A 72,089-nucleotide genomic window follows, 5' to 3' on the forward strand; every position below is an offset into this window, starting at 1 on the left:
TTCATCAAAAAGCATTTGAACTCTTCAGAGTGGTTTTTAAATGCCTGTCATTCATTTATATTTGTTTGGTTTTGTCACTGTACAAAATAACGGTTTTCATTACAACCTTTTGTGCACTAAGGACTGAAGACAGGGTCTCCTGAATACCAGACAAGCTCTCTGCCACTAACCAGCCACAGCCCTTCTTCGTACTTTGTTCGGAGACAGAGTCAGGCTAAGTTGCGCTGGCTTCCCCTAAATTTTCTCTGTAGCCAAGGTAGTCCTTGAAGCTGTAATCCTTATTGTACCAAGTAGTTGGGCTTAAGGTTTCAGCTACCGGACCCGGTATTTTTGATGTATATGTAATTTGTACTTGGCTCACTTTTCCCCCTTACTGCTGTTCATCTTCCTCCCCAGAAACAGCCCACCTTTTACTTTGATGCAATTTATTAATTATTTTTTAATGTTTCCCACCAATGAGAAAAAAAAATGTAGCATTTAGCTTTTAGAGTCTTGCTTATTTCTTTTAGCATGCTGTTCTCCAGTTCTATCCATTTCCCTATAAATGACATAACTTCATTCTTCATTATAGTTGAATAAAACTCCATGCTTTGTGTGTGTGTGTGTGTCAATTTTCTTTTCATCTGTTGATAGTGTCCTTTGTTTTTATCTTAAGTTTCTAGCAGTGTTCAGGTTCTGGTTCCAGTAAAATTGCTCTTGTGGCCATACAGGAGTCCTTGAATCCCAGCCTCATCCTCTCATATGACTCTAATAAGGCCTCGCCTAGGATTGTCATGAAGATTGAGTGAGTTAAATCAGTGCTCCTAGCTCATAGCAAACATGTAATAAGGGTTAGCTGATGATGTTGCCAGAGAGGAAGAAAGCCAGAGTAAAATCTAAAATCAAAACAAATGTGATCAGTTGGCCTCCCTGGGAAGCACATTCTGAGATGGAGTGTAGTAGAATGCAGGAGGGTTGTGAAGGAATCATATGGTCAACACCAGTGGGAGGAAGGGAGTCAAAAAGAAGTGTGTCTGTGTTGTAGCTCAGTGACCACCAACCTCCAGAACTGCCTGGAGCTCAAATGCACCGTCCAGAACACCCCATCTGGGTGTAGAATCTAGGTCCTTAATAATTCACGTGGGCCAGGGAAAGCTGGTCATGGGAGGGACTTGCCTCAGATAAAGCAACTCTCGGTGATCCAAGGAGCTTTTCAAAGGACTACTAACAGTTCCAGGAGCCAGAACATGACCCTCATTCAAGGCAAGCTGAGTAGCACACACAGTGTCCTCCAGACAACATCTACCATGGCAATAAATACATAAATAAATAGTCAAAAAGTGAAGCAAAGCAAAACCTTCCTGTGACCCTCTGGGAAGAAACAGGGAAGTCTGCAGACATCGACCAAATCTAGTCATTTATCCATTCATCACTTTTTAATGCCTGCCATATGTCAAGCCCTGAGGTGTGGAGCTTATGAAGCAGGTCCCGAGTCTCTAGCAATCACAATAATAATGTTTTCTCTTTACTGTTTCTAAGGGATGAAAATAAAGATAGGAAAACAGAGAAGAGATATCACATCACTTGAAGCCAGGATATATTCTCAGGTGATCTGTCACTTGTCAACCCAGTAGGAAAAGGTGTTAATTTGAATGAAGAAAGGGGCAAAGCATTTTCTTCCCATAGCAATACATCAAGCTGTTCTCCTGGTGACCTAGCTGGGTTGGCAAACTGTGTACACTGCACAAAATTGAATTCCCAGGTTTGGGGAAGCCTAGGCAGGCTCATGGTACATGAGGATTTATTGCTTTACTCACTTAAAATGCCTCCCACTAAATTTGTTGTGCCCTTCTCCCCCTGCCTGTGGCCCCAAGTTAAGCACAGCCAGGGCAGAGCAGAGGTTAACAACACAGCAAATAAAACAAAAGCAGCCCCAAGAAGACAGGCCCCTGCTTCGTGGCAGCAACAGAGCCGAGTTCTTCCCACCCTTCAAATGCTCAGCTGTGACCCTCTCTCCCTATTAGTACCTTCAGACCTTAGTACCCGCCCCGCACTGTAAGTCTGTTCCGTCTGCTCCATCTTGTCACATAATGTGTTGTCCCACAGCCCCTCAAGCACTGTTCTTTAGCTTAATGCCCACTTTGCCATTGAATTCGTCATTATATGCTGATGAGGTTCAGGACATAATAATCCATAATCACTGTGAAGGCCTAGACTGTGTCTCCTTGACATGTGCCTCTTTAACATAGGATTACTTTGAACTGGTTATTTTTAAAGGAGAAGCAGGCACAGGAAAATCTGTGAAAACAGGAAGGGGGGCTAGCCTTCTGTAATGACTGGGAAATGATGGCATTTAAGCCTGAAGTATAAGACAACCCTGTGGCCTGTCATGGTATTTCACTTTTTGAGACTTCCCTGAACAGTGGTACATGTTGATGCATAGCTCAACTTTCCCTAGCTTCAGTGACCTATGGCCAACCACAGTACAAAAACTGTTCCACAGAAAATTCCAGAAATAATTCCTAAGTTTTCAATTATTCACTGCTCAGAGAAGTGTGAGGAAATCTCCCTCCTTCTTCATCCCAGGCTGTACATGAATCATATCTTCATCCGGTGTATCCCCACTTTACATGATACCCACTTGTGTGTGACTTCACCAGAACTCTCTTCCTAGTCAGCCCCAGATAAAGAGGGTCACAACGAACAAAGGCAGGGATCCATCCAACTCAAGCTCAGTTCATCACTGAGCTTATTGTGGGTTACTTACAGGAGCATGGGTGAATAATGACTGGCAGGATCAAGACAAGCCATGGACAGCCACACCACCCAAGAGTGCGGCAATTGTAAGCCACTTATACATCCCTGAGCAGGGGGCGGGGCCTTATGAGCCTCGCTCCCTCCTTAGCACTCCTTCCTCCTGCTGTGAGAGAATGTTAATGGGCTCACTCTTGGGAGGACCAAGTGGGGTGACCACAGATAGCTGTCATGTCAGCTTTCGGATGACTGTGATAGTACCACGGTGCTTATGTAGAAGGAACCCTTCTTTTACTTAATCTGGAAGATGCCCCCAAAGTGTTTCTTATCGACAAAAAATGTACAAGTTCTCAACAGAACTAGGCATGGCAGCTTGTGCTTGTAATTTCTGCACTTGGGAGGTGGGAGCTGGTGGATAGACCTAAGTTCAAGACCAATCTGAGCTACATAGTGAATTCCAGGCCAGCATGGGTTATAGGAGACCCACATAGACAGACAGATTCTCAGGCCAGTAAGATGGCTCACTGGAGAAAGGCACTTGCCACCAAGTCTGACCTGAATTCAATCCCCAAGACCCACACAGTGGAAGAAAAGAACCAACTCCCACAAGTTGTCTTCTAACCTCCACATATACACCATGGCATGCACACACATGTGCACACACACCCACACACATACACACAAATAAATGTATTAATTTCTCTTTAATTCTTAACTAAATAAATAAAAATCATATCCTGATGTTAAGACCTATGATAAGAACAAAATTGTTTTGAAAATGAGAAGAGAAAATTAAAAGTCTGTGCTAGTTTTGCTGTTGTAGCTTGGTCTCCAAAGTTACAGCATAGTGAGCGCTTACTTGATGTGAAAAAGACACTGAATTTGTGCGTTGAAGATATAAGTAGAAAACCTATGCTAACTAATGTAACATATTGCGTCCAAAATCACTGACACCATGTGAAGACTTCAGCAAGTCCTCTGTAACAAGTAACACCAATGACTGGTCAACTTTTTTATATTTTATTAATAGTGTTTTATTTATTATTTGTTGTTGTTGCTAAGTCCTTGTGATATGCCTGCTCTGAGTTAAACTTTATCAAAGTATATTTGTGTGTGAAACATAATATTTGTGGTGGTTTGAATTAAAATGGCCCCCATAGGCTCATATATCTGAATACTTAGTTACCATGTAGTGGAACTATTTGAAAGAATTATAAGGATTAGGAGGTATGGCCTTGTTGGAGTAGGTGTGGCCTTGTTGGAGTAGGTGTGGTCTTGTTGCAAGAGTATGTCACTAGGAGTGGGCTTTGAGGTTTCAAAAGCCCATGTTTCAGGATGTAGCTCTCAGCTACTTCTCCCACACCACGTCCTGCTGAGTACCACCATGCTCCCTGCCATGATGATAATGGGGTAAACTTCTGAAACTGTAAGCAAGCCCCCAATTAAATGTTTCTCTTATAAGAGTTGCCTTGGTCATGGTGTCTCTTCACAGCAATAGAACAGTGACTAAGATAATATCGTATATAGGGTTTATATTTTCAAGTATCTACTTGTATTCTAGCAACATATCCCCTGAGATTAAAAGGGAAACTACTGAATCACCCATGTATAGAGAAGATATGCATGTCACAAGATTTCTCTTGTTCCCTTGTTGATTTTTTTGTTACAGCAAATCCCAGCTAAGGACCAGAGAGGGGAAAGACAATACTATCTTTCCTTCTTGTGGAGTCAGTGACATCCCTTGCAGTTAATATTTTGCATATTACCTATTCTGTTTCACAACTGGCCAAGAAGCAGGCATCAAAGAAACAATCACCCCATTCCAGAGATGAAGACTTCAAGATGCAGAAAGGTGAGTAAGCCTACTCTGTCACAAACAAAGTCAGGTCCTCTGAACCACACAGGAGACTAAATCATGCATCACTGTCTCTCAGTCACAAGAAGCCGACATTGGCAGCAGACCTGACATTTGGTGGAATAATCTGTTGAAGTCACTGAGTTGGGGGCAATTACTGGAGAACAGAGTGAAGATGCTAGGCCTCCTTAATGAGGCTCACATCCATATTTCTATGCAAGTGCATTATCCAGTTTCAGCATACCTACGAAGTAAAAGGTGTCTTTTTCCCTCTTGGTATGCCCATCGCATTAAAGAAAAGAATTAAAATTTTAGAATTAAAAAAATAATTTGTTTTTTAGCCTTACTGTCCCAAGTGAATTTGAGAAATTATGGCATTCCAAACCTTGTCAGTTAACATTCCCATTTTAAGTTTTTCCTAGGCAGTCTTTTAAGAACAAATGCTTAGCAAGTTTTCATTACTCACCTATTTGCCTTGGCATTTCCCGAGCACCCACAGAGACCCATGCACTGTGCTAAATGCTGAGGACAGTACTAAGGTGATGGAGCAGGTTCGCTCGCACCCTTGGGGAGTCAGAGAGTCTGGCAGGGCACTGGTCATTAAACAGAAGCATACACTTCGGGATTTACAATCATTGCTCTTTGTGACTCTGCCGGTGGGAGGTTAAAACAGTACATCCTTTTGGAGGCGAGTTACAGTAGCTATCAAAATTGTAAATGCATGTAACATCAGATCCAAGAGACATAAAAGTTAAAATAAAAGTCAAAGTAAACTAAAGATACTAAAACAAGGGCACAAAGTTTTAAATGTTAGAGATATGAAAATAGTCATGGCAACACTGTTACAAATATAAAAATGGCTGAGGAGGAGAAGAGGGAGAAGGAGGAGGGAGGGAAGGAGGGAGAGAGGAAGAATGGAGAGAGGGAAGGAGGGGAAAGTGGCAGGGGGCGAAGAAAGAACTAGAAAAGGGCATGGAGGTAATTGATCAAAACACGTCAAGGGGAAGGAAAGAGAGAGGGAGGAAGGGAAGGAAGAAAGAAAGGAAATTTCTTCAGGGGTGCAGCCCTGAGAGACCATTCAACTGCAGCAGATGGTCGTACACCTGTGCACACACTGGCAACACTACGTGAACTGGTTTTCTTAAAGAGCACACAGGGCTGGAGAGATGACGCAATGGTTCAGAGCACTCACTGGTGTTGTAAAGGACCCGAGTTTAGTTCCCAGCACCCAGAGCAGGCAGCTCAAAACTGCTTGTCACTCAAGTTCCAGGGAATCTGGTGCCCTCCTCTGGCCTCCATGGTCACCTGTATACCTGTGCACATACAGGCAGGCATGCACATACCTATAAATAAAAAAATAATAAAAACAAATCTTTAAAAAGAGAAAGGGCACATGAAGTTTGGAGGGGAAAGTGGTAGGGGCACAAAGGAGGAACTAGAAAGAAGAGGATGGGGGTAAATTTGAACAAAGCATATTATATGTATGTATGAAATTCTCAAAAAAGTTAAAGAAGATAGCCGGGCGTTGGTGGCGCACGCCTTTAATCCCAGCACTCGGGAGGCAGAGCCAGGCGGATCTCTGTGAGTTCGAGGCCAGCCTGGGCTACCAAGTGAGCTCCAGGAAAGGCGCAAAGCTACACAGAGAAACCCTGTCTCAGAAAAAAAAAAGTTAAAGAAGACAAATGGGCACATTTTTAAATGTTGAAGATTTGGGTATTAAGCCATTCATGAATTGACACTACCTAAGGGATGCCAGGACAAACTTCTGTAAGGCAAAGAAATAATGGATGAAAGTGAAAAGTACCTGGCTAGACATCAGTTAATGGTTAGTAACTGCTGGTTGAGCTTCAGTTTGGGGATTACTTTACTTCCATGAGAACCCTAAGTTTTGAAATTCTCCCTGCCTAATGGCCTCCGTGTGTATTTTTAATCATGAGAAAGAAAAGGAAAAGGGAATTTTTTAAGTGTCCATCCAGAGAAGTATGGGTATAAAAATTATGACATAACCAGTTATAATGTCTCATATCTATAATCCCAACACTCAGGAAACTGAAGCAGGAGGATGGCCATGAATTTCTACATAGTGAAACTCTATCTAAAGATGAAAAATGGGATTAGAGTGATAGAGCAGCTGTTAAAAGCACTTATTGCTCTTGCAGAAAACCTGGGTTTAGTTCCCAACATCCACATGGCAGCTCATAACTACCCATAAATCCACTGTTGTGGGATTCAATACCCTCTCCTTGCCCCTCAGGCATTGCACACATATGGTGCACATACATACATGCAGGCAAAATACTCATACAGATAAAATACAAAAATATGGTGTGGTGGTGGCACATGCCCTTAATCCCAGCACTCAGGAGGCAAAAACAGCTGGATTTCTGTGTTTGAGGCTAGCCTGATCTACAGAGCTAGTTGCAGAATAGGCTCCTAAGCTTCACAGAGAAACTGTCTCCAAAAAAACAAAAACAAAAAACTTTTTAAAACAATAAATAAATAAAATTCATGGTGCTATATAATTCTATATAGTCAATTTATATGTCCTATCATAATAAAACATGCCAAGCAGTGGTCCAGAGGGTTCCTGGACTGGTCTACTCTAGTGACCAGCTTAGCAAATAACCTAGCTGTCATCATAGAGCCTTTGTTCAGTGACTGATAGAGGCAGATATAGAAATCCACGACCAGGCACCAGGCTGAGCTCTGGGAATCCAATTGATGAGAGAGAGGAGAGATACTGCAGGCGAGGGACGTTGAGATCATGATGGGAGAACGTGCAGAGATGACCGGCCACACTAGTGGAAGCCCATGAACTGTGGACTGGTGGCTATGGAGCCCCCATGGGACTGGACTAGGCCCTCTGGATATGGAAGACAGTTGTTTGGCTAGAACTGTTTGGGGGTCACCCAGGCAGGGGGATCAGGATCTGTCCCTGGTGCATGGGCAGGCTTCTGGAATCCGGTGCCTGTGGTGTGACACCTTGCACAGCCTTGGTGCAATGGGAAGGGGCTTGGACCTGCTTAGGCTCAGTGAGCTGGGCTCTGCTGACTCCACATGGGAGACCTCGATTTGGGGGATGTGGGGATGCGGGGTGGCTTGGGAAAGAGGGCTGGGGGTGGGAGGAGGGGGGATCTGTGGATAGTATGTAGAGTGAGTAGAAATTTTCTTAATAAAGAAAAATGAAAGGAAAAAATGCTAAGAAGAAACAAGTGAAGTAGGAAACTGTGCCTATTATGGGGAAACACAGATATACCTATATATGCACATAAATGTATCTCTATTTAAAGGCAAATGGGGAAAAAAATCAAGAGAGAAACAGATCAAACTCTTGCCAGTGAGTAAGTATCTCTGAGAAAGTAAATGGAAGTATTTGTAACTAATAAATTTCTGAACTATTTACAATTAACATTACTTTGTGTCACTTTGAAAGGACAGTTTAACAAATTAAGAATGTTAAAGGTTATGACAGAGAAAGACCAGAGAGTTATTTCTGAGCACTAAGAAGGAATTAGATGCCCTTCGTTTCTTGTCCCTTAACCTGTTTTTCTTGCAATCTCCACCCACGTCACAGCAAGACTTGAAGCATCTTGCAACATATAATCCCATCTAGTGGCAAGAAGTGGTCACTGAAGACATCCAACCATTAGGAAAACACACTTTCCTGAAGAGGAAGGTGAATGTAATGCATCTTGCAGCTAAGACTGTAAAACACCATAGCTAATGACAAATGGGGGTTCTTGGGACCCCCAAATCCTCAGAAGGATGCTGAGGATGAATGAGACAACTGACTACAGAGGTTATAGTTCCAAGTTTACATTCCCAGTTGTGCAACAACACTGTTTCTTTATTCTTTATAACCTCACTAGACTTCCGTTTTGAGCTCTGACTCTATCAAGATGACATAAACTTATTTTCAATATAGACCCACCCGCTGAACCTATGCACCATCCCTAAACACACGTATATATGGAACACCAGGATTATGTTTAAGCTCATCGAAGGAGGGTCTCTGAGAATGGATGTGCTGAGAGAGACAATTTAGGTCTATTTAAGATGTCCCGATGTCCACCGACCCAGCCACAAAACCTTCCACCTATAGTCTGTCCTGCCTACAGAGTGTTCTGGGACCAGAGCCTAGCAGAATCATAATTGACAAGACCAGAAAGGCTTCATCCAGCAACTGATGGGAGCAGATGCAGGGTCCCATAGCCAAGCATTAGGCAAAGCTCAGGAGTCCTGTGGAGGAAGGGGAGGAAGGATCAGAGGAACCAGGGGTCAGGAACAGAGGACCAGGTCTGGACCACAGAATCATCTGGCCAGAACTCATGGGAGCTCACATACATAGATCAGGGAGCCTGGGGGGGGGGTCTGACCTAGATTCTCTGCATATATGGTATTCCTAGTAGTGGAGGTGCAGGCTATCTCTGACTCCTTTGCCTACTTGTGGGACCCTTTTCCTCCTACTGGGTTGCCTTGTCCAGTCTTGATGTGATGGTATGTGCCTGGTCTTATTGTGGCTGTGTACGTTTGCTGTCTGTGAAAGGCCTGCCTTTTCTAAGGGGAGGCGGAGGCAGGGTGGATCTAGGGGAAGGAGAGGTGGGAGAGAGAAACTGCGGTTGGGATGTAATATATGAGGAAGTAATAATAATAATAATAATAATAATAATAATAATAATAATAATAAAAAAGATGCCCTGATGCCTTGGCAAAGGAAAATGATCCAGACACTTGTCAATAACGGTAAGCCAGGCTTCATTCAGGAGAACTGCTGCAAAAGGGAAGGAAGAGATACAGCTTCAGACCGAGGCAAACAAGGATTACTGGGGATTTATAGCCGTGTAGCAGGGTGAGGGTCAGTAAATGAAAAAAAAAATCACTTAAAGGAAATGGCAAGGCTATGAGGATATTTGCTGAACTAAATTAACAGGAACTTTCCCACAACTGGCTGAAGAGGACAAGGACTAAGCTCTAGGCCAGCGCCACAAAGATCTAGAGGAATCTGACGGCACTTGGCTCAAGTGTCTGTCAGCCCTCGCAACTGACTTCTTTTGAGCCCAGCACACCTCTGAATGAGGAAGGCCCTGTGTTAGCTAGATAGGATGTCATCTCTAGAAGGGTTGATTAGCAGGTCCCAAAAAGCAGCTCATGAAAAAGAATAGGGTTTTGGGGGTGGCTCAGTTGGTAGAGTGCTTGCCTACAGTGTACAAAACCCTAGGTTTGATCCCTCAGCACTGCACAAACCTGGGTATGATATCATACCCCAACACGTAGGAGGTGAAAGCAGGAGGATCTAAAGTTCAAGGTCATTCTTGGCTACATAGTAAGCTTGGCGCTAGCCTGGGCTACACAAGACCCTGTCTCAACAAAAATATACATACATAAATGAATAAATAAATAAGAATAGGTGATGGTAGTCACTTGAGCTAGGGAAACTCAGAACCTTGGGGGAAAGAAAAAGGTAAAGATAGTTGTTGGTGGTGGACTCCAGTTAGGTCAGCTCAAACTTGCTGGAAAGACACCAGGGAAGTATGCACAGACTGTTGCTATCCATTCACCTAGTAAAAATTTCAACTTTAGGAAGACTTACATCTCTATATATAGTCTTACATCTTATACATCTACTTATACTGAACTCTATGTAAAATGGGCTTCCAGGATAGCAAGAAAAGGAGAAATATAAGCCCCAATTCCCGCCAGGGTCAAGGCCATTGCTGCTTTGCTCAGTCTACTCTTTTGCTAAAACACGTGTCCTTGCTCAATAAAATTTAACTCTGACTGATTCCTCTATTACTGTGTTCATTTGGATTCTTCTTCTAGGGAGGACACAGAACCTGAGAAACTATTGGGATTGATGGCTTCTGGGATTAACTCAATGCTGTTATAATATGGGCCTGTCCCTTTAAGACACTGGTTACTCTAAGAGATGAAGAATCAGCCCATACTCCCTCAGCTGGTACAGAGAATTGCAAAACTGTGGCAAACAGCTCCTAATTTTGCCTACCTGGCCCCTCCATGCTCTTTGTCACATTATATAAAACTTTCCACCAGCCTCAAAAACTTTAAAAAAGTCAAATATTTGTTGGGGGATTTCTCCGAAGGCTCCTCTGGGCCTCCCCTTACCATCCCTCTCATGGTGACTTTATCTGTCTTACTCAGTGTTATGTCTCTTAATGAAGACATAATGCCTCTCCAGGTTTGAAAGGAAAACTGGCCTTTCCTTTTAAGGCCCTATTGTGCTGTTTTTAATGTATTTTCCTGTTCCTTTCTAATGCTCTCGCACCTTAAAGCCTGGTCCAGTGAATGGCCTTTTCTCCTAATGAACCTCATTCACGAAGAGTGATTATGTGTTGTCTTCTCTCCCAAACCAACCACTGCTGCTCCATTCTTATATCTAAAGAGACTTCCTCATAATGGCTGCCAGCCCATCTCTGCCTCCCTCCAACAAGACTGGTCTCATCATAGCATGGTGATATTTTACTTTGTACTAAAATGTTAATTGTATGTTAATAAATAAAGTTGCCCGGGGGTCAGAGCTATTAGAGCCACAGCAAGAGTGTGGCGGTGGTGACGCACGCCTTTAATCTCAATACCATAAAGGACCTGGAAGTCTCTACAGACAGGCAGTGACAAGGCAGTCATGTGTTTGGGTTTACAGCCAATGAGAAGGCAGAACAGAAAGTCTATATAAAGTCAAACAGACAGGAAATAGCTCTCTTTCAAAGAGGTCTCTTGGCGGAAGAGCTAGCTGCAGCAGGAAGGGTAAGGCTCTTAGCTCTGATCTCTTGGCTTTCTTCTTTGCATTGGTTCTGTGTTTATTATTTAACAAGACAGTTGGTTGCATCTACATCATAGTTTTCTTTCTCACTCACTTTCTAGGCCTAAGCCCAGTCTGGGATTAACAACTAACTCAGAAAGTCATTGCTCCTATTACCTCCAGTTTCCAGTCCCCCTACACAATGGCAGATCTTCCCCCAGGTTGTTAACCCTTCATTTCCCAACCCCTCCAACATCGGTTGTTGGAAAGACAAAAATCCTAGACACGTTGGCCCAACCTCCCTGGGGTGAGGAAACAGTTTAGGGCAGAATATAACACAAGGCTGGAGAGAAGAGAAAGAAAGAACCATGAGTAGACTTAGTAGCATAGTGACTGGTGGTTTGGATTCTGGCTTGTGGTTGTCTGGCTTGAGTCCCTGCACTACCGCTAACTAATAGTGGCCAAACTACTTCATTTATCTTTAATGATAACACTACCTACCTCAGGGGGCCACTGTGGGAACTATACCACTCAAGTGCTGGCAGATATTGAACCTGCCTTCCTACTCCATCCACTTAACAAATGAAGACTGAAACTTGACATCAGTCCATTGTAATTTGATTCAGAGTACCTTACCCACATCCTCTGTCTGGGGTAGAATATGTCAGTCGTACAAGCATGAATCTCATGCTGACATCTTTCCTGTGAAGGATGAGAGAGAAAGCAATTGTACCTTCTACAGCCACCATAAGGGATTTCCAGACCAACATCTCTTTGGCAATTATTACTTTTTCCAAAGTCATGGTTGGATGTGATGATCATATCTGCTCAATTTCCTGGGGCTTACTCTCAAAGACCTTGCTCAGAAGTCTTCACTATATACTCTATGATGCTCGAACCATGAACAACCCTCTCCTACAAACATCTGGAACAAGGGTTTCACATGCATCTGAACTCCCAAGAAAGGAAAACTTGCTGAACAGCCTGCTGGACTTCAGCTCCCAAGGACCTGTAGGCCTAGGGAAGGGCCCACAGATATGTGTTTCAGCCAATACTGAGATAGTGCTGGATGACCACTCAGAGCCACTGGATTAGAGAAACATACAGCTCCCTAATGTGGAGTCCAGTAGGAACTCTAAACTAAAATTAAGAATTTGCCTGTGTAATTCAATTCCCTTGGGTTTACAGGTATCTCACAGGAACACATGCACTGACTTTTGACATGCTTTGCTCAAGAACTAGGCTCTTATGCTTATTAACCTTTATTATTTCTAGTACATGTTACATGGAAAGTTTCTGTCCTCAGGGGGAAGAGTTTCTCAAAGCCCCATCCCCTAAAATATAACTCTAGTATAAGCCATATGGACAGAACCAGGGAAATCATTAGTCCTGTGAATTCTATATTCCTGTGTCTCCTTACCTATACTCTAAGGATGAAAGTGATGCTCCCAGCTTACCCACTGTTCTGAAGACTGCCTCATTCAGCACAGATTCAGCCATTCAAAGCAGCCACTAAGCAACTGTCCCTATCCATGGAGGGAAGGGGACTACCAGAACTGGCTGCCCCCTAACATTTCTAACAGATACTTGACTCAAGTTTGGCCAATCAGAATCAGTCCTTGGAATTTGAAATTGGAACCCTGAGATAGCCAGTCAGTAGCTTAAGTTAGTTATGAAATGGCCAGATAACCTAAAGATCAGAAAAATGAGCATATGTTAAATATGAGAATGAAGAGGTAGCAATTGGTTGAGGATAGGGGAACTGACACGTAATTGCCCTTCAGAAATAAAGTTTATTGAAATAAAGGCCATGATCAGGTCTTGAGGTGGGAGATTTCTCTGAAGGCTCCTCTGGGCCTCCTCTCACCATCCTATTCATGTTGGCTTTGCCTCTTTCTTGCTTCAAGTTCTCTTTCTCTCTCTATCTATCTCTCTCTCTCTCTCTCTCTCTCTCTCTCTCTCTCTCTCCCATATATATATATATATATATATATATATATTATATATATATATATATATACACATACATACAGTGTTCTGCCTGCATGTATTCTGCACAACAGAAGAGAGCACCATATCTCATTATAGATGGTTGTGAGCCACCACATGGTTGCTGGGAATTGAAATCAGGACCTCTGAAGAGCAGCCAGTGCTCTTAACCGCTAAGCCATCTCTTCAATCCTAAGTTCTCTCTGTTAATGGAGCATCTCTCCAGGTCTAAACAAAAGACATATCTGGTTTCCATGTCCTTTCAGAGGTGACATACCACATTATGAAGGTCATCACAGTATATGTGACAAAGAACGTGAGAGGCCAGGTCTTAGTTAGGACAACAAATTAGGACTGCTGTTGGACATATAGCACAGCTTAGTTCTCTATTCCAAGAAGAGAACTGCAGGGAGCATGGCCTGATTTCTTCAGGCTGTATGGTCTGACTTCCCAAGAGTTACCAGGGTCTTAAAGGGTCCAGCTGTGATCTAATAGTATATAGAGAAAAAGGAATGAGGCAAAGTTGCAAAAGTAGCAACAGGTGCTGAGCATGTCTATGGTGATATTCCAGACTGGTTTACCTCTCTTCCCGAAAACTTGTCCCCATCCTTGGGTTTCCTATAACGTTTTATGTCCCTACCTTTACTACCTAGATTACCTTTCCTGCCTAAGTTAATAGCTCCCTTCACTTGTCACTCATCCAACTATTTATTGAGCATCCACAGACTGGAGCTGGCCCTGGTGCTGTCCTTGGTGCTGAATAAACAGCGACTTGAGCTGGCTCGGGTGCTGTCCTTGGTGCTGTATAAACTACAGCTTTAGCCCAGATGCCACAGAGCCTACCTGCAACCACTTCTGTACCCCAGAGCCAGTGCACCTAATATAGCCATCTGTACATAAGACAAAATAGATATGTCCACATTCAGAAAGGGAAGTAGGGAAACACACAATCTATCAAGCACTCATTCTGTGCCAGGCACCCTAAATGCTTTATGGGCACTTCTTCTTACAGCCCTGTGAGCCAGTTACTATCACTACCACTCCCAGGCTGTGGTGGTGCATGACTATAATCCCAGGTGGAAGAAGGAGGATCAGAAGTTCGAGATCATCCTAGGGTATACAGAAAGTTTAAGGCCAGCCAGAGAAACCTGAGGCCCTGTCAGAAGGAAGGGAGGGAGGGAGAGAGGAAGGAAGGAAAACCAAATCATACCCATGTGTCCAAAGATACATAAGACTCAAAACTAGGAGAAGACAGCACATGCATGGAGAGGGGGGGAGGGAATATTCAGGTCCACTCCAGCAGCACAGACTCAGATATTCTCCTGTTCTCTACAGGCACTGGCCTTTCTGCTGCAACTCTACCATAAAAGTAGAAGGAAAAATCAACTCCTCCCTCTCCAGCAATAACCTTGAAGAGCAGCTGGACTCCATAATACTTTAATTGGACAAGAGCCTTCCAAATTTGGGCTCCTGAGCACAGCAGGGATGCATTTCTATCTGCCTTTTAGAAAATGTGTCCACCCTGATTGCATATGAATGCTCTTAGGATAATGCCAGAGAATCACTTTAAATGCTTTCCACCAGCAGGTCAGCACTTACCCACCAGATGCCTCCCCAGGGGACCCCATTCAGAATGCTTTTCAGATCCATCCCTGCCTACACCCTGCCAGGGCAAGGAGAGTGGGGGGTTCTGGCCCAGGTAGATAGAGGATGCCAGGAGATGAACCCTAGCACTAGCCCTTAACTCCTCAGGGTGAGCAAGCTCAGCACCAGGAGACTGGTCAGGACTCCAAGCCTGAAGAACGTGGAAAGGACACAAGATTCTATAAGATAAATGTGATCCCAGCCAGCAAGAACTGGAGGATCAGGGTACCGAGACCCACTCATGCTGTATGCGCTCAACTTCCCAATCAGAAGGTTAAGGTTCTCTGATCTGTCTTACTAGAAATAGACATCACTCACATGAACTTTTTAGGGTGCCGGGTACCATGCCAAACATGTTCACACATTATTTCTTGTGTGTGTGTGTGTGTGTGTGTGTGTGTGTGTGTGTGTGTGTGTGTGCGCGCGCGCGCGCGCATGCATACATGTGCAAACAATCAGAGAACAACTTTTAGGAGTCAGATTATGGGCAGACAACTTTTGGGTGTCAATTTTTTCCTTCCACAGTGGATTCTGTACTTAGCTTTAACTGTCAGCTTGACACAACCTAGAATCATCTTAGAAAAGAGTCTCAATGAGGAACTGTCCACATTGAGTTGCTGTGTGTACATGTCTGTGGAGGACGGTCTTAAGTCAACTGATGTGGGAACACCAAGCCACTGTGGGCAGCAGTATTCCATAGACAAAGGACTCTGAACTGTTTAAAGGGTGGAGAAATCAAGCTGAGAATAAGCAAAGGGGAAATCGAGACTGCATGCATCCGTTGCTCTTAATTTTGACTTATGGATGTGATATGACCAGCTGTTTAAAGACCCTGCCTTGGTTTCCCCACCGTGACAGACTGGGACCGGGAATTGTTAGCTAATTCCTCCAAGTTGCTTTTTGTAAGGTGTTTAATTACAACAGAGATGAAACTCTGGCAAATGCAGATCCACTGAGCCATCTTGAAAGCCCTACATGTTATTGTTAAATAACCAGATAAGGCAGGGATAATTGTCCCCATTTTACAAGTGACAAAACCTAGGGGTTGGGGATTTAGCTCAGTGGTAGAGTGCTTGCCCAGCAATCGCAAGGCCCTGGGTTTGGTCCTCAGTTCCTAAAAAAAAAAAAAAAAAAAGGAAGAAAAGAAAAGAAAAACAGACAAAAACTGAAGTTACAAAAGATCCTAGTAGCTTCCTTGACTTGTATTTTGAAGATGAAACCAACAATGAATAGGGAGCAGGATGGGAGTTTGGGATGTTTTCACTGTCCTGTTAAACCCAATCTACAGTCATCTTCTTTACCTCCTCCTCCCCACTGTGAATTATCTCCTGACCCAGTTAAGCATTTTCCAGGATCCTAGGACAAGACACTTGTAATGGTTAATTCTGGCTGTCAACATGATGAGAATTAGCTAGGAGACAACCCAATGGATACAGCTGTGAGGTGATTTCAGATGTTAGCTGAGTGTTGAGTCATCCTGGATGTAGACAGCACCAATTCATGAGCTGGACTCCTAAACTGGATACAAAGGAGAAAAAGCTGAGCACCCATCTTACTGAGCACTCATCTTACTCTGCCTTCTGGCTGGATGCAGATGTGGCCAGCTATTGTATGCTACCATGACCACAGTTGTGGAATGATGGATCGTACTCTCACACAATGGGGGTAAACCCTTCCTAAAGTTGCTTCTGTAAGGTATGTTGACACAACAAGAAGAAACTGAAACTAATATAAGACTTAATCCCAGAAAACCTCAGCCCTGAATTACCCAGGGCCTTGAAACAAATTTTCTGACAAATGCATATCTTACCATCATGCCTCTAGGGCAGCGGTTCTCAACCTGTGGGCTGCAACCCTTCTGGGGGTGGAATATCAGATATCCTGAATATAAGATATTTACATTACAATTCTTAACAGTAGCAAAATTACAGTTGTAAAGTAGCGACGAAAATAATTTTATGGTTGGGGTCACCACAACATGAGGAACTGTATTAAAGGGTTGTAGCATTAGGAAGATTGAGAAGCACTGGGCTAGGGCTTAACATCAAAATTCTGAGATGGAAGGAAAATGGAGCAACAGGAACTGGTGTAAGAGTTTAGGCTCAGAATGTTTCTGTAACTGCAATAAGATAGAGTCTTACTGGCCATGGGAAGAGGCTTCAGGATAAATTGCAGGCTTTTCTGCTTTTCTGCAACCTCTTCTGCCTCCCCATCCTCTCTGCTTCAAAGAACCCTGCTCACTCTCCAGCTGGTATTTGCTTTGCCCTCATCTGGCTGTCAGAGTAGACCTCCTCTTTTCTTTTAGGTCTCAAATCCTTCTTGAATTCTCAAGGTTGTTGCCAGAAGAAAGCAAAATAAGTAAACAAAAGCTGTCAGATGGCTCAGGGGACACAGGCACTTGCCATTAGACTGACCACCTGCAGCTCGGGGAATCCTGCAGAAGAGGGGGAGGAAGGATTGTAGGAGATAGAGGGGGCAAGACCACCACAGGAAAACTCACAGGATCAATTGACCTGAGCTCATAGTGTTGTACCTGTGTTGCAAAACCCCCAGAGACCACCAAGGAGCTGGTTTCTGATGCAAGCACATAAGGGTCTTTTACTGTCAGGTTTGAACCTGGGCTGCCACTGAGCTGCATTGGATGGAGGGAGTTTTAAAGGAAAACACCACAAGCCAGGAATTACATGTCTTGGTGGTTTGGGGGATTGGGTAGAAGAGATATGGGGCAAGTTGATTTTTTTTTAAACTATTGGTCTAGACTTTCAGCACAAAACCACATTTGAAACTAATGGGTTAGACTTTTGGTGGGGATTCTGCTGACAGGATTATCTGGATATGTTCAAGGGCCATAAACTGAAGATAGAATGTCTACAGGAGCATCTGGATCTTGTTAAACTTTACTGCCCTGTATCTGTTCGAGTTGTCATGGCACATTCCTGAGATTCTTCTTGGAATTGAGTACAGCCTCCAGTCACCAGATGGTCTAAAATGGTGAGCCTTCCTTAAGATGGAGCCTGTAAAGTCAAGTCTAGGCCTTCATATTGCCTTCACAATAGGGGCTCACAGAGACTGAACCAACAATCATAGAGTCTGGAAAGGTCTGACCTAAGTCTTCTACATATATGTTATGGTTGTGTGGCTTGGTCTTCTTGTGGAACTCCTAACAGTGGGAGCGGGGCCTGCCTCTGATTCTTTGGCTTGCTTTTGGGACCCTTTTCCTCCTACTGGGTTGTCTCATCCAGCCTTAATATGAGGGAAGGTGCCTAGTCTTATTGCAACTTAATATTGTTATGATGTATTATGTGCCCCACCACCACCACCAGAGTATCCCAAGCATGCAGGGAACCATGCTGGCAGATGCAGTGGCCTGGGCAGATGCACACTACGGCAGTGGCAGCAGCCAATGATACACACCCCAGACACTGCATCCACATAGAGAGTTTATTATAATAGAGAGATAAAGAGACAGAGAGACAGAAAGAGGGAGACACAGGTGGGGGGGCTAGGGGGGTCAAGGGATGCACACCTTGTGGAAGTGAAGCAGAAGAGAGAGAGAAATAAGCGGAGTTTTTTCCTTAGAGACTTTTACATCAGGACACAGGGTGGCACCAAGGGGTGGGATCAGAATATTAACAGATATACCATATTTGGTTGATATCCCTGGGAGGCCTGCCCTTTTCTGAAGGGGAATGACGAAGGGGGGGTGGAAGAAGAAGAGGGAGGGGAAACTGGTTGAGATGTAATATTTAAAAGGAAAAATAAATCCTGTTTAAAAGGCTGTTCTTGCAGTCAAAAAAAAAGAAGAACAGACTGACCACCTGTGTTCAGTCCTGGGCACCCACATTATAGGAGAGAACTGACTCCTGTAAGTTGTCCTCTGGCCTCCACATTCACACTGTGATACATGTATACATACATATACACATACATACATACATACATACATACATACACATAAATAAATAATAAATAAATAAACAAACAAATGTAATTTTAAAAAGAAAACAAGTCATGCAGTAGTGGTGCACACCTTTAATCCCAGCACTTGGGAGGCAGAGCCAGGTGGATCTCTGTGAGTTTGAGGCCAGCCTGGTCTACAGAGCAAGTTCCAGAACAGGCTCCAAAGCTACACAGAGAAACCCTATCTCGAAAAACCAAAAAATAAATAAAAAGAAAACAAGCCAGGCATGGCAGTACATGCCCTTAATCCTTTAATCCCTTAATCCCAGCAAAGGGGGGCAAAGGCAGGCAAATCCAAGTTCCAGGACAGCCTGGTCTACATAGCAAATCCCAGGCCAGCCTGGTCTACAAAGTGAGACCCTGTCTCAAAAGAGTTGCCTAACCCAGCCTTAATACAAAGCAGGGTGCTTAGTCTTACTACAACTTGATATGCCACGTTTTGCCAATATAAATGGGAGGGATGTCCTTTTGAATTGAAACAGAGGAGGAGTGGATGGGCAGGAGAGGCGGAGAGGAGATGGGGGGGAGGGACTAGGTGGTGGGGAGGACTAGGAGGGGAAACTGAGGTCAGGATGTAATAAATAAATAAAATGCTAAAACAAACACACACACAGCTATGGGTGGGGGTGGGGAATCCTCATAAATATATAACCAGCATTTTTAGGGCAAAAGCCCAGGCTCCAGTAGCCCAAACAAACTAAACTTGGTCACTCAGTCCTCCTATGTCAAGCATGATGGTGAAAAACAGAGAGAGGCACTGTATTCAATGTGGCCACATAGAGAAGAGAAACTGGTGAGAAGCTCCCAAGTGTGCCATCAGGGTCCTAATATGAGGCTTAAGTAGATGGGGAGAGATATGGAAAACCAAATGGTATTGCCAAAGTGTGGTCCCACCCATTACTAACTCATCAAGGTCTCAGATAGATCCTGAAAAGTGGTCCAGTAAATTGTTAACGTGGCGATCACTGTCATCCCCCAACAGGACCAACCCTATTTCTACAGGATGATTATTCTGTGTTCAGATGTGGCCCCACTCTCACTGATAATTGTCCTCATCTGAGGTGGGGAGCTGTCCTCTGAGGTTTTGCTTTTCCTAGAACCCAAGGTGACTACAGGTTTAATGTGATGAGTCATCTCTCTGCCTTATGTCTTGAGGAGAAATGAGGTATGTTAGACAAACTCTCCTTGGGTGGGCAGCATGCCTACCTACAAAGGTAAGCAGACGCCCCAAAGTATAGGAGACAGATGCAGAATGAAGGCTGGGATGCCAGGCTATCAGTTAGCTTTCAGCTACTTTGTGGGCCTATGTGATGTCAACGATTTTTAGCAAAATCAGCTTCTCAGTACCTATTTCAGATACATACCTCAGGGAACAGAAGAAACTTTTTCTCCAACCTCAGATCAGGTGGAATATTATGGTACAGGAAACAGTAATCAGCAATTTAGAACCAACTGTCCTTGTCATCAAAAAAGACAGGGTGCACATTTGTCCTTTATTTCCACAACTGTGTTTGCAGTGCCTAGAATAGTGCAGGTAGGTGTGCAACACACACACACACACACACACACACACACACACACACACAAATGCTTATACACATACACAGTCCTCATATTACCTGTGGTGGGCAGACTTATGTCACCCAAAGACCCCACTTCCTATCATTTACATCCTTGTATAGCCTCCCCTTGAGTGTAAGTGTTGTCGAGTGACTTGCTTCTGACTGAAAGAATATAGCAAGGATGGTGGGATGATGCTTCTGTAGCTGATTAAGTTACCAAAACTGGTGATTTCTGTCTTACTAGAAAACTCTCTTTTGGTGGCTCTGATGAAGGAAGATGCCATGTCAAAGAAGCCCCTATGACGAAGACCGGGAGCTGGAGACTTACGCTAACAACCAGTGAAGGAACACAGATCTCAGCCCACCATCCCTTAGAAAACCTTAAACTTTGCCAAAAACACCATGTAAATGACCTTGGAGAGATACCCTCATGCTGTTCAGTCCTCATATGAGACACCTGCTATGGCTTACACTTGAGCTCCAACCGTGTAAGACAACCTAAAGCTATGAAGTCCTGAACTACAAAAGCATGAGGTAATAAATGTGTTGCTTTAAAGTTTGGGGTAATTTCAACAGGCCATCTCTTGTCACCAAACAAAGCTTCCAGTATCAGAACTGTGTTATAACAATTGAGTTGTTGGCCAAAGGGGTCTCATGGAAATCCCCAAACAACCCAGGCTGTTGCCAAGACAATAGGTTGCTCTCCACAAACTGACAGCAAGGCCCCATGCTGAAGACAACACCCACACAACTCATTGAACATGGAGATGTCAAGCTGGTGCCTACATAGAACCTATACTTCTACATCTAGTGTCTTTGGTACAGGAAGGTACTCTGCAGGCTGCCAAAAGAGAAACATAACTGGGCGGTGGTGACACACGCCTTTAATACCAGCACTTGGGAGGCAGAGGCAGGCGGATCTCTGTGAGTTCGAGGCCTGCCTGGGCTACAGTGTGAGTTCCAGGACAGGCTCCGAAGCTACACAGAGAAACTCTGCCTCAAAAAACCGAGAGAGAGAGAGAGAGACAGAGACAGAGACAGAGACAGAGACAGAGACAGAGACAGACAGACAGACATAGGCCAGGCAGTGGTGGTGCAAACCTTTAATCCCAGCACTCAAGAGGCAGAGCCAGGTGAATCTCTGTGAGTTCGAGGCCAGCCTGGTCTACAGAGCGAGATCCAGGACAGGCACCAAAACTACACAGAGAAACCCTGTCTCAAAAACACCAAAGAGAGAGAGAGAGAGAAATATAAACACCAGCCACAAAACCCTTGATCTACAACACTGTCCTGTCTGTAAAATAAGCTAGGGCAATGGTGGCACACAGCTTGTGGGAGCAACCAACCAATGTCTGATCTGACCTAAGGTCCACTCCACAAGATGGAACCCATGGCCAACACTGCTTAGTGACCAAGAACCACAGACTAGATAGCCCAGAGGGTAAACACGAATACTACTTGCTTAAAAATTTAAAAAGTGGTTATAAAATGACTCCTAATGACATTCTGCAGTACTCATAGATCAAATGCCTTATTTAGCCATCATCAGAGAAGCTTCCTCTTGTAGCAGATGGGAACAAATACAGAGACTCACAGCCAGACATCACACACAGAGAAAGAAACTGTGTGGCACACACAGCTCTAAGTGGGATGTCAGATCTCTTCCCCTCAAGCTCAGGGAACTCCACAGAAAAGGAAGAAGAAAGAGTATAAGAGCCAGAGGGGATGGAGGACACCAAGAGAACAAGGCCCTCTAAATCAACTGAGCAAATTCATATAAATTCACCGAGACTGGAGCACCATGCACAGAACCTGCATGGGTCTGTACCAGGTCCTCTGCACATATAGTACAGCTTTCAATTAGTATTTTGTGTGACTCCTGAGTGTGCGAACTAGTGGTTCTCTAATTCCAGTGCTTCTCTTGGGCTCTTTTCTTCCTGTTTGTTTGTCTTGTCCAACTTCTGTGTGATGGTTTTATCTTACTATCTTTTATTTTGTTATGTTTTGTTGTTATCTCTTAGAAACCTGTTCTTTTCTAGTGAAAGACAGAAAAGGAGTGGATCCTGATGGAAGGGGAGGTAGACAGGAATTGGGAGGAGTGGAGGGAGGAGAAATTATAATCAGGATATATTTTATGAGAAAATAATCTATTTTCAATAACAGGGGAAAGTTGGGGGTAATTTGTGACATGGCAACCTATCACTAGTCTACACCCCCACAGTATAGAATCCAAAATCTTTACCCAAGAACACTGCAAATTATAACCCTGTTTATTGTCCCCAGTTCTCTCTGCAATCAAACTCCTGCTTTAGTTTTATTCATTATTTTACCTTCACAACCACTAATCTGTACTCTCTCGGGCCAACTGTGAATTGATTCCTAATAGCTAGGGGAACAGCTGCAGTGAAGCAGAGAAAAGAACTAGACAAATACATTAGAAAGTCATAGATGATGGCTATGCTACTTGTCCTAAAAAAAATACAAACACCTCCTCACCACAGATAATACACCAATGATAGACCAAAGAAATAACTCCATCTGTGGTGATTTTAATGAATATGGCCCCCATAGGCTCATATGTTTGAATGCTTGGTCCCCAGTAAGTGGAACTGTTTAGGAAGGATTAGGAGGCATGGCTTTGTTGGAGGAGGCATGTCACTGGGGTGGGCTTTGAGCTTTAAAAAGCCTATGCCATTCCTGTTGCTCTCTCTCTCTGCCTCCTGGTTGTTGTTTCAACATAAAGGCTACTGCTCCAGTGCCATGTCTGCCTACTTGTTGCCATGCTCCCTGTCATGATGGTCATGAATTCACCCTCTGAAACAGTTAGCCCTAATAAACTCTTTCTTCTATAAGTTGCCTTGGTCACAGTCTTTCTTCGCAGAGAAATAGCCAATAGAAATGTAACTAAGACACCCACCATCCAAATTCATCTCAGTGAACCAGTAAGTTTACTGATCTTGCTTATAGGAACATGGGTAAGGATTTGCTTACAGAATATAGTGGCCCAAAATAGATGCACAGCAGAAAAGTCATATCAGTATAAATAATGACCTCTCAAAAATTTTATAGATGTAGTCCTCACCCATTTAAATTAATTTTCTACCTCCTACATATTCTAGCTCCTTCTAAAACTACAAGCAGCTAGTCGGGATTACGTAGGGTTAGAGGGGGTTGCAGAAGGGACTAAGTAGCTAGATTCTCAAGTGAGAATCTAACGGCCCTCCCCTACCTCTCCTTTTATGAGGGAATATCAACAGGATGGATCTTGTGGTCTCATGAGAGCAATCACAACTACTCTGGTTTAGACGGTAATGGCCTTGTTATGCCAGGAAAATAATATTCCATTGGTGCCCAGATCAAATTCCAACACATTTTATGTTAGAGTATAATGGCTCAACTTCTTTTGGCCAGAAAGTGTCCTGTGCCACCAGAGGCTAGAAGCATTAGAGATTTAATGCTTCCTGCAGGCAGCCTCCATCAGTAATTGACAATAGCCAGGGAGTGGTGGCACACCCTTTTAATTCAGAGCTTGGAAAGCAGAAGCAGCCAGATCTTTGTGAGTTTGATGTTAGCCAGATCTACAAAAAGAGTTCCAGGATAACCAGGACTGTTACACAGAGAAACTCTGTCTCAAAAAAACAAAAAATAAAAATATAATAATTGAGTTGGGGATTTAGCTCAGTGGTAGAGTGCTTGCCTAGCAAGCGCAAGGCCCTGGGTTCGAGCCTCAGCTCAAAAAAAATATAGTAATTGATAATATCTACATACAAATGCACCACATCCCTCCTTACTCAGGTGGGATCATTCTGAGAGGCATAGAGACATATTATACAGTAAGTTCCTGAGTGAACCAACAAAAGTGAATCCCAGACACTAGCATGATGTTTATATTATTAGATCATCTTTACAAATCCATATTTTTATTTATAAAAAATGGCAGTTTATTATGCTATCCTTTTAAAACTATTGAACTTTCCATGAAGAAAGTTTCTCATTGAAAATCTGAGTCATGTGCTAGGCAATGGTGGCATATGCCTTTAATCCCAGCACTTGGGAGGCAGAAGCATGTGCCACCAGAACTCATCTCTGTGAGTTCAAGGTCAGCCTGGTCTACAGAGTGAGATCCAGGACAGCCAGAGCAACACAGAGAAACCCTGTCTCGAAAAATAAGAAAGGAAGGAAGGGAAAGGAAAGGAAGGAAGGAAGGAAGGAAAGGAAAGGAAAAGGAAGGAAGGAAGGAAGGAAGGAAGGAAGGAAGGAAGGAAAATTGGGGTGGTGGTACATACCTTTAATCTCAGCACTTGGGAGGCAGATCTCTGTGAGTTCGAGGCCAACCTGGTCTACAGTGGGAATTCCAGGACAGCCAGGCTACACAGAGAAAGCTTGTCTTGAAAAAAAAAAGAGAGAGAGAATAAACCTGATAGGATTGGAATATCACCATTACAAGCTGTGATCAATGTAATTATTCACTGGTGTTATTAAAATCACTGTGTGTGTGCATGTGCACATTTACATGTCACAGTATGCATGTGTCCTGATTGACTTTTTATCAACTTAATACAAGCTAGAATTATCTGGGAAGGGGAGCCTCAACTAGAAAAATGCCCCCATCAGATTGCCTGTAGGCAAGTCTGTTGAACATTTTCTTGATTCATGGTTGATTTGTGAGGGTCCAGCCCACTGTGGGCAGTGCTACCCCTAGGCAGGTTGTCCTGAGTTGTGTTTTTAAAAAAAGAACAGGATGAGCAAACTATGGGAAACAAGCCAATAAGCAGCATTTCTTTGTGGCCTCTGCTTCAGTACCTGCCTCCAGAGTCAACTTTTAGTATCATTCCTCAAGGGCAGTCAGCCACCTTTTGTTTTTTCTCTTGAGATAGGTTCTCTTACTGGTCTAGAACTTTCCAAATAGCATAAGCTGGCTTACCAAGGAACCCCACAGATTCTCCTGTGCTACCATGCCCAGCTTTGTCAGGCTGTATTTTCTACAAATTTCTTCTTTACATAATGCATAGGGTCTATTTTCCACTTCACCTGACCCACAGTTTATGGGTAGAGATATGAGCATTTCATTCAGGTTACACCTGTCTAAGAGAAGCAAGAGGGAAAAGAGCCCGCCTCTTGTTAGACACTAGCACTATACATATGAACTTGGGAGCTATTGGCAGAGGTCATTATCTGCCTGTGCTCTGGAAAGCCCATGAGTCAGAGATGAGGGTTGTTGGTCGGCTGCTGGATTCTTCTTATGGAGCTTCTAAGCTTTCAGAAATCATTTGAGAAAGTGCTCAGCTGTGCAAAAACCATGGGAAAATTAAAGGTAATGATGTCGTTGAAAATGATGTGTTGGCGTGTGAACAAGAGAAGAGATACTTCTGAAGTTGAAATTCTTTGTTCGAATGTGGAAATGTGTGAAAAGATATGACTGTTCATCATATAGTTAGTTACTTATATTAGTAAAGACTTGGAAAGCAATGTCCAAAGACAAGAAACTAGCTGGGCAAGGTGGTACATGCTTTTAATGCCAGCACTCAGGAGACAGAGAAAAACGGATTTCTTTGAGTTTGACTCCAACTTGTTCTACATAGCAAGTTTGGGCCAGCTGGAACTACATAGTGAGACCCTGTATCAAACAAACAAAATAGGAAAACTATTAAATAAGTTTTGCTATAGCCTTGAGATGAAATACTATATAAACATTCTGCCCCAAAAGACTATTAAATAATTTTGTCATTGGTTTTAATATAACTAAAGTATAAACAGTGGAAAAACTATCTATATAAACTAAGACTAATCTAATTTTTTAAAAAGAATATGTAGTACATACGTATGGTCCCAACATTAAGAAGGTTGAGGCAGAAGGAAAGTCAATTTCAAGCCAGCCTGAGCTACACAATGAGACCCACCTCAAAATACATATGTATGTTTCTGTATACCTACTTATGTGTGTATGCACGCATAACTACATACCTATGACCATTATATTTATATGCATGTGATAAAAGACCAGGAAGAGAAAATAAACAACTGATGCTATCTCAGTGACACAGATTATGGTTTTGTTTCCATTGTTAAAGAGCTACAAAAAGCAACTTACTCCACCTCCATCCAGCTCATTTAAATTCACTTAGTTCCAGGTTTTGTAAAAAGAAGAAAGGATTTACTGGTATGAGTTGTAGACAAAACAAAGAAGAGCTGGCATCAACACTGAATCTTTCTAAATGTTCAATTTGGTCCTGGCAGGACATGGTTGAGCAACTAAGCATCTCTCCCAAGATATCATGGCTGATAGTGGTTGCTTCATAACCATCCCTCAAGACTCCATCTTGCCTGCTGCTGGGTTCCTGGAAAGGATGCTTCCTGTAGTGGAAGAGACAAAAGAATCAAGATGGCTCTCAACATGTGAGCTTATTGGGGTTCTCTAGAGGAACAGAACCCATGAGTGTGTGTGTGTGTGTGGTGTGTGTGTGTGTGTGTGTGTGTGTGTGTGAGAGAGAGAGAGAGAGAGAGAGAGAGAGAGAGAGAGAGAGAGAGAGAGAGAGAGAATTTATTAAATCCACTTCCTTTGAAGTAGCAGCAATAGTTGAATCACACCTGAGTGCTAAGAAGCTGATGGTCACTTGGTCCTTGAGGATGGATACCTCAACAGTCAGGTAGTCCCACAATGGCTGGCTCATATGGAGAGGCCTGTAGTTGCTCAGGCCATAGGGTAGTATACCTCACCAGTTCCAATCTGGTGCTAGAAACCTAGAGGGTTCCTGGAGCATCACTGGTCCTTGGTTAACCTTGGCAGCCTGAAAATTCAGGTTCTGACATTAGTGAAGAACAGGCAGCAGCAGAATTAACTCAGCAGTGAAAAGGAAGTCAAACTCAAAGAAAAAAATAAGGCTGCTTTTTCTCTGGGCTGCTACCAAAAGGTGCCAGCCACACTGGGGTGGATTCTCCCACATCAGTTAAGGCCATCAAGACAAATCCTTGGGTGAGGCTTCCAACTCAGAAGGCATTAAAACTCACCCTCACATAAAAAAAAAAAAAAAAAAAAAAAAAAAAAAAAAAACCTGAACATGCCACCTGATGAAGGAAATGTAAGCGGAAGCTTTATAGCCCATCATCTGGGCTTGGTTTTTCTCACAGTGCTTGCCTTGACCTTGTCATCACTGCCCATCACAAACATTCTCATTAGAAGCAAGGGCACAGTTTTCACTGACTATTGACTCAGACACAAGATAACACTCAAAATACTAAAAATTTATTTAGCGCATTTACCGCCCTGTGTATGCCCTGGAGCAGTATTCTTGAGGTCCCTGCTATACTAAGCCTGAGCCTTGACATCTGGGATTCATGAGGTTTGGGTTAGGAGTTGTCCTTCCATTGGATCAAGACAGGAGAGATCATGGAAGAATTCACTGGTCACTCGAAGCAGCAGCCATTCCCAGCTGTCTGGGTGTGATTCCATGTGCAGTACAGTCATTAGTAGCATATACTCCCACCCACAGACCTGGGCAGGAGGGGTCCCTGCTCTGAACTACACCTTTTAGGAGGCCCTGTATCACACACATACTGATTAAAGAACATGCAGCAGTTGGAGAGATGGATCAGCAGTTAAAAGTGTCTGCTGCTCATCCAGAGGACTGGTGTTCAGCACCCACATTGGGCAGCCCCAAGCACCTGCAATTCCAGCCCCAAGAGACCTCACCTCCAGCAATACCCATATACACATGTGCTCATACATTCACAGAGACCCATAAACACACAGGGACACACACATAAATAAAAAGAAATAAAAACCAAAGAACACAAGGGCACCTTTAATTGTCACTGTTCAACAATAACAAGCAAGGACCCATTCCCTAAACATCTGCTGCTCCCAAGACCAGCACTGTTCAGGCCTCAGGAAGCAGCTCTTTGCTCACGTGAGGCCCTAAGACAGAATACAGCTGAATCCACTTGTCACGAAGCCTTCGTGACTGGAGCCACTCCTGGCATCAAGAGGACGGTAATTCAACATGCCAAGAGGATTTGTGCAGTGGGAATGCTTGGTTAGAGAGAAGACAAATTAATTAACTTGTCACTTCCTTCCTCAAAGATAACATAAATATATAAACATGACAGATTCCTGAATAATGAAGTACCATTTCCCAGTAGTGCTATGGCCTTTTTCTTTCTGACTCTCTTCCTGCTCCAATGTGCATTTCAGAGATATTCCCATATCAGCACAGCATCCATAATTTGCACATGGTGCATGATGAGTATTTGTCATTCTAAAGACATATTCTATATGTTCTATCATGGAAAGGTATCTGAACTATATTAAGTTTAAAAATGGAGGAGGATTCCTTTCTCCATCACCATGGTTGGTTCCATCCCTTACCATGTCATCTCACAAGACTCTCAACATCAAGCAACTCCTAGCCAAGAAACAAAGGGAAAAGTGACCTATTCCCCCAGTAAATACTGGAAATAAAACCAAGTATGATGCCAACAAGAGACACTGGAGAAGAACCCAGGTGGGTCTATGAAGATGTACACTTAAATGGACTGCAGTCATCTGCATAGAGATCACTGCCCCTGAACCACATAAAGCTGAGAATGTCATGGATGTCTGCCTAGTTGGAACACACTCTGGGGGAGGGCTAACATTTTTTTTTCTGAGCTCAAAACTAGTTTGGTGGCTCAGCAATAGATAAGTGAACTATTTTGTTGATAAAATAAGGCACAGAACAGTTTGTGACTTATCCTCCATCATGATTTTCAAGATGATATACACTGAGATTTATATTTGAATAGTCAGCAAATTTCTGGTATTTTCTGTCTCAAGTGAACTAGATTGGCAATCCAGTGACAAGGGATGTGCTCTATATTTCAGGCTTTTCTGAAGTGTTTAAATATTTTTTCCTATATGTAGATTACTCTTTTAATTTTTAAAAGCTAATATTTAATTTTAAAGGAAACGATTTGTGCAGCAAGTGAATTTCATTCTCTTGGTATCTATATTTTCTCATTTTTTGTATGTGTTGTATGTGCATTAGTCAGTAACTTGTTGAGTACATAAGAGTTATAGTCCTGAGTCATTCCCTGTCTTTAAATAGACAAATATGCTTGCACAAGATTTTCTGTCTCTGTGGATATGAATATGTGGGCTTCTGGTGATGGAGGGCATGCAGCTACTGCAGGGTTTGGGTGTCAGGGAGATGGAGACAGACAGACAGGGACAGAGACACTGCGAAAATAACCACAACAGTTTCCACCATCTCCCTGGAGAAACAAACCCAGAAAAGCATCAAGGATACAGGTTCAAGGACAATGTTTCTTCCTCTTGGGGTATTCAGGGAGTCTTCCTGCAGCAGCTTCCTCTGAAAATCTCAGAATAATGGATGGCACTGAGGACACTGAGGTACCAAAGCAGAGAAAGAGTCTGGCATCTGACGTTAGACGGCCATCGGTCCTTTGGACTTAGGATGCCCATTCTTATAATACCAGCCTATAAACTCTCAGGTGTCCCAGCATATACTGCCAGCCCTCTGGCCCTGTGCACAAGCTGTCCAAGACTCTGAAGCCAAAACAAGAAGTCTCTTTGGTCCAGAGCCTTATATATCCAGCTTCAAATCTCTCACCCTCTCCTTTAAAAAAAAAAATGACTGCTAGCTCTATTTCATCTCTTTCTAAAATCCAGTAATTCATTTGGGGAAATAGGAGTCTTTTGATCTTTGATTGCCTGCTCATTCATAATTGATAATTTCTCGAGGAAAAAAAAAAAGTCACCACTGGCTATCCCATTTGATATTCCCAAGGCTTCAAATACAGAAGTTTCTCTAGTTGAACCAAATCTTATTCCAGAGAGCTGGAGGGATGGCTCCATAGTTAAGAGAATGTACTGCTCTTTCAGAAGACCTGAGTTCCCAATACTGACATGAGGTGCCTCACAATCACTTGTAATTCCAGCTCCATGAGGATCTAACTCCTCTAGCCTCCAAAGAGCCTACACTCTACACTCATAAGCATGTGCACACATGCACACGCACATACACACACACACTTCAAATTAAAATAAATTTCTCTTTAAAATTCCAACATGGAAGCTGGATATGATAGTGCACACCTTTAATTCCCACACTTGGGAAGCAAAGACAGGCAGATCTCTGAGTTCAAGGCCAGCCTGGTCTACAAAGCAAGTTCCAAGACATCCAGGGCTACACAGAGAAACCCTGCCTCAAAAAGAAAAAGCGGTGGTGCACGCCTTTAGTCCCAGTACTCAAGAGGCAGAGGTAGGCAGATCTCTGTGAGTTCAAGGCCAGCCTAGGCTACAGAGTGAGTTCCAGGAAAGGTGCAAAGCTACACAGAGAAACCCTGTCTTGAAAAAAAAATCCAACATGGTAAGTCAAGGTGAGCTGTTGGGCTAACTGAGATAGAAAGGTTCACCCACTGTGAGTGGGAACATCGCCTAGACTGCGTAAGATGGAAAAAACCAGCTGAGCTCTGCCATGCAGTCATCCCTCTTCCTAATTGTTGATGTGATGTAACCTGCTGAGTCCTGTGATGCATTCATCCCGCTCTGCTTCCTGATTGCTGATGTGATGTACTTCTTCAAGCACCTGCCATCCTGACTTCCTTGACATGATGGATGGTACCCATGAGCTATAAACCAGAATAAACACTTTCTCCCTTAAGTTGCTTTTGTCAGAGTATTTTTATCGCTGGAAGAAGAAAGTAATTAAGACAGTCAACACTATGACTCACTCCAGGGGTCCATGTGTAATGCCCAAGAGGCCTTGCACACTGGCCAGTCATCCCATGTGACAGGTCAGCACTTCCCCCAGCTTATGTCGGTATTCATTCTCACCCTCCCAACCCCAGGGCCTTTGCTCTTCCCTCTGCCTCATTCTTTCTCCCCACAATGAAACAATAGACATGTCTTTTCCCTCTTCATGTCTCAACTGAATATCACCTCCTTAGGTCACTGCACACACACCCTTTTAAAGGAATTAAGCCTACTACTAGGACGTTCTTTGTGTTAACGTCTACATAGAACATGGCACCTTCTGAAAGAATTTCCTGTATCAGCAATCTTCTTCATCACCCATCCTCCAACAGCCATGGTGTAGTGGGTAGCCATTCCAGCTTTGATCTGGAAGTTCCAACCCTCGTTGAGGCTTTGGTAACTGTCACTCCTACAAAGCAGGGCCAAGAGAGGACCCTGAAGACCCAAGATCCGGATGCATGGCTCTCTTGGTTCCTGGACCCTGGACGCTGGATGTAGACTGAGCAGAGTTCTCCAGAGAACACTGTCTGACTGCATTACACCTTTCCCAGACGCTGTTACCTATCCCTTCACTTGTAAGTTACCCCACAAAATAAATCTCTCTTTTAACTATGTGGAGTGGCCTTAATAATTTCACCAATAGCCATGGGGACAGGAACCTTGCTCAGCTTGCTCCTATTGTGTCTCTTGTGCCTAGAACACTGTCTGGTATGCAGTAGGTGCTCATTTGTGATGAAATAATTTCACTAGTACTCATAAGCAACCATGTGAAACAAATGGAAAATATTACCATCTCCATTTTAAAGTTAAGGAAACAGAGGCCCAGAGTGACGTGCCCACAAGGAAAAAAATGTGATGCTTAAGATCACATAACTACACAGTGACAGGGTTAGTGTAAAGAGTATTCTTTTTTCATAAAGCCCAGTGTACCACTACTATATACCTGGATTTTTATAGAGAAAGGGAATTTGGAAAATGAGAAATTCTTACTATTCAATAAAATGTTTAGTAACTTTTTTTTTTGGGGGGGGGGTTTCAAGACAGGGCTTCTCTGTGTAGCTTTGGTGCCTGTCCTGGAACTCACTCTGTAGACCAGGCTGGCCTCGAACTCACAGAGATCTGCCTGCCTCTGCCTCCTGAATGCTGGGATTCAAGGTGTGTACCACCATGCCTGGTTATCACTTTAGTTTTATATTTCTGTATGTGCAAATGTGAGTGTCTCAGGGTCTGATGTATTTCTTGTACTTTTTCTTTGACTCTTTGTTTTGTCCTATTCTGATTTGCTTTTATTTTGTCTTATTTTTAGATGCCTGTTATATTCTAATATAGAATATATTAGAGAGAGAAAGGAAGTTTGTGGATTTGGGTGGGTGGGGAAGTAGGAGGATGTGGAAGGAGTTAGGGGAGGGGAAACTTTAATCAGAATATATTGTATAAAAAACCTATTTTCAACTTTAAAAAAGTTTAGACACTGTCTAAGTAATTATATTAAGCAGAATGGGTGATTAAAGATATAGATGAGGAGCTTTGACAGCACTGCCTTCAAGGAACTTCCATCTTCTAAGGAAGTTATAAGCACATAAATATTAACAATACAAAATGGAGAAGCTTCAGTGCTAGTAGGAACTGAATTCTAACCCTAGAAAATATTTATATGTAGATGTCACATTTCCACAGTGTCTTAGAATAAAACATTATCTGAAGACAGCATCTTCAAAGAGGCAATTAGGGTTAAATGAGGTTACATGGTGGTCCTAATCCATAGGACTGGCCTGGGAGAGAGGTCCTTCAAAGATGCTGTGAAATTAAACTGAGGCCATCAGGGTAGACCTAACCCAATGTGACTATTGTTCTCATAAGGAAAGCTGCAGGGATGCATGCACAGAGGAAAGGCCAGGCAAGGACGCGGTAAGAAGAAGATGGTACCTGCTAGGTAAAATGGAGGCTGCAGGAAAACTCTGTTGACACCTGGATCTAGAACTTCTAGCCTCTGGGGCTGCAAGAAGACAAATTTCCATTGTTTAAACCATAAGCTTTGTAGCACTTTGTTATAGCAGTCCCAGAAGACTGTAAAAGGGAGGAAATGGAGAACAGTGTTCACAGACCAGGGCAAGTTCCCAACTAAGAAGACATCTGGAAAGGAGCTTGAAAGAAACTGAGTTTGCTCTAGACTCTAAGTAGAAGTCGATGGTAGCACTAAGAAAACAAGGAAGTAAATGGAAGTCAAATTTATACCTGTGGAGAAGAAGGGCTGGGATGGGATGAACGATAAAGGCTGGACCTCTGATGGCTTTGAAAGCCCCTGGAAGAGTCTGTATAGAAGAGCATAAAGAGAAAATCTAGGCATGAATGGTGATCATCTGGCATCTCAAATAAGGTGGGCTCAAAGGGGAAGAAGAATGCTTGAAGGAAAGCAGAGGGTTTATAGCAGTGGTTCAAATGGGAGATAATCAAGAATTAAGTGGGTGGAGGGATGGTTCAGTGGTTAAGGGAGCTCACTGCTCAGGCAGAGGACCCAAGTCTGATTCCCTGCATGTAGTGGCTCATAACCACCTGCAACTTTTGTTCCAGGGCATCCAACACCATCTTCCAGCCTCTACAGGCACCAGGTACATGTATAATACATACACGTACAATCAGGCAAACACTCATACACATAAACTAAATCTTCTTGAAAAAAAAAAAGAATAAAGAAAAAATGCTTATAGTGGATATGTTAATTCCTACCTATGTAGCTTCCCACTCCCCTTTTCTGGAAAATGTTCCCCAATTTTCCTTTAGGAAGCCACTTCTATAGCTCAGGTTGTTTGAGCAAAAACACTCCCTAGGATGTTCAAGTACCCAGGGCCTGGCCACTTATCTTATTCTAGATTCCTGGCAGTAACAGTAGATTTGTCCTGTCTCTAAAATGAGGCAGGTAGGGATGTAGCTCAGTTGGTGAAGTACTTACCTAAAATCAAGAAGCCCTGAGTCCAATCCCCAACATCCTATAAACCAGACATGGTTGTTTCAGGCATGTCGTCCTAGCACTTGGAAAGTAGAGGCAGAATGAAGAGTTCAGAGTCATCCTTGATTACCTATCAGGCTCCAGACCAGCCTTGACTGCACAAGACCCTATCTTTTTTTTTTTTAATTTTAATTCTTTTAAACAGGGGAGAGTGTGAACGCAGTCCCCCACTACCACAAATTATGCAGTCGAGTTTCCCGCATTTGGGGAAATCGCAGGGGTCAGCACATCCGGAGAGCAATGGATAAGCCTCGCCCTGGGAAAACCACCTTCATGATCATGGTATCTCCCCTACCAGGTAAGTATACAAGACCCTATCTTAAACAAACAAACCAACAAATAATAAGGCAGTTGAACTTTGGTCTTCCTAAGGGCCTATTCAACACAACTATTAAAAAAAAAAAAAAAAAAGCCGCCCTCATCCTGACCCAGGGTTAAGCAATTTTCTTCCTAAGAGTATTATCTTCCAGGCAGATAGGGAAGCCCCACACATCTGAACATAGTCATTAAACATCTGGCAATAAATGACACCCCACACACAGTTTAATAATTCACACCCCAATCCAATTACTGCGCATTTCATAAGCAAGTGCTTATTAGAATACAGCCATTGCCTCCAAAGAAGCAGAATTTTTTAGAGAGGAAATTACAATGGTTATCTTCAAGATAGAGGCATAAGTAATAAAATTGTCTCCCCTCTCTTCTCATTTCTATCACTTTCCTTCCATGTTCTTTCACATGGAAAGCCTCCAGCTGCCGCTTGGTACAGTCAGATCTATGCTGTGCCCTCCATCCCTTGATATAAAGTCTTTTCTGGCTCTTCATCAAAATGTATCCATCCTGGGTCCATAGGGAACCTCAGTGTAAGACGCTGTTCAGTACCCTGCTTATTATTAGTCATCTCTAACTTATTGTGTGTGGAGGGAGAGGAAGTTTGGGTACCAGAAGAGCAGCAGGCTGACAGGGCTAAGGAGCCTTGGGTATTTGTAACCTCTTCTGAGCCTTTGAACCCTCATCACTAAGCAGAGAGGATTGGATCAGACTGGGTACTCTTAACATGCAGTACATAGGTGGGAATCAGGGAGCTTAAGAAGGCTAAATAAACTGGATGCAATAGCTCAAACCTGGAATCCCAGCACTGGAGAGTCTATGCCAGGAGAATTGTGAGTTCCAGGCCAGCCTAGGCAATAGAGTGAGACCCTATCAAACCTGTTAAAACAAACCCTCCTTAAAAAAAAAAAAAAAAAAAAAAAAAAAAAAAAAAAAAAAAAAACAGCTAAATTTTGTCCAGAATGTTGTGTATCCTGGAACAACACTACCCTCAGTTTCTGTTAGGAAACAATGTGGTCCCAGAGACACAAACTCCATGTTGGTTTTAAGGTAGAGCAAGGGGTCTAGCTGAAGAAGCCATTCTTCCCGGACAAAGTCATAGCACAGGATGATCATGTATCTAAATCTTATAATCAAACCAAATCTCCTAGGAATGCTGAAACAGTTTCATGTTGGACTTGGAGGTTCAAAGCTTCCACCAGTATCCTTGGTACTCACCAGTGAGCCAGCCTGGTCTACAGAGTGAGTTCCAGGACAGCCTCCAAAGCTACACAGAGAAACCCTATCTTGAAAACAAAAAAAAAAAAAAAAGAAAGGAAGGAAGGAAGGAAGGAAGGAAGGAAGAAGAAAGAAAAAAGAAAGAAAGAAAAAAGAAAGAAAGAAAGAAAGAAAAAAGAAAGAAAAAAAAAAAAAAAAAGAAAGGAAGGAAGGGAAGGAAGGGAAGGAAGGGAAGGAAGGGAAGGGAAGGGAAGGGAAAGGGAAAAGGAAGGAAGGGAAAGGGAAAGGGAAAGGGAAAAAGAGAAAGAGGGAAAGGGAAAGGGAAAAAGGGAAAGGGAAAAGGGAAAGGGAAAAGGGAAAGGGAAAAAGGGAAAGGAAAGGAAAGGAAAAGGAAAGGAAAAGGAAAAGGAAAAGGAAAAGGAAAAGGAAAAGGAGGAAAGGAGAGCACTGGTGGAGCTGTTTGAATGCCACATCAAGCATCACCTGACACCCTAGCATCTATGCGCCTGAAGCTTTTAGTTCCATAAGCTAACCACACAATAATGGGATGTGGGAGGGAGCTGGAGAAGTGGCTGGGCAGCTAAACACCTACTGCTCTTGCAGAGGACCCAAACTCTGTCACCGCCACCCACATTGGACAGCTAACAACTGCCTGTAGCTCTGACTCTAGAGGAATCCAACACCTCTGGCCATCATAGGCACTGCATTCACATGCTCACACACATGCCTTAAAAAACAAAATCTCAAACAAGGATAGGATTCCATTGTCAGGGACAAGGACAGGATCTCTAGTTAGTGGAAAAATACAGACCCCTGATAAGACAGGGAACTAGATCAGCTTACAGTCAGGTTGCCTAGCAACAGGAGGACATTGAGTCAGAGCCCTTGACCCTCTCACCCTGTAAACATCCTATACAAACATCCTGTTAGCTTGCCCCACCTTATGCAGATGACAGCTTCTTGCTTCCCCCCCACACCCTGCAGGAACTATATAAACCCTTGTGGAATGAAATAAAGTTGCACCTTGATCAGAATCTAGACTTGGTGTGTTTTCCTTTGTATCTCCTGTCCCTACATTCCCTCCTTAGGGTGGTCAAGAACCTGTTGTAGCCCTGCAGGCGGGGCATTCCATGGCTTAAGCTGCTTTTAGGACAGCATGCTGTAACTTAAAACTAGAAGCCACTTCAATGACAGCATGTTTATATGGACATGTTCTGAGATGTCGTGGTTTCTAAAAGGTTTACAAAAGGATGTGTGACCTCCTCCCAAAAAGAAAATCTTTAGAATCCTTGCAGCATTAACATTCTGCAGCCTTAAGGATCTACAGAGTGTGAATTTGTTGGTTTAGCTGGTGCGTGAGTAACTCTTACCATTGGAAACCGTTTTGTTGTTGTTTTGTTTTGTTTGTATAGTTGAAATTTCCATTAAAAAAGATAAACATTCAACCAGGAGGTGGTGGCACACGCCTTTGATCCCAGCACTCAGGAGGCAGAGGCAAGTGGATTTCTGTGAGTTCGAGGCCAGCCTGGTCTACAGAGCGAGTTCCAGGACAGCCAAGGCTGTTACACAAAGAAACCTTGTCTCAGAAAGAGAGAGAGAGAGAGAGAGAGAGAGAGAGAGAGAGAGAGAGAGAGAGAGAGAGAGAGATTGATTCTCATTAAATTAACACTCGTAAGCTCTGGAAACTAAAAAAAAGCCAGCTACTGTGTGTTTTGAAAATTTCCTCTCAATTGTTTTTCATTTTTCTGAGTGTAATATTAGAGAAGTTTCAACATAGATGAGTTCAAGCTATGTATACAAGTTTGTATGATGCTTTTTTCCCTCTTGAGATTATTATATAATGACATATAATTCCCACACCATTACAAACTCCTTGTAAATAGCTATTTAAAATGGCTTCCCAAGCCTCCTCACTGAGGACTGTCTCTCATAGTATCCAAAGGCCCTATACAAGCTACCAAGGGAAAAAAAGAAATCAATAGTCCTGCCCAGATGTAAAGCCAATGGAGCACAGTGACCAGCCAGGCAAGAGATTATTCCCCAATGGTGCAATACTGGCGCTTGTATCTTGGGAGTAACCAACAAATATCTAACAGGACTTAGCACACACTCAACAGAAGGGAAGTCAAGCATGATACTGCAAAACTAGCCAATTACTTGTGGCTAGAGAGGCCATGGACCCAAGAGGAAAACCTACTTCTGCCATTTTTCTAAACCTGTATGGTTTCTAACTGGATTCTAAATGCTTACCCTATACCCACAGATAAGTGTCTATCTCAGCCATCATCAAAGAAGCGTCTTTTTGCAGCAGATAGAGAGGCTATTACAGAAAGACCCAACTGGCTAGAATGCAGAGAACTGACAATGAAATGCTGGTCTCTAAACCCGAGGCTCAGGGAAGATCAAACAAGCAGAGAGAGTTTAAGAGGAGGAAGATGAGGGTACTTACTGCTAGTTCTAGACATGACAAGGAAACTATTCCCATGAACTCTGAACAATATGGCTGCCCAAAGGAGACCTTCACAATGACAACATCAGTTGACATGACAACGAGGATGGGGAAATCTAACAAGGCCCCACCCCCAATGAAGAGCTATAGGCCATCAATGGCTACCGAGAGTTAGAGAACCCGTCTTTCCCATGGTTGAACCCCTTGAGAGGTTGGTTACTGAATCATGTCAGCCCTAAACACAAACACATAGGTGCAGAACTAAGTGGGCTCAGTAGGTTGTGTGTGTTTGTATGCATGTATGAATGAATACATGCATGTATGTAGCAGTAATAAAAAGAGGTAATGAATTTGAAAGAGAGTTTGGGGGAACAAGGAGGAGTTAGAGGTGGGAGAGGAAGAGATGTATAGAATGTAAATACAGTACTAGTACATGAAATTCTCGAAAAACTAAAACTTTATAACGAGTTCCTGGCATTCTGGAAAGAATATCCTATAAGTCCCTTTACCATCACATGAATATTGAAAAAAATGAGGCTGTTTCTAGGTTTTATGTTTGTTTTATTTCCTTTTTAATAAAGGACTCTTTCTTTAGTGTAAAGGGATTGCCCACAGTAGATGTCATTGAATGTCCAGAGCAGGTGGGGTACAAGGTGAACACCATCCTGAGTCTAGGAAATTGGTGACCATGAAGACAACTCCTGGTGGCCCACAGCTGGACAATTTTAAGAGGTACCTGCCCCCCTCCCATTCAGAAGGTGCTCCTCCAGCATTCCTAGCATCCATCCTAGAGGTGTAGTGCCCATTCTAGTGTGTAGGCTTGGGAACCAACCCAATGCCAAAAGCTGCATTCCTCTTCTTTCTCATTCTCTAAGGATGGCATTTGGCATATGCTGGCCCCTGTCTGAGAAGCTTTGTAGTAGTCGACTCTCTCCGTGCTAGTGAAAAGTTTCATTCTGGGGTTGAGCTATAAGAAATCTCTGTAGGGGGCTAGGGAAGTTAAGAGTACTGGTTGTTCTTCCAGAGGTCCTGAGTTCAATTACCAGCAACCACATGGTGCCTCCAAACCCTATAGTGAGATCTGGTGCCCTCTTTTGGCCTGCAGGGATACATACAGGCAGAATACTGGATACATAATAAGTAGATAGATAGATAGATAGATAGACAGACAGACAGACAGATAGATGATAGATAGATAGATAAGCACTGTATACATAATTAATTAATTAATTAATAAAATCTTAAAAAAAGAAATCTCTGTGATCTCCAAGGTCAGTCTAAAGGTGACCTTGAGTCTAAAGGTCAGTGGGGGGCAGGAGATGGGGGGCTGGAGAGATGGTTCATAGGCTAAGCACACTGGCTGTTTTTCCAGAGGTCCTGAGTTCAATTCCCAGCAACCACATGGCGGAGGGATTTTGTCCTTTAAGACAACTTTTCCATTTCTCATGATGACCCTTAAGAAACAAATGAACATACAGGACCCCCCCCCCAGATCATTTTGGGGAACCTGTACAGATATATGTTGTGCTCTCTACAGTGTGGGCAGAATAAAACTCTTGATTCTCAGTTTACTAGAAGAAAGAAGTATTCGCCAAGATTGTAATGCTAACAATTTTCCAAGACTCCTTCAATTTCTCTGCCTCTAACCCTAAAAGTAGTGAGTTATGATACTTGAGTGCCTAGTATATCTGAAAACTTCAGAAAGTGTTTATTTTCTGGGATCTGGAGAGATGGCTCAGCAGTTAAGAGTGCTTATTGCTCTATTATAAGATGAGTTCAGATCCCAGCACCCACATACAGCAGCTCACAACCCACTGTGACTTCAGCTCCAGGGGATACTATGTCCCTTTGTGGCCTTTATGAGCACTTACATGCACAAGTGCATGCAAGTGCATGCACGCGCGCGCGCGCACACACACATACACCCCATATACTAAATCTATTTTTAAAATATTTATTTCCCCTTCCCCTCACCAGAATTTGGCATCTTCATCCTTCCTTAGCTTCCCTCAAAGGTCCCATTTAGTTCTGCCAGCAGAGCAGCTGAACAGGGCTCACAGTGAGGCACGTTCATATTCAAAATCTTTTCTTGTGGCTTTCTAAAAATATTTATTCATTTAATGTGCATGGGTTTTTTGTCTACATGTATGTCTATATACCACATCCATGCTTGGTACCCAGGGGGGGCAGAAGAGGGCATCAGATCCTCTGGTACTGGAGTTATAGATGGTCATGAGCCATCATGTGGGTGCTGGGATCAAACCTGGATCTTCTGGAAGAGCAGCTAGTACTCTTAACTGCTAAGCCATCTCTCCAGCCCCTTTTGTGTCTTTTTAAAATATATGCAATAGTATAGATGTATGTATTAGGGTTATCTAGAAGAGAAGAACAGACATGAATATTACAAAGGGGACTTACTAGATTGGTTTACACTTATGGCCTGAGTAGTCCAACAATGGCTGTCTTCACACTGGAGAGGCTGAGAACCCCCATACTTATTCAGTCCACCAGACTGAATGCCTTAGGGACTCCAATTCAGCACTGAAGACCTGGAGGACTCCTGGAGAGCCACTGTCTTCAGTCGACACTGGAAAGCCCAAAAAGCTGGACTCCAAGGTCAGTGAAGGATGGATGGTGGTGGGGACAGCAATCTTGTAGATGGCCTCAATCGCAAAGGGCGAAAGCAGGCAGACAAAAAGCAGCAGCTTTTCCCTTGGGCCACCTAATGATTGGGCTGCCACTGGAAGGTGCCACGCTGTCCCCAGTTAATCCTCACAGGCTTATCTCTTGGCTGATTCTAGATCTAATCAAGTTGACAGCCAAGATTAAGCATCACCACACAGTGCATTACCATTATCTACAGTCGCTGCAGTCCACACCAGGGTTACAGAACTTCATGCCTGTATTTAATTAACTATAGCCCAGTATCCACTCATCAGCCTTTCCCAGCCACTCTCCCCAGCATCTGGTAACCACCATTCTGCCCCCAAGGGCTATAAGATGAACATTTGACTGCCCTCACATGAGTGCAACAAGGCAGCATGCGCCTCCTGTGTCTGGCTCATCATAATAATCTTCAGGTCCATCCATTACAAATGGCAAGACCTCATCTGTTTTAAGGTGAATTGCTTTGCATCACATATAGGTACTTTTTTTTCCCTTTTCTTCATTGGGAAGACATGAAGATTGTTTCCATTTTTCAGCCATTGCCAATGGCACTGCAAATAAGTACATGCCATATGCAGCACGTGCCCCTCATCCTCATTCTGTGACAAGTAATTTGCTTGGGGGCCAAGTGTGCTCAATGCTTACATTAATATGCACAGTAAAGTTAAACATTTATGCGACCTTTGTCTCCTGTCACTGTCTGCAAAGGGTATTTTCCTTGACACTGCTTACCTGCTCCCCTTGACTTGAAATCATGCTTGAAAAACAAGACTAACTTACATTAGTTTTATAAGGGGGAGCCAGATAGTAAAGAAATATAACCTCAGTGTCACACAAATTCAGTGTAAGAAAGCACGAAGAAATGAATGGACAGAGACTTTATAAGGGCTTCTTAGGGCCCATTAGATGGCTCAGTGCTTAAGAGCACCTGCTGCTCTTCCAGAGGACCCAAGCTCTGTTCCCACCATCTGTAACTCCAGCTGCAGGGCATCTGCTGCTTCCAGCCTCGAAGGCACCTGCACTCACATGTGCATATCCACATACAGACACACATGCCTATCCTTAATAAAATAATAAGAATACATCTTTTAGGAATAATCTGTTAGAGGTACAAAAGGGACATGCAGTGGTTCAGAGAAATTTACAAAGGACCTGGGTTCAGATCCCAGCACCCACATGGTGGCTAGCAATCATCTATAACTCCAGGTCCGGGGTGTTCTGGCTCCCTCTTCTGGTCTCCATGGGAATCAGGTATGCACACGGTGCACATACACACACACAGGCAAAACACTCGTGCAAATAAACCTATTATTAAAGAGTAACTATCAGAGCTTCTTGAGAGGCTGTTTAATAAACAGCAGAAACTCTAACTTTGCTTTAATGTCCAAATCACTGTGTTAAGAAGTCTAAGCCCAGGGCTGGAGAGATGGCTCAGAGGTTAAGAGTACTAGCTGCCCAATATCACCAGCTTTGGCAAGCATTAATGTAAGCCTAGGAACTGTAGCCATGAAATTGGATTCTCCAGAAGAGCTACCAGCTAAAGTCGTGCTGGAATCAAAAAAAATGGGCCTTGGCGGTTCGTGTTACTGGAGTTGTATCCATGCCAGTGGATGCCCACACACTCGAGAAGAGAATTTGACATTGCTGCTGCCTCTGTTGCTGTTATAGCAATGGCGGCCACCGCTGCTACTATTTCTGGGATTACCATTTCATAATTGCTTGCTACAGCTAGCACAGTGGAGACCCTGGCAACAAAAGTAGCTACCACAGTTAGTTAATCTTCCATTCTACTGGGCATGATAAATTTAATTCAGTAGTTATATACATCTTGATTGGCTTTGAAAATTATAAATTTATAATCTTAAGTTCCAGTTGCTTTTGGGATACTATCTTACAAGGACTCCAACGTACAGTATGGCTCATTAAGGAAGGGAATGGCTCAGTTGCCTTTAGCCTACTGGCTATGGGTGAGATAGGACCTCTGCAGATCTTTTCTGTGTCGAACACACAGATTGCAAGCCCAGTGCCACTTTGAGATCTTTGGCAGCAGTTAACTCTGCAACTCACACACGATTGAGCCTGTATGATGAGTATTCAGAGACAGGTAATGCCTGGGGGGGGCACTCACCAACCTAAGACAGAGCACCTGTGTGGCCTGGGCAGGCGTCTCCATGACAGGTAAGGTGACCTGCTGACATCCCACACAACCCAAGTCAGAAGCTCATTTTTTAATAAAAGGGGGACCTGTAGGTCCTGGCCCCCGTTTTGGGTAACTGTTGCCTTGCTTGCAGACCTTGACCTTGATATCCTCCCTATGCTAATTCCCTGCCAGGTTCCACCCTCCTGAATGCTTAAGGGAAGTTCCTTGTCTGTGTATCCTGAATAATGGGTGTTAACAGCTTAGATGCAAGATTGTAAAACATCAGTAGCGAACTTCTGCCCTCCGGGGTTCTCCCATTGTGCTGTAAGCCTGTATTTAAGACCTCCTCCCTCCTTCAATAAATGACATTCGGCATTTAAAATTTAAAAAAAATATATACATACTGCGAATGTAATCTATGAATACCACAAATGTGATTAATATCATGAGTGTAATTAATATCATGAGTGCAATTTTTAAAAAAATAATGAAAAATTAAAATAAAAAAAGAGTACTGGCTGCTCTTCCAAAGGTCCTGAGTTCAATTCCCAGCAACCACATGGTGGCTCACAACCATCTATAATGAGATCTGGTGCCCTCTTCTGGCCTGCACAGATACATGCAGGCAGAGCACTGTATGCATAATAAACATTTTTTTTTAATTTTAAAAAAAAAGAAGTCTAAGCCCAGAGTATTGGAGTTGCCAACTGCTGTAAATCTAGATCATTCTTCTCTTTTGAGTGTGGGATGCCTTCTCTTAATTCAGTATCAGTCTTGTAAGTGGTACATAAGACTTGGAAGTCAAAGAGACTGACTGTGAATCTTTGCTCCATTGCTGTGTGACACTGGAGGAATCACCTAACCTCACTGATCTTATTTGCTCATCTCAAAAGAAGGGGGATGAGGGGGAGGAAGAGAAAGAACCAGAATTGATGTGTAAACTACATGAGATCACACGTGCAAAGCACAGAGCTACTGTGTATTGTTCAAATCAGAACAAACATTCAAAATCTTTACAGCTTTTAAATATATATTAATATTTTTGCTGGTGTCAGGGGTGCTCTCTAGAGGAACAGAACTGATGGGATGAATGTATATTAAAGGAGGATTCTTCAGGTTTGAAGAGACACTAGTCCACTAGAGCATGTGGCTCTGGCAGGCCTTGCCCTTCTCTCCATTCCCTCTACCTTGCTAAAAACCCGTTGGATTACATTCCTAAAACTAGACACCAAGATGTATTCCTTATCTGGCCTCTTCCTCCTCCTGAGGCTAACTACCAAGGTCTAACCATCAAAGTATTGAAGTCCAGCAACCAGAAACTGCCTTTGGTTCACTTAATTAACATACCCAATTAAAATCAAACTCCTCATCCTAACTGGGTTTCCCACTGTATCTTTATAAACCAGCCTTTGCCTATGTCTCCCTCTATCCAGAGGCAGTCCTTTGTCCCCCTGGGACAATTACCCCTTCCCTTCCCCTTCTCCCTCATCCTGTCTCCTTTACCCCACATCCCAGCCCATTCTATCACAGACATCCCCTTCTTCTCCTCTTAAAAATGACACCTGCAATAAAGACCCTATAGCCACAAAAAGGAAAAAAATGACACCTGCAAGGTCATTTGCTGCTCTTTTTCTGCCTGAGTCAGAAAGCAGCCACTTTTTTCTTCCCCGTTAAATAAAGAATCTCTCTGTGAAAACAGGTGTTTGAGTGTGGTTTGTACCTAATCCGGAGCCTGGGAGGGAGCCCCCACTGTGCAGAGTCCCCTTCAGGGGACACAACATGGGCTGAGTAGTCATATATGTGTCCCATTATGTAGACACTGCTGCTCACGCAGCCTGTACTTTCTAAAAACTTACAGTGGTTATGCATGGAAATAAGCACTCTTGGATTTTCTGGGAGGTTTGGTTTGGTTTTGGGTTAGGGCTGCTGTATTTTGTTCACTAGTTAGCATTTGTTGAATGTATATTTTGTGCTAGGCCTCCTCCCAGCACTAGCTCATTTGATTTTCACACAGTCCAGTCATTTCATTAGTGGAAGAGAGAGAGCATGGGTAAGAACCAGAGGCACCAGGTTGCCTGGTCCCACCCCTGCCCTGCAGACCACCATTCATACCAATAAGCAGCTGTTGGTTTTGTACAATCCCAATAAAAGTTTGTTTTTAAAATAATTCAAGGGGATTTAGCTCAGTGGTAGAGTGCTTGCCTAGCAAGCGCAAGGCCCTAGGTTTGGTCCTCAGCTCCAGGAAAAAAATAAATAAAATAATTCAATATTTTAAATATATATTTGTAAGATGAATATGAAATCTCACTAAATGTCTAAGAACTGAAACATGGATGATTCTTTAATGCAAAGGAACCTTTTAAATTTTATTTGTTTGTTTGTACAGAGTCTTACCAAGTAACTCTGGCTGGCCCAGAACTCACTATGTAGACCAGGCTGGGCTTAGATTCATAGGGATCTTCCTGCCTCTCTCTCCCAAGTGCTGGGATTAAAGGTATGCCCCAATATGCACATCAGGGACTATTTCATTTATTTATTGCAAGTGTATCTACATGCCACATGTGTTCAATGCCAGCAGATGGCAGAAGAGGGTACCAGATTCCCCTGGAACTAGAGTTAGGGCAGTTGTGAGCTGCCCTGTGAGTGCTAGTAATCAAACCCAAATCTTCTGGAAGAGCAGCCAGTGCTCTTAACCACTGCACCATCTGTCCAGCCCCTGAGACCTTCTTTCTTAACCTATAGTATAGACAGTAGTACCCAATCCTGTAAGGGTGCTTTAAAATCTACATCATGGGATATGTTACAGCGATCCTCTTAGATCTCCCCGCTCCTGCCTCCCGAGTACTGGGATTAAATGCATGCATCACCACATCAGAGGAACTTTTTTAACGTTTAATTTTTTTGTCATTGTTGTATAAATGATGCTAGAATCCAATGTGAGACTTTGGGCATGCTAGGCAAGCTCTCTACCACTGAGCTATATCCCCTGCCTCAGAGGAACCTTTTTATGGAGAACAGAGGTGTAAAGTCTTGGCCAAGTTGCTATGAATAGAAGAAATGTTTCCTCAGGACCTGTAGATATGGATAGTAAACCATTACTGTGAGAGCTGAGGGCTCTTAGTGCTCTCCTGTACCCAATTACCATGTGAAAGGAATCATTTACATTATCACATTCCGTCTTCATAACAAACCACAATCCGCATCCGCACGTGTGAATGAGGAAAGCCACCCTTCAGGCCTTCATGCAGCAAAGCCTGTATACAGCTGAGTTGCTACTGCTCATTTCCCCACTGTCTTGAAAAGCTACACAACCGATGAGTCGGACTCCCAGGCAGTGAATACCAGCTTTGTTGTTGTTGTTGTTTTTGCTTTTTGGGGGTTTGGGGGGGGTTGTAGGTTTTTTTTTTTTTTTTTTTTTGGTTGTTTTGGGGTTTTTTTGGGTGGGGGGTTCAAGACAGGGTTTCTCTGTGTAGTTTTGGTACCTGTCCTGGATCTTGCTCTGTAGACCAGGCTGGCCTCAAACTCACAGAGATCTGCCTGCCTCTTCCTCCCAAGTGCTAGGATTAAAGGCTTGCACCACCACCCGGCCGAATACCAGCTTTTTAATATGCTCTTATTACTAAATATTGGTGCAGTCACCAGGTTCTAGACTTTCAACCCAGACACTTAACGAGCTTGTGAGTTCTGAAGAATTCCACTCAAGGAATTTAGGGGCCTCTTCTCACCTGTTTCATCAACACCTCTTCTCCTGTTTTCAACATTTGGAGATGGGCCTGGGCTGCAGAAGAACCTGTCTTCCTGCTCTTGCTTGCTAACTCTGAATTCCAAGATGTCGCATGGCCCTGATTTACGGCCTGACAGGCCTCTTTCTAGTCCACCACCCTGAGCTGGTGAAGTGCTCAGGGGGGATTTACTAGAGGTGCGCTCATCCGATGCTCGGTAGGGAAGCCTTCAAGTGAAGGCTCAAGGCTCAGGAGGCAGGTACGTCTCAAAGAGCCAGTTATGAAACACCATCATTTGATGACCACGTGCGGTAGATCTTCCAGCTCATTCTGTTTTCCTCTAATTAAACCTTTCATTTCCACAGGCAGCTTGCCTTACAAGCTTGTGTTTGCCTTTGTTGGCAGGAGGTAATCAATAGCGGAGATGTGGGTGCATTTCAGCGTTTATTAGCAGCTCAATGGGAACTTGTTTTATTTTAATAACATCTTGCCTTCGTTCTGTTCAGGGTAAATCAACAGCTTTGAAGAATAATAGAAGATAAAGGACTGTTTTATGCTAGCTCGTTAGGAGTAAAGAAACCAGGGGAAGAAAGGAAGCCCAGAGAGAAATTGAAAAGTACTTTAAAAGCCATGCTTTCTTTGTTAGGAAGAAAAAGCAAAAACAAGTAAAGTGTCTTCTATTTTTTTCTGAAGGTCATCAAACCTAGTCGACTTTGAGAAGATAAACCTTCCAAGAAACAACAGTGAACCCCTCGTTTCTGAAGCTTTCTGCTTCGCTAACTTGCAGCTTATGCATAGTTATCCTCCATTAGGTTCAATGGGAGCAACAAAAGGGATCAGAAACAGAAGCAGGATCTGGTGATATGCACCTGTAATAGGCCATCCTCAGCTACATGGCAAGCTTGAGCCAGCCTAGGCTACATGAGACGATATCTTTAAAAAGTTAAAAAGAAAAAGAAACAGGTACAAATTTGCCATTTGTTTCTCAGAAGCGAATCAATGCCTGAATGTTCATACCCTCAAATACAGAGCATGCTGGTAGAAACCAGAAGCCTTCAGAAAAAGCAGCACACCATGATGCGTTGTTTATGAACTCACTGCATACCTTGGCCAATAGGATTCAAATGGACAAAAAGCCTCTTCATGGATCAGAGTGAGATGACTCAGCCTGGAACACACTTGCCACACAAGGCTGATGACCTGAGTTTGACTCCTCAGCCCCACATAAAGTGGAAGAAAAGAACTGACTTCACAAAATTATCCTCTGACCTTATGTGTGTCATAGTACACACACAAAACAATAATAATAAATTATAATTTAAAAAAAGAAAGGCTTTTCTGAGATCTTCACTGATGTATCCCACTACGATCCCCCTTCTATAACTCACCTAAAGCAGTCAGAGTGTAGAATGATGGTGGGCAGTGACGGGGAGGTGGGGTGAGGTGGGTGAGACATTAGTAGCAGCGTATGACGTGTAGAGTTTCATCTGCGTCAGATGCTAAAGTTCTGGAGATGGATAGTGATGATGGCTGAGCAGCAGAGGCAGTTGGGTTGGTGTTACGCATAGTTGAGACGTTCCAGAATCTTTAATCTTCAGATTCAATTGTCCTCTCCTATCTCCCAGCTAGACGTGTTGCACTGTTGGCCCTACTGCTCAATCTAGCGTGGGGGGATGCACCCTCACTCCTCCTCACAGCCTGGCCACTCCAGGTCCGTCCTCCCGCCTGAGTGCGTGTCCATCTGTCACCGTCCCCTTATTCTCTACCATCTTCCTGGACCATCTTACTTGAATCCCTAAGGGATCCCCTACCTGGTTTTCCTGTATCCTCCCTGGTCCTGCTTCCCATAGGCTGTTCCCTACCAGCCTCAAGGCTGAGCCTTTACAGACATAAAGCAGGAGCTGCCATTTCCTGCTTGGAAGCTTCCCGACACACGCGGGACAGAGTCTGGGCTCCTCTCCGAGCAGTCCTTGCCCCTACACTTGGCAGGTCTATTCCTACCTGGTGGCACATTCTCCCTTCGTCTGCTTACTCCCCGCCCTTTGAAACTCCTTTAGTTTCTCAAAGCGACTAGGTTTCACGCGCACTCACAACCTTTACCTACAGCAACGCCTTTGCCTGGGACACCTTCCCGCTCTCAGTTGCTTCGCCAAAACCCTCCTTTGCTTTCAGGTCTTGGCAGAAATGGAATTTTCTTAGTTTCCCTCAGTGACGCCATATCTACCTTCTATCCTCCCTTCCCCTGCCCACGCCACTTTTTATTTACCCAGATCAGTCTCTTCCTTCCCAGACCGTCAGATTCCTGAGCAATCATGGCTGCCTTAATAACCCTGGCACCTAATACAGTATATGGTGAACCATAGGCCTAAGTGTATGTTGGATGAATAAAGAAATGGGTCATTTTTGAGGGTGCCCCAAGAGGGAAATAAAAAAACCTACTTGCACAGCTCTCCAAATCTGTTCCATGTACACTATTACATGTACCCGCTGAAAGCCACTCAACAAGGACACATACACTCAAAGGTCCTTTCAAAAGAGTCTCACCTTTCCTGAGAGTGTCATGTGACCCTCACCAAGGATAAGGTGATTGCTTGAGCCCTTCTCTGTGCTGAAATAAAGCCACTGACAAGTGCCATCCACCTGCTCCCTTCCCTTGATTTTCAATGGCATCCTGCCTTCTGCACTAGTGAATAAATTCCTCGAATCCACATGAGAACGGTAATAGACATGAGTTATAAAATGAGGTCCGTGGCTGCCAAGTGCCCTGAAGCAGTCCCTGTGCCTTATTCAGCAATAATGAGCCGGCCATGGCTCCCTCTGTAGACACTCCTCTTGCAGGAGACCTTCTCCTAGATAATGCTCCAACGAACAGTACTTGGGTAAGGACCAATGCTACAGTGATTGTTATTGTTGCTATGGACTCTATTTTATTTCCATTTAATTAGTAATTATATTAAATTACATGGCTGAAGCGTTGTTACAATGGATATATCCTGGTCCTTGGTGGCTCATTTTCCATCAATGCAAAAATATGGGCTATTTTGAGTTCAGCCATTAGAGGCTGGAGTGATGAACACCGCTCAGTGCACTAAGGGGAAGTCTAAACCTAGTGTCTTGTCACAACGGTCTAACTTCTGCTGCCTTTGGAGAAATATGTGAAAACTGTTTTCTCCCTAGACAGAGCTCCCAGGAGAGTAAGTTCTGGAGTGTCAGAAAGGGAGGAGTCCAACGACCTTGTAGTATAGATGGATGTGGCCCCTTCCTCAAGAATGCTCAAATTAACAAAAAGAGTTTAAACAGGGCTTGGTGGCACTCACCTTTAATCCCGGCATTGTAGAGGCAGGCCGATCTCTGAGTTCAAGGTCCAGCCTGGTCTAGAGAGGGAGTTCCAGGACAGCCAGGGCTATACAGAGAGGCCCTTTCTCAAAATACAAACCACCAAAAGGAATGCTCAAGTTTACAGCTAACTCTTACTCATGTGACTATGGTATGTGCACCTCATGTTTTGGAACTGATATCTGGTTACAACAGAAATTCTAGGGAGTGCATATGAAACAAACTGAGGGACTTGCTTTCTTTTTAAATTTTAAATATGCTATCTTTACATCATTAATTCCAAGGAATGAATGGAATGAGCTTGCAATCAATTAAAAGCAATTACGGCTCTCCTAGAGGACCTAGGCTCAATTCCCAGAACCAACAGGGTGGCTTACAACAGTCTGAAATTCCAGTTCCAAAGGATAAATACCCTCTTGTGGCCTCTACAGGCACCCACACATGTAGGATACAGACATACAAGCAGGCAAAACACCCATACACATGACATTTTTTTTTTTATTTATAGATAGATAGGTAGGTAGGTAGGTAGATAGAGACAGACAGACAGACAGAAACAGGGCTGAGAAGATGGCTCAGCAGTTAAGATGCTTGTTGCTCTTGCAGAGGAACCAGGTTGGGTTCTCAGCACCCATATGGCAGCTCACGGCCACCTGTTAATTCCTGTTCTGGAGGGATCTTACCCCTCTTCTGACCTCTGCCCACTCCTGCATGCACGTGGTAGGCATACATACATTCAAGCATACACATATTCATATAAAACAAAATAACTGATTTCTTAATAAATAAATACGGCAAAGACTGTGAAGATGGTTCAGGGGATAGGAGTGATTGTCGCATAAACATGAGAGGACCTGAGTTATAATCGCCAACACCCACATAAAAAGCTGGACATGGGGCTGGAGAGATGGCTCAGAGGTTAAGAGCACTGGCTGTTCTTCCAGGAGATCTGGGTTCAATCCCCAGCACCCCCATGGCAGCTCACAACTGTCTGTAACACTATCTCCAGTGGATCTGACACTCACACAGACATACCTGCTGACAAAATACAAATGCACCTAAAATTTAAAAAAAAAATTAAAAATTAAAAAAAAAAAAACAAATTTAAAAAAAAAAAAAAAAAACCTTAGTTTGGAACCTGGGGCCTATGCAGGGACACTTTGCTCAGCCTGGGAGGAGGGGACTGGATCTGCCTCAACACAATCTACCAGGTTGAGCTGAATCCCCAGGGGAGTCCTTGCCCTGGAGGAGATGGGAATGGGGAGGTGCTGGGGGGGCGGGAGGAGGGAGGACAGGGGAATCCGTGGCTGATATGTAAAATTAAATTAAATTATAAAATTTTAAAAAAATATACAAAAAAAAAGCTGGACACGGCCTCGCTCATACTTATAACCCTAGTGCTGTGGATGGCAGAGACAGGAAGGGCTTGATGGCTGCCAGTCTAGCTCTGGGTTCAACAAGAGGTCCTGTCCACAGAAAATAAAGTGGAAAGTGATGGAGGAGGACACCTGATGTCTTCCTCCAACCTCCACATGTGCATAGGCCTGCACACATACACACGCGCGCACGCACACACTGGCTTTCACACAAACATGTGCACATGTAAGTTAAAAAAAAAAAGAAAAAGCAGCATTTTATAATCTATTAAATAGGATGAACACCATGGCAACCATGATAATGGTAATTAATTCAGGCAAGAAACATCAATGGATGTTGAAACTCTAACAAGTGATAGGGTGATACGGAAAGAGCCATTCACAGTGTCCCAAAGTATCTCCTCACAGGATATTTATCAATTACAATGAGAATAAAGTGTGACTTTGCCGTGGAGACAGAGGCCAGCCTAAGTGATTAAAGCTAAAAGCACAGCAACCGAATAACCACACTGTGCCACTCCAGCCAAAATGCGGGTTAGAGCTCACTACGAGGAAACAGGGCAAGAGCAGAGAGGGAGAGTCGGCAAAATGCCTAGCTCATGAAAGTCAGGGAAGTGCTCACTTCGGCAGCACATATACTAAAATTGGAACGATACAGAGAAGATTAGCATGGCCCCTGCACAAGGATGACACGCAAATTCATGAAGCGATCCACATTTTGTTGAGAGATGAACAAACTTCCTTCATAAAAAAAAAAAAGATGAAGAAGAAAGAAAGTCAGGGGCAAGCTGAGGACCTGTTCCAGACTGAAAGAAACCAGAGAGACAGGAAATCTGGATCCTATGCATGAACAGGACCCTCAGCAATGGAGGACATCACTGAAACAATTGACGTTAGTGGATCTCTCTGTGAAGGAGATGCCAAGGATCTGTATGGCTGCTGTGCTTTGCATTTGAAATATCCCCCATAGGCTCACACGGATGACTGCTTGGTTTCCAGCTCTTGGACTTGTTTTGGAAGGTCATGGAAACTGTAAGGAAACTTAAGGAAGTGGGTCACTGAAGACAGACTGGGAGATCTTATAGCCCAGCCCCACCCACTGCCTCTGTTTCCTTTTCCACCTCGATGTGAGGAGGTGAAGAGTCCCAGCTTCACATTCCTGTCACCATGCTGACTGTGTCCTCTCAAACTGTGAGCCAAAATAAGCCCGCCCTCCCCCTTCAAGCCCCATCCATGTTAGGTATTTGATCAAAGCAACAGAAAGGCAATGCCACGTGACCCCTAGCACTTGGGGATTTGATGTTGTTTCCAAGACCAAGGAGTACAGCTCCATGCTGTGGTGTTTACCATGTGTAAGACATCTGGCTTTGGTCCTCAGCACTGTTTGTGCTGAAAGCTTCTTTTCTTTAGATGCCATCTCCATTTTTCTTGAAGTAGTTGACCTCTTCTTGATAATGGCATATATGAGAAATACTTCTATTTTTCCAAGAAAAAATAAAAACTATTTTTCTAAGAAAAATCCTAAGTATAATGAAGAATGGCACTTGGCACTAGAAATACTTGTTTGGTAAAAATAAAGTCATTAAATATTTAATAAAGCCAAGGTTGAGAATTCGGGCTTTTATATGCAAAGATGCACAACTTCACTCATAGTTCAGAAAATATAAATTAAAACCAGAACATAGCAGCCTTTTTCTTTTGGGCCACCAACCAGCTCCCAAATCATGACACAGAGACTTATTATAAGTTTTGAGTGCTTGGCTAGCTTAGGCAAGTTTCTGGCTAGCTCTTTTAACTTAACCTGTTTCTCTTAATCTACCTTTTGCCTCAGGGCTTTTTACCTTATCTTACTTTCTTGCTGTCTCTAGGTCTGGCTGGCTGATAGTTGACTGGCTTCTGGCCCTGGGAGTGTCCCTCATTCTCTCCTTCTCCAGTTCCTCCTCTCTTCTCTTGAGCCTAGATTTCTCCTCCTATTTATTCTCTATACCTGACAGTCCCGCCTATCCTTTCTCCTACCTAGTTATTGGCCGTTCAGCTTTTGTTCAGACCAATCAGGTGCCTTAGGCAGACAAGATGAAAACAGATGTAACACATCTTTTCATAATTAAACAAATGCAGCATAAACAAGAGTAATACACCTTTACACAGTTAAAGTAATATTCTGCAGCATAAATAAATGTAACACATCTTTGTCCGGTTAAGATAATACTCCACAACACCCGAATGAGGTGTTGCTCTGCCAAATTATGATGGCTAGAACAGAAACACATGAACAGCAAGTGCTGGGAAACAATGTGGAAGAGGTGGGTACTCTGTGCATTGCTGATGGGAATGCAAATTGATCAACTAGTGTGGAAAACATGTAGAGGCCCAAATTTAAAAAAAAAAAAAAAAAAAAGAGGGGGGGAGGAAAATAGACAAATTACCATATGACGCAAAAAAAAAAATCCATTTCCAAGCAAATATTCAAAAGTAAAGGCAACTATTCAGAGATTTGCAAATCAATGTTCACAACCTCATTCACAACAATCAAAGGGTGGTCAGCCCCCAAGTGCCCATCGGTGATGAAGGGACAAAAAAAAAAAAAAAAAAAAAAAAAGCAGATGGTGAAAACGGAGTGCAAGTTAGCCTTTAAAGAGAAATTCTGGCATGTCCTACAACATAGATGAACCCTGAAGACATTATATTAACTGAAATAAGCCAGTCACAAAAAGTAAAGTAGGATGTGGTAGCACACCGTAACACTAAGGAGGCAGAGGCAGGCAAATTTATGTGAGTGCAAGGCCAGCCTTGTCCACACAGTGAACTCCAGGTTCACCAGGAATATACAGTGAGATCCTATCTATAAACAATCAAACAAACACACGTTAGTCTAATTCCATTAACTTGAGATGCCTGCAACAGTCAAGTTCATAGAGATAAAAGGTCAGCAGACTCCAGGGAGGGAAAGTGGGAGGAGGGGGTTATCATTGAATGGGTAAATGATTCTAAAAATGGTTAGTGTTGGTACTTGGCAAGCATTACAACTGTACTTAATTCCACGGTATGATACACTTTAAATGGCTAGAATGGTAAATTTTATGTCATCTGTATTTTATCGCAAATGAAAAATTCATTTCAACTGTGAGGTCAAATCTGAATTCAATTTCTAGCTCTGCCACCTGTTGAGCTGTTTCGATCCTAGACAGTTTATTTCATTTTTCTGACCCTCAGATTTCTTTTTTAATTTATTAGGTTATGTGTATGAGTGTTTTGTCTGCATGCATGTCTATGCACCACGTGTGTGTCTGGTACCAAGGGAGGATAGATGAGGATATTGGATTCAGACAGTTGTGAGCTGCCATGTGGGTGCTGGAAGTCAAACCCAGGTCCTCTGGAAGAGCAGCCAGTACTCTAACCCACTGAGCAATCTCTTCAGGCCCAGATTTCTTATTAACAAAGCAGGAAGCAGATTAAAGCCTACAAAGCAGAGTGATTATGAGGAGGGAAATGCACACAAAGCGCAATGCCTAGTACCCAGTAGGTGTCTGACCACACTGGCAGGACTATATAAAAGTCCAAAGCACAAAACAGCATGTCCGGCGTGAACTACGGCAAGGTGGGCACCGTTTCATGGGCCAAGAAGAGGTGTATGGACTTCATCCCAAAGCCTGTGGAAGGCCCCTAGAGTCATTTGAGTATGCAGTAGGATAGTACAGAATAAGGCAGAGAAGGGCACAAAAGCTAAGCTTAGGATTCGAGGACATAGAAGATGCCTATACATTTCCCTTAGCCATGGCCTACCTGCCCACTAACAGTGGCAATTAACACAGTGGCTTCAGGGCAAACAAACTCTGAGGGGAGACTATATCTAACTCTCACCAGATCTGGGGGCTCCCTAGAGAGACGTGTCTGACCCATCAGGCCTTAAGCATGAACTCCCAAAAGAGTGCTCTCTCCTTCCCTCCCAACTTAAACACAGGATGGAGTGTAAAGGGACTTCCTTTGCTTCAGTTACTTACCCAAGGCACCCCACCGTGTTCTCCATCTGTCCTCTGCCCTGTGCCAGACTTTCTTTGGACCTTAACATCTGTAACAAGCAGGCCTGACCTGAGTCAAAAAACAATTTTGCTCCGGTTCCAAACTATGCATGCACCTAGACCACAGCCTCATCTCATTTAGGGCAGCATCATGTGATCACGTCTTTCCCATCATCCACTTAATGTCCATTAATTACCTGCTTAATGTCCTGCTCTCCCCTGAGTTCTCTCTCCACCTGGGAAACCTCAGCTTGTCTGTGAACACTCAAGGTAATGAGTAGGCATGTTATGTTCTGTTGTCACAGACAGGCACCTACCTGTCTCCACCTTGATAGCAGCTGGAGAGAGCAGCTCTCTGCCTTGGAGAGTCCTTGTGACAATTCTATGGGATCTTTGGAACTCTCTAGAATAGACTTTGCAGCTGAGCGGCGGGAACTCTCCTGCTCCCTCAGCTATTCCTGATTTACTCCCTCACCCACACATGGATTTCAACAATGTTTTCCAGCTCGGCTGGTTTCTTCTTGCCCACTCCATCCTCTCTGACAGAGTTAGGTTGCACAGACCCTCTCTCCCCAGCACCTAGCTCAAGCTCGTCTCTCTTGAGCTAGGTTACTAACCTTATCTCTAAAGGATTCAACCGGAGTCACGCGTTTTGCCATTTGCCTGTTGGTTTTCTCCATGTTGTGGTGGAGTGATGCATTTTTGCAGCCTCATAAGAAGAAACATAAATCCATTTAAAGGACAACTTTGTCCCATAACAAATACGTATCCTTAAGCATGGATGAGGACTACTTTTATCGCTACACAAGAAAGCATACTGTTTTCATAACAAGCCTTTTCTCTAGCTGCACCACCCTTCAGTCTTCCAAAATTTCCTCGCCCCTTTATTAAGCTTCACAGGTGGCCTCAGATTGATATCATCTGCTTTAAAAACCTGGTGTTTTTTATTAGAATTCAAATGGCTGGAACATTGAGTCATATGGTGTGCCTTACCATTTATTCAAGCTTTCCTTCGGGTCCCTCAGTGATGCTCTACAATTTTACTTATGTATGCCCACATGCTTCATTTATCCCCAAACATGTAGCTTTGTACTGGCTTTTTAAAATTGCTGTCTTGTGTTTCCTGATGAGTGTTGATTTTAAAGGATAAACTCTGAGATTTACAACCCGGGTTTCACAGCAGTTGCCTTACTGAACTCCCCTTCTGAGAAATTGGGAGGGGTCATGTGGGGGGGAGTATACACGCGTGTGTGTGGAAACTGGAAGGCAGCCTTGAGTGTTATTCCTCGCTCACTTCCCACTTTTGTTTGCGACAGGGCCTCTGGCTGGTGCGGAACTTCACCAAACAGGCTAGGCTAGCTGATGCACAAGCTTCCAGGAGTCCTTGTGTCCCTCGGTCCATCTCACCACGGGTGGACTTACAAGCACGCACCACAGAGCCTAGCTTTTCTCTTGAGATCTGGAGGTCCTCCACTTGCACAGCAAGTGTTTACCAACTGAGTCATCTCTTCAGCCCCTTCTAATCATCCTCATTGACTTTCCTGGGTATCTAAGAAACGTGCAAGTAATAATCTACTCATTTTCAATAAAATCTCTTTGTTTTTTTACCACTTTGACTGTGCCCTCAGAAAATACTAAACTAATAGTGGATATTGGGCCTTTGCCTGACCCTGGTGGGAAACACCCAGAGAGTCAGCAACTATGATGATACTCGGGGCAGATAAAGTAAATGGACGGAAGCCATCTCAGAACACCAACCTCAAACAATGTTACTCTGAGACTAAAAGAGATGAAGCACGCCAGGTGTGTGTGGTGGTGGCAGCCTGTCTGCACTTGGGAAGAAAGCAGGAAGACCAGGAGTCCAAGATCCTCTTCAACTGCATGGAGAGTTTGGGGACATTGTGGGCTTCGAAGGACCTTGTCTCAGAAAAATAGATGGAAAGATAGATAGATAGATAGATAGATAGATAGATAGATAGATAGATAGATAGATAGATAGCAAATAAATAAGATGAAGTTAGTCACGTCAGAATTTTGTCTAAGAAGACAATAGTAAGGTTATTGCAGCACCCACAAAATGCCAAACATCTCTTTATTTTGGCCAAGAGTGACTGTTGAGCTGGCAAGATGGCTCGTTGGATAAAGGCTCCTGCTACCAAGCCTGATAACTGGAGTTCACTCACTTCAAACTCATACGGTGTGAGGAAAGCACCACCTCCAGCAAGTTGTCCTCTGTCACACACATACACACACCACAGCAAGTGTGTGCCCATATACTTACACACAAAATAAAGAAATAAATAAACATAATAAAAGTGACTATTTGGGCTGGAGAGATGGCTCAATGGTTAAGAGCACTGGTTGCTCCTCCAAGGGTTCTGAGTTCAGTTCCCAGCAACCACATGGTGGCTCACAACCAACTGTAATGAGATCTGGTGCCCTCTTCTGGCCTGCAGGCACACATGCAGATGGAACACTGTATACATAATAAATAATTTTTTAAAAAAAAAAAAAAGTGACTGTTCATTCTTTAGCAAACAATACCTATTTTCTCAGTCATGCCTCCCCTGGGAACTGACACCAATCGTCTGTAATACATTTTGTTTGCTAAAGAAGCCACAAAGCCAGCTGGATCAGGCCCTCTGAATAGGTGAGACAGTTGATTGGCTTGATCAGTTTGGGAGGCAACTAGGCAGTGGGACCAAGTCCTGTGCTCATTGCATGAGTTGGCTGTTTGAAACCTGGAGCTTATGCAGGGACGTTTGGCTCAGTCTGGGAGGAAGGGACTGGACCTCCTTGGACTGAGTCTACCAGGTTGATCGCAGTCCTCGGGGGAGGACTTGTCCTGGAAGAGGTGGAATGGAGGTAGGCTGGGGTAAGGGAGGGGGTGGGAGGGGGAGAATAGGGAACCCATGGCTGATATGTAGAACTGAATGGTATTGTAAAATAATATATATAAAGTGACTGTTCATTCTTTAGCAAACAATACCTATTTTCTCAGTCATGCCTCCCCTGGGAACTGACACCAATCGTCTGTAATACATTTTGTTTGCTAAAGAAGCCACAAAGGGGGCTTGGATGTCAAGAGCACTGGCTGCTCTTCCAGAGGACCACGGTTCAATTCCCAGCACCCACACGACAGCTCACAACGGTCTGTAACTCCACTTCCAGGAGATCTGACACACTTACACAGACCCACTGTGTAATGTAGGGAAACACCAATGCACATAAAATAAAAATAAATCATTTTTTAAAAGTTTGAAAAAAAAAAAAGAAAAGTCACAAAAATCAATCTAGTTTGGACTCCACTCTCTTATGAAAAGAGCCGCAGAGTCACGTTGCAAAGAGCATGGACCTGGGAGAGAAGTGAGGGAGTCTCTGGGACAAGCGAGGCTTACGTCATCAACGTCAGGACTTCCCACCCTGGGGCCCGCCACGGGCTCTCAGGATTCATGGAGCTGATCTCCCAGGGGTTTAGATATTTTCTCAAATTAACTCCAGAATGCGTTCCTCGTCGTGTGCATTAAACAACACTTTTGGGTTCATGTGACACTCTTTCCTTAAATTCCACTTTCTTCGACAGTAATAGTGTCATCCCCTGCTTTCCAAAGGGAAAGGTTTATGATTGTTCTTAGGCCATAAGTAAAAGAAAAAAAAAAAAAAAGATTCATTCAAGTTTCTAATGGAGAAAATGTTTAAAATATTCCATTTTAGTGCACAAGTATAATTCACCTGCCAATATTTCCTCCCTCATTCAATGTACCTACAATATCATAACGGACATATTCTAAATTACACGTTTAAAAATTCATAGTAGGCTGGTTTAAGAATATAGCCTAGGGCTGAGATGAAGCTTAATTGATAGAGTGCTTGCCTGGCGGGCACGAAGAAGCCCGGGGGTTAATCCCCAGCACCATATAAAGTAAGTGTGGTGGCACACGCCTAGAATCCCGGCACAGTGCGTAGAAGCAGAAGGACCAGAAAGAAGTTCAAGGTCATCCTTGGCTACACAGTGAGTTCAAGGCCAGTCTGGGCTACATGATACTCTGTCTCAACAACAACAACAACAAAAGTATAGGTGCTCATAAAAATATAAACTTGATCCTGGACAATTAAAAGTTCAGAGACTCACCCCTAAAAGCTTTAATGTCACCCTAGTATTATCTTCTCCTGCTTTGGAATCTGTTTGGATGCTTACCTAACTCCAAAAACATTTCCTGTTTTAAAAACACGTATGTAAATGAGCCCCTTTTAATCAGCTAAAATTGGTAGTGCAACCTCTCTGTTAATTAAGAAGAAATGCAGGGAAAATAACTAGTTACACTCCAGCATTTACAGAGAAGCAGATCCGTTTTATTTTACAGCGTCTGCAGGATATGCCACATATCTTTCTCCCTGGACTTAGATCCAGCCCTGTATGGATGATTTAAACCTAGTTATCTCCAAAAGCCATGTGTATAACACCCTGCATCTCACACAGGTCTTGTGAAGGAGTGGTGCAGTCTTGACATTAATACTATAAAAGTGAATCCCTTTGAGTTTATATAACTCTTTTTTTTAATGTGCATTGGTGTCTTGCCTGCATGTACGCCCGTGTGAGGGTGTCAGACAGTTACAGACAGTTGTGAGCTGCCATGTGGGTGCTGGGAATTGAACTCGGGTCCTTTGTAAGAGCAGTCAGTGCTCTTAACCGCTGAACCATCTCTCCAGCCCAATATAACTCCTTATCGATCCATATTTTGTCTTTACCTTTTTACTCTCGTTGCAGCTCTTGTTCTAAAGACTGATTTTAGTTTTTAATTATGGGCAGTGCCCATGGAGGCCAGCAGAGGGCGGCAAATCCCCTTGGAGCTGGAGTTACATGCGGTTGTGAGCCACCAGATGTGATCGCCTAGGAACTAAATATGGGTCCTTTGCAAGAACTCTTAACTACTGAGCCATCGCTCCATCGTCGTACCTCTTTAAGGAAATAACTGCCCAGCCTCCTGCCCTTCCAAGTTTGTAACACACAGCACAGTCATCACTTTCTGTGGCTAATTTTTAGTCCGTCTTTCCTGTCAAGAAGAATGAACTTCACTGAGCAGTAACTGTGCTTATTCTGTATCCTCAGAAGCAGGGGTATAATGGGTGCCCAGAGAATTATGTGAAGCTGAACAAAACAAAAGCTGACTACCTTTTTTAAAAATCACCTTTTATTAGATCAAGGTAAGAATCACAGACAAGCATGGTTGCACATTTATTTAATCACAGCAAGCTGCAGGCAGAGGCAGAGAACTATCAGTGAGTTCCAGGCCAGCCTTGTCTATATAGCCAGTGCCAGGATAACAAGAGTTACATAGTGAGACCCTGTCTCAGAAAAAAAAAAAAAGGGAATAGACAAAGGGTAGTTGACTGAGAGCATAAAGGGGACTTTGGGGTTGCTATGACTACTCCATTTCTTTACCTGGAGGGGGTTGTGTGGGCATTATTCACCAGCCAATCATTACTGAGCTTTCTAATGTGCTTCCTCAATGTGATCCGCTCAACAGCAAGTTTAAGTCTATCATGACCCTGAAAACGAAAGAAAGAAATCCTAAGTATTTGAAGACTGCATTAAAGAATAGCCGATATTAGTTTCTGAACATGTAAAGTTAAACTGAAAATGGGGTCCTTATCCTGCCCTTGAGAGGTGGGGGGAGGAGGAGGACCCAACATAGGTCATATATCAAGTCTGAGGTCATATATCAGCCTGGGTTACCTTCTTAACATGTACCAGGTCTTCTGCGCACGCATGCATGCATGCATGCATGCACGCACACACGCACGCACGCACTCAAATTCAAGCTTTTTCCTGTTCCTTATCCCTTTAAAATAGCTCGCAGAGCCTGTCTGAAACAGTGTTTTCATAACTTAACTTTTAGTTAAGGCATTCACCTAAGAAGTCAGACCTCCAAGGCTAAGAACCATAGACCATCTGGGTCAGAACACACAGAACGCCTCTGCTCCACCCATTCTCCAACACGGAGCTTGGTCATCAGGGCATTTGCTAAAGGGAAAGGTCTCCTGGTCCCCAGTACTGACTCACTTAGTCTGGGTATAGGGCTAAGAACTTTCCTTTGGAAATAAATCTTTTCCTTTTCCTTCTTTTTGAGTCAGAATCTCCCTATGCAGCCCAAGCTGACCTCAGACTCCCCTGAGCTGGCATTACAGGCATACAGCTCCATGCCTGGTTCTTCAAGTCATTCAGAAGACTGTCCTCAGAGAACACTCTGGGCTCAGAATCTTGTTTTCTAATGAATGAAATTGGCGGGGAGGGGGTTGCCTCATCCTCCTAGTAAGGAATACACAAGAACCAGAATAAAGTCTGCCTTTCGCCTCTCTGGTGTTATTCTATGACTCCATGCTGCTCTGCAGCTCAGGCCCCAGGAGGAATCTGGCCTGAAGCTTGATTTAGTATACGGAGTCCTAAGGCCTTTTCACACATGAAAGAGATTCGCTAGAGAAACCCCAAAACCCACCTATGCATTTGCTGAGAATGCAGACCCAGCGACTATGGAAACCTAATTTAAATCGCAGTGCCAATATTTACATGCTGCGTGACTCTGTGACAATTACTTGAATCCTGTGTGCTTTCCTTTCTTCCTGTGTAAAGTGGTAAAACAATACATTTGCCTCATGGTGTGTGAAGAATTGCATCTTAATAAAACACTAGCACAGAGCTCAGCAAATAATGTGAGGTCCCAGTAAGCAGTGGCTATTAATCCATCTTAAAACATGACACCACAACTGCATTCCTCCCCAGAATGTTCTCAGAGTGGGGTGCTGCTCCATGAGATCCCCTGGAAGTGCTTGCTTCAACAGTACATTTCCAGGACTAGCGGTCACAAGACCTAGTGGGTCACCACAGCAGTGGGACCCAGAAGTCTACATTAACCAGCAAGGAACCAGATTCTTCCTTTAAAGATTTATTTATTTACCTGCATGTATGCCTGCAAGCCAGAAGAGGGCACCAGATCTCATTCTAGATAGTTGTGAGCCGCCATCGTACAGTTGCTAGGAATTGAACTCAGACCTCTAGAAGAGCAGCTAGTGCCCTTAACCACTAAGCCATCTCTCCAGCCCCCAGATTCTTCCTTTATATACAGAAGTGTGAGGTACATTTGACTAGGGCTGTATGTAGAGTGAGTGCTTCTTATCAAAGAAAACATGTATCACAGAGGGCCAGGCAGAGTTGAATGCTAATTTGATATGGGTAAGAAATAAGTGAGTGCCACCTACTGGTTAATTTTAGAATGCCCAGCTGGAGTTGGAGGATACCCAGAGGATAGGATATGAGTTTTTTAACTCCAGCTCCAGGAGCTCCAATGCCTCTACCCTCTGAGGGCATTAGCACTTATAAGCACAGACACAAACACACACACACACACACACACACACACACACACACACACACCTATATCTATATCTATCTATATCTATATCTATATCTATATCTATATCTATATCTATATCTATATGCCTGGCCTGTGAGATGCCTCTGTGGATAAAGGTGCTTGCCATCAAGACTCATGACCTGAGTCTGATCCCTGGGACCCACATGGTGGTGAGAACTATTGAAGGTTGTCTGCTGACCTCCATATGTGCACTATTTCACACACACACACACACACACACACACACACACACACACACACCTATCAATCAATCAATAGAATCCAAGGCTGAGATGGATTCAAATCCTTTCTCCATAATTGATTTTGCCTTAGGAAAAAAAAAAAAGATTTGATCCTAAAGGTATCCAAATTGCAGAAAAGCAATCTTCTCTTGGTTGGAAATATGAACGTGCGATTTCTTTAACTAGAAAAGAGCTTTCAAAGTTAAAGCATTTCTGTAGTCTGAAGTTAGTGTACCTAATAACTCCTGTCATTTCAAGTCACTGCCAGAACAGTAAAGGAAGCTACAATCCCTCAACCCAATCACCCATGGCAATACTAAAAGGAAAAACAGAGTCGCTAAGTGCCTTAAAACCTCCTAGTAAAACACCACAAAGTTCCCTCACTTCCACTGCCATTTCCCCCACCCCAAGGGACAAGGAAATTAGGATACAATTCTTGTCCTGGTGTTCTAGTTGATTCTTGTCCCAACTCTGCCACCTGCAGGACAAGACTAGGAAAGTTGACCATCCCTCCACAAGCTACTCAAGACTGTGAACCCTAATTAGGGCTGTTGCTATGTTTAAGGCTGGCTCCTGGTTCTAGTCAACAGGCCTACACACATGCCCATCACAGAAGATGGGTAAAGCTTTCCAAAGAGTTATATAGAACTTGCATCTGGGCCTGGCAAGATGGCTCAACCCGTCAAAGTCTTGTCATAAGCCTGACATGCAGAGCTCCAGCCTGAGGCTCAAATAGTGAAAGGAGAGAACTGCCTATCCTCTGACCCACATGCCCACTCCATGGTTTATACGTGCACACAATCAAGAAAGAAATGGAATCATTAAAATTAGGGACTGGAGCCAGGTGTGGTGGTGGATGCCTTTAATACCAGCACTGGGGAGACAGAGACAGGTGTATCTTTGGGTTTGAGGCCAGCCTGGTCTACAAAGTAAGTTCCAGGATGCTCAGGGCTACACAGAGAAACCCTGTGTTGAAAAACCAAATATGTATGTATGTGGGCCTGTAGCAGGAATCTTAGAAGTTCTTATTAATAAAATCAAACCCGGGGGCAGTTACTGGGGTGAAATGCTGGATAGTCAGAGAGACAGAACAAGCCACAGCTACCTCACCTCGCCAGATCCTCAGCTGGTCTTGTTTCCTCAGACTGGAGGCTTCTAAGTCCTCATCCATAATGGGTCTCAGCTGATTAGCTGCTCAAAAGTCTGAATGCTTAACCAGGCCAAATGCTTCTAGTTTCTGGTCCTCACGCCTTATATACCTTTCTTCTTTCTACCACCACTCCCTGGAATTAAAGGCATGTGTCACCATGCTTGGCTGTATCCTATGTGGCCTTGAACTCACAGAGATCCAGAGGGATTTCTACCTCTGGAATGCTAAGATTAAAGGTGTGAGTGCCACCATTTTCCAGCCTTTGTATCTAGTGGCAGTTCTGTCTCTGACTCCAGATAAGTTTATTAGGGTACACAATATTTTGGGGAACACAATACCACCACATTGGCCCACAGAAGCTCCTTAGTAAGGCCTTACTCAAGGTCAGAAAGTCTGAGCTTACTTTACCCAGCAGGGCTGCATGATAGGGTAATTTGGCCAAGGGTGTGGTTACCAGGTGTTTTGAAGGGTCTACACTTGTTGATACTTTATACCCCAACCTTCAAAGGGGGAAGTCTTTTGCTCCTTCCTTTACTGATGTATAAAATGCCCATCATGATTAAACTCGGGGCAACTGGATATTGACCCAGGGCCCTCCTGAAGCTATCCTGTGTCTCTGTCTTTCTCTGTCTATATTTCTATCTAATACTTCCTCATTCCTCCTCCCAAGAACCCTTTGACAGGTCGGAGCTGGACTCTTACATATGTGTATATGTAATATGTGCATATATGTGTATAGACTGGAGTGATGGCCTAGCAGTTAAGAGTACCATTTGCTCTTCCAGAGGATCGGTTCAATTCCCAGAACCCACAAGATGGCTCATGACCAGTTCCAGGGGATCCAATGCCCTCTCCACACAGGGTGCACAGACATACATGCAGTCAAAACACCCAAACTCGAAACTGGCAATTATATACCCTTTCAGCAACTCAGTGTCAAATCATAAAAAGCACTTGTATTTTAGGTTATTAAAAAAAAAAAAAAAAAAAAAAAAGCCGGGCGATGGTGGTGCACGCCTTTAATCCCAGCACTTGGGAGGCAGAGCCAGGTGGATCTCTGTGAGTTCGAGGCCAGCCTGGTCTACCAAGTGAGTCCCAGGAAAGGCGCAAAGCTACACAGAGAAACCCTATCTTGAAAAACAAAACAAAAACAAAAAAAAAAAAAATTAAGATGCCGGGTGGTGGTGGCATACGCCTTTAATCCCAGCACTCGGGACGCAGAGCCAGGCAGATCTCTGTGAGTTTGAGGTCAGCCTGGTCTACAGAGTGAGATCCAGGATGGGCACCAAAAGCTACACAGAGAAAACCTGTCTCGAAAAACCAAAATATAAATAAATGAATAAATAAATAAATAAAAAGAGTAGAACACAGACAGACATTGCGGAGTCAGAATCAGTATCATAGAGTATGAACACTGGTCTGGCTGCAATGCTGCTGGTCACGCTTCTCGGCTTTGGCAGGCATCATCTTGAGTGCTGACTAGTTTTCTATCAATGGGACAGAAGCCAGAGTTACCTGGGAAGAGGGACCCTCCGTTGAGAAAAATGCCTCCATAACACTGGCATGCAGGCAAGCATGTGAGGCATTTTCCCTCAGTGATGGAATGTGACCTGAGTCTTGTAAGGTAAAATAAACTCTTTCCTCCCTACATTGCTTTTAGTCATGATAGACAGTACCTGAGGCACAAGAGGGTCTTTCCTCCAGCTTCACAAGGGAGTGGTCATGAGGCTCTCCGGTGCCAAAATCAACCTCTGCTATGGTAACAGATGCTTTTCAGGCACCAGCCTCACCCTAAGGCAGACCCAGCTACAGAGCAGAGAAAACAAGAGAATTAGAAAAAGAAAGACTGCTCTGCATAGGTCCAGAGCAATCCTGTTCTCGTTCCGTTCTCTCTCTCTCTCTCTCTCTCTCTCTCTCTCTCTCTCTCTCTCTCTCTCTCTCTCTCTCTCTCTCTCTCTCTCTCTCCTCCCCCATCTTCTGTGATGGGCATGTGTGTAGGCCTGTTGACTAGAACCAGAAGCCAGCCTTAAACATAGCAACAGCCCTAATTAGGGTTCACAGTCTTGAGTAGCTTGTGGAGGGATGGTCAACTTTCCTAGTCTTGTCCTGCAGGTGGCAGAGTTGGGACAAGAATCAACTAGAACACCAGGACAAGAATTGTGTCCCAATTTCCTTGTCCCTTGGGGTGGGGAAATGGCAGTGGAAGTGGGGGAACTTTGTGGTGTTTTACTAGGAGGTTTTAAGGCACTTAGCGACTCTGTTTTTCCTTTTAGTATTGCCCTGGGTGATCGGGTTGAGGATTGTAGCTTCCTTTACTGTTCTGGCAGTGACTTGAAATGACAGGAGTTATTAGGTACACTAACTTCAGACTACAGAAATGCTTTAACTTTGAAAGCTCTTTTCTAGTTAAAGAAATCACATGTTCATATTTCCAACATGAGAAGACTGCTTTTCTGCATTTTGGATACCTTTAGGATCAATCCTTTTTTTTTTTTTTTTTTTTTTTTTCCAAGGCAAAATCAATTATGGAGAAAGGATTTGAATCCATCTCAGCCTTGGATTCTATTGATTGATTGATAGGGATGTGTGTGTGTGTGTGTGTGTGTGTGTGTGTGTGTGTGTGTGTGAAATAGTGCACAATGGAGGTCAGCAGACAACCTTCAGGAGTTCTCACCTACCACCATGTGGGTCCCAGGGATCAGACTCAGGTCATGAGTCTTGCTGGCAAGCACCTTTATCCACTGAGGCATCTCACAAGCCAGGCCTTGCATTCTGATTGTGTGCCCTCAGAGAGTAGAGGCATTGGAGCCCCTGGATCTGGAGTTAACAAAATCATATCCCCTGGGAATCTCCCCAACTCTGCCTGACCCTCTGTGATACGTGTTTTCATTGATAAGAAACACTCATTCTACATACAGCCCTAGTCAAATGCATGTGCATGCTTAAAAATAATGAACAATGGAGCTGGAGAGACGTTTCAGGGGTTAAAAAGACTTCTTACTGCTCTTGCAGAGGATCCTGGTTTGGTTCCCGGCACACACAGGGCTGCTCTCAACTGCCTCTAACTCCAGTTCCAGAGGATTCAATGCTTTCTTCTAATTCTTCTGATCTCCATAGTATATGTACACATACATACACATAAAATAAATAATATTAAAAGTAGTTAAATACATAATAAAAATAAATATAATTATATAATTATAAAGTGTAATATGTTATAAATAATATAAATATAAAATAGTAAGATAAATAATATTAAAAGAACTCAAATTATCTTTTAAAAAATAAAATAGTATTTTATATATGATATCTGTGAAAATGTGTAACTTTTTCTTCATTTTAATTAATTATACAACATTAATCTCAGAAGTCAGGAGGCAAAGGTCGGCAGATATCTTTGAGTATTTGGCCAGCCTGTTCTACACAGTAAGTTTCAGTCAGGGCTACACAGTGAGACCCTGTCTCCAAAAACCAAAATAATAAATAAATAAATAAATAAATAAATAAATAAATAAATAAATAGAAGTAAATAGAATAACAGCAACTACTTCATAGCTTTCCTAAGAAACTCAAACGAGATACCAAGAAAAGTTATCATCAGTCTTCCCAGCTGTGGACCCTGTGAACTACAATTGGAGAAAAAAAAAAAAAAGGAACAGTCTGGTCAGATGTGTTCACAGGTGCAACAGTGGCCCAAATGTTCTGGGAGTAACCACTTTCTGATTGAATTGAAGGCCACTCCACAAGACAGAACTCATGCCTTGCACCATTAGTGGTGTGAAGAACCCATGGTTACAGAGTCCCCAAGAGAGAAGCTACAACTGTTATTCTGCTAAATGAACACAGTATTAAAATGACTCCTAGAGACTTACTGTTATCCCTATAGATTACTGCCTCACTCAACCCCATCAGAGAAGCTGCTTTTTGCAGTCGATGGTTATTAACACAGAGACCCAAAACTAGTCAATTTGCAGGCTTAGCACTAAACAGGACATGTATATCCAACCCCCTCCTCCAACGCTCAGGAATTATCATAGAAGAGGAGGCAAAAAGATTGTAGAAGCCAGAAGCAATGGATGACTACAGCAACACAGTATTTTCTGATTCCAGTGAGACAGTTGCACATTTGAACACACAGTGGGTTCTCCACAAGATCAAGCCACACAAAATCCCAACATGGAGAGGGGAGCAGGTCAGAAAGCTCCACCATTAGCTAAAAGCAATTGGCAGGTGGTGGCTGCTGGGAGAAGGGCAGTCAGTTTTCTTTGGGGATGCAGCTCTCCAGAAGCTACCCATTCTCCAGTGGATGATCCTATACATACGCACATACTGGCAACACTAAGTGAACTCAGTATTTTTTCCCCAATGTTTAAGGGTGTTTCACCTGCATGTGTATCTTTGCACCACTTGAATGCTAGGTGCCCACAGAGGTCAAGAACATCAGATGCCATAGAACTGGAAGATGGTTGTGAACGGGTATGTGGGTGCTGGGATTCAAACCCAGGCCTCCAGGAGAGCAGTCAGTGCTCTTAACTGCTGAGCCATCTCTCCAGCCCCCTGACTCTATGGTTTTGAAAGAGAGTTAACACATTGCATGAAATCTAGAGGGAACAGTGTGGGGGTGGGAGAGGTAGGGGAGAAGGAATTGGAGGGAAGTATGGAAGATGGACTTGATCAAAATATATGTGAATTTGAAACTCTCAAAAAATATGAAATTACAAAAAAAGACTACAAAAGGTTGGGTATCATTTTTTAAATTCTGCACATACTCTGCTGGGCAGTGTCACTTTAATCCCATACTGGGGAAGCACAGGCAGATGGATCTCTGTGGGTTCCGGGCAAGCCAGAGATACAAAATGAGACCCCCCACAGCAGAAAAAATTAGAAAGAAAATATGCCATTACAATCATCAGTGACATTGATGGAGCAGGATGTGTGTGCCACAGCACATATGTTGAGATTAGAGACAATTTGAGGGAACCAATTTTTTCCCTTCTACCATTTTAGGTCCTGGGCATCAAACTTGGTGGCAAGTACCTTACATCATGAGCCATCTCACTGGCCATAAAACAGATTTCTTCATGAATAATTATCAGTAAATGTTTATTCTTAACTCTATTTTAAGTACCTATTTGTGGGGCATTTACCCACCACCCCCACAGCTCTCCAGAGTTTTCTTGAGTGCGATCAGCAGGAAATATTAGATAGAAGGATTTATTGTGGAGAATATCACGGAGATAAACAGATAGAAAATAAAGGATAGCCTCGAGAGGGCCTGGAACCTATTCCAACAGGCCTGGACTATCTCTGGCCCAGGGTTTTTATAGAGACGCCAAGGTGTGGAGCAAAAGACCTCCTCCCCCAGCACAGCCAAGTGCAGACCATCTCAGACACATGCCCTCAGGCCCGTGGTCCTGATCATCCTCTATTCGGACCTGCTGGGTAAAGCCACGAGGAACCCGAAAACGGGCTCCCATACCTATTGTCGTGGTTTGAGTAAGAAATGTCCCCAGCCCGGCGGTGGTGGCAACACCTTTAATCCCAGCACTTGGGAGGCAGAGGCAGGCAGATCTCCATGAGTTCAAGGCCAGCCTGGTCTACAGCGTGAGTTCCAGGACAGCCAGGGCTGTTACACAGAGAAACCCTGTCTCAGAGAAAAGAAAAGGAAATGTCTCCCAAAGGCTCGTGTATTTGGAACTTGTTCCCCAGTTGGTGGCCCTGTTTGGGGAGGTTATGCAACCTTTAGGGGGTACAGCCTTCCTGGAGGAAGTACATCACTGGGAGCTGGCTTTGAGAGTTTATAGCTTGATTGCATTTCCTATATTTGCTCTCCTTCCCTCTCACCTCCCCTTCTCCCGCCCCACCCCTGCAAGTGAACATGTGATCAGCAAGCTTCCTGCTCCTGCTCCTCCGTGTCTTCCATCAACATATGGACTCTAACCCCCTGGAACCATAACCCAAAATAAACCTTTCTTCCTTAAGCTGCTTTTGGCTGTGGCATTTTGTCTCAGCAACAGAAAACTAATAAATGTATCGACATATCCCCAGTTGCCTAAAAGTTTCTTGGGCAAAAGGGGGTCCCAAGGAGAAAAAGTTTACGAAGCTCTGATTTAAATAGAATATGATGCCGAGAGCCATAATGCCTGGATTAAAATCCATAGTGCTGGGTTCAAATCCCAACCTCTCACAAAGTACCTGGCTTTGCTTTGGGCAGATTACTTGATTTCTATTTGTCTCCCCCCCCCTTCATGTGCAAAATAAAATTCCTATCTCAAAGGGCTGTTGAGTGAGCAACTACAGGCAAAGATATTTACAAGAGGGCCTCCCTGGGACGGTTGCTGGTTGTTACTATGGGGTAATCAACAAAAATCTGACGCTCATTCCAAACCGCACACTTCCTTCTGATAAACGCCCAATCTTATCTCCACTCCCCTCCCAGGAGTCTGATGGTAGGGACCCGATGCCACCTCTGTTGGAATGAATAGATGGGGTTGGGGGATAAGCCTTGGTGTTCCTCTGCTTAAAATTTCTGTGGATCTAAGTCCCCACACCAGCCGCCAGCTTTTCTAGCTGGGCACCCAAGCTCCTGTGGTCTTGAAAACCTACCTCCCTCAGCTCCACCCACGTGACCACATTCCCTACCCGGAGCTTTCCATCCTACACTTGCTTTTTCTTCAACCTCTGCAAAATCCAAGCCAGATACCCTCCTCTCGTAGGGCTTTCCCCGTCACTAGCTCTTCTTCCAGCTCAGGGTCCTGGTTTCACCTGTGTGGAATGTTTGTCAGAGCCAATCAGAATGAATCTCCTTAGTACAGAGATTTCAGAAAAACCTTTTCTGCCCTGAGGGGAAATCCAAGGATAATTTAATCTACATACCCATATATTTTGAAAGAAAACCCAATACAATTGTCCTAATCATGGGAGAAAATACCAAACTGAACATTAAATGAGGCCTGACAACAGGGCTCAGTGGGTAATGGCGCTTGCTGTCAAGCCTGACGACCTGAGTGTGATCCCCAGGGACCTCGCGCATGGTGAAAGGAACAGAGCCGACTCTTGCACATTGTCTTTTGATTACACAAGCATTGGGGGAGCGGGGGAATTTGTGCTTAATTTACAGACAGCTAAAGTGGGAACCAGAGCGGACACTAGGTGGCAGCACCGAGCCCTAGATTTGGCGTTTTGTGGCTGTGTTAGGGGTTTGTTGTGCCTTTTTCTGTGGAACCATTCTTGGAATATCTATTTATTTTCTGATGAGTGCTTTACCCTCTGACCTCTTCCAGGGGTCATGAGTTCAATTCCCAGCAACCACATGGTGGGTCAAAACTATCTTATAATGTGTTCTGGTACCCTCTTCTGGCCTGCATTGCAGGCATACATGTAGGCAGAACACTGTATACATAATAAGTAATTTTTTTTTTTTTTTGGCTTTTTGGAGACAGGGTTTCTCTGTGTAACAGTCTTGGCTGTCCTGGATCCCACTTTGTAGACCAGGCTGGCCTAAACTCATCGCCTGTCTCTGCCTCCCAAGTGCTGGGATTAAATGCATGCGCCAAACCGGTCGGTGGTGGCACACACCTTTAATCCCAGCACTTGGGAGGCAGAGTCAGGAGGATCTCTGTGAGTTCGAGGCCAGCCTGGGCTACAGAGTGAGTTCCAGGACAGGCTCCACAGCTACACTAAGAAACCCTGTCTCGAAAAACAGGAAAAAAATAAATAAATAAAAAATAAAAAAATAAAAAAAAAGGCGTGCCGCCCGACCTATGTA

General features: G+C 43.5%; 2 non-coding genes across 2 annotated transcripts; one reads left to right on the forward strand and one right to left on the reverse strand.

Moving 5' to 3' along the window:
- Positions 1–34,402: 34,402 nt before the first annotated feature.
- LOC114706403 lies at positions 34,403–34,566 on the reverse strand. Its single transcript, XR_003736520.1, has one exon. It is a non-coding gene; the product is annotated as a U1 spliceosomal RNA (small nuclear RNA).
- Positions 34,567–52,112: 17,546 nt separating this feature from the next.
- LOC114706408 lies at positions 52,113–52,219 on the forward strand. The gene has a single exon (XR_003736524.1). It is a non-coding gene; the product is annotated as a U6 spliceosomal RNA (small nuclear RNA).
- Positions 52,220–72,089: the final 19,870 nt, after the last annotated feature.

Source organism: Peromyscus leucopus, chromosome 8b, assembly GCF_004664715.2.
Source record: "Peromyscus leucopus breed LL Stock chromosome 8b, UCI_PerLeu_2.1, whole genome shotgun sequence".
Taxonomy (NCBI): Eukaryota; Metazoa; Chordata; class Mammalia; order Rodentia; family Cricetidae; genus Peromyscus; species Peromyscus leucopus.